Source organism: Hemitrygon akajei, chromosome 7 (genome assembly GCF_048418815.1).
Source record: "Hemitrygon akajei chromosome 7, sHemAka1.3, whole genome shotgun sequence".
In the NCBI taxonomy this organism is placed as follows: domain Eukaryota; kingdom Metazoa; phylum Chordata; class Chondrichthyes; order Myliobatiformes; family Dasyatidae; genus Hemitrygon; species Hemitrygon akajei.
The window spans coordinates 161,024,688-161,091,794 of NC_133130.1; the positions used below are offsets into that span (position 1 = coordinate 161,024,688).

General features: G+C 38.9%; 2 protein-coding genes across 6 annotated transcripts in view; both read right to left on the bottom strand.

The window, feature by feature from the left end:
- sptan1 (spectrin alpha, non-erythrocytic 1) overlaps positions 1–5,093 on the bottom strand; it is a 121,564-nt gene extending 116,471 nt beyond the window's left edge. For 2 of the 4 annotated variants that reach the window (XM_073052381.1, XM_073052379.1), the window contains exon 1: positions 2,399–2,418. The gene's annotated coding sequence lies outside the window, so the exon portion shown is untranslated. Of the gene's footprint in view, positions 1–2,398; positions 2,419–4,981 lie in introns of those variants that run through there. The other 2 variants (XM_073052380.1, XM_073052382.1) reach the window with 2 other exon arrangements.
- Positions 5,094–9,308: 4,215 nt separating this feature from the next.
- On the bottom strand, positions 9,309–59,913 carry gle1 (GLE1 RNA export mediator). 2 transcript variants are annotated; one of them, XM_073052386.1, is made up of 16 exons: positions 59,744–59,913; positions 54,711–54,923; positions 52,884–52,994; positions 48,225–48,373; positions 44,932–44,992; positions 42,601–42,855; positions 40,483–40,696; positions 39,393–39,505; positions 38,208–38,277; positions 32,575–32,717; positions 29,124–29,314; positions 25,434–25,563; positions 22,788–22,892; positions 19,503–19,585; positions 14,658–14,721; positions 9,309–13,037 (listed from the first exon to the last, which is right to left on the bottom strand). In XM_073052386.1, the coding sequence occupies exons 1-16, from the start codon at positions 59,840–59,842 to the stop codon at positions 12,969–12,971; spliced, it is 2,070 nt and encodes a 689-aa protein (XP_072908487.1). In that variant the 5' UTR covers positions 59,843–59,913; the 3' UTR covers positions 9,309–12,968. The 2 variants fall into 2 exon arrangements, with proteins under 2 accessions (XP_072908487.1, XP_072908486.1); XM_073052385.1 differs by having other exon boundaries at positions 52,884–52,997.
- Positions 59,914–67,107: the final 7,194 nt, after the last annotated feature.

Genomic DNA, 67,107 nt, shown 5'->3' on the forward strand with positions numbered 1-67,107 from the left:
AAACTTAAGATATTTTCACTCCCAAAGATTTTATTACTGTTATATTTTTGTAGTAAGAAAACTGTATAATTATCATCAAATATAACAAAATGAAATGTATAATGCAGCAAATTTCAAAAGTGCATTGAAATTATACAGAAAAAGTACAAAAAGCACAACCAAGCCAAGATCAATGTACTTGAATTCCTTATGGAAGTTAAAACAATACAAAATATATTACGTAAATTCTTTAAAGTAATCAACTGTTTCTATATTGCTGAAGGATAAAACATACCATCTGCAAATATCAGGTCATCAAATTCCCAAAAGTATTAATCATCAATATCACTTCCACACTTCAACAGACAGCATTCCCATGAATCAGTTTAATTCCACAACCAAGATTCAAACATTGGCAAAATATCATTTCCATGTCATGCCATTATTTAAACGGATCAACATTTGCCACAAGAGATTTTAGAAAACAAAGGAGATTAAGGACAAGGGCGAAGGGGGAGAAATTAAATGTAAAATCGGAAAAGCCAGTCTAGCCCAAGTTATTCATTCTTCCTGGTATCTGAACAGTTTTCAAAGCTTTGGAAAAGTCAGGAAGCAAACCGTCCACCTGCCTTTCATGTAGCAAAGACAAGCGAATAAGATGTAGTCAGGGATAGCCAAGTATTTTAAAACTGGTACTTTAAAAAATTCTGCTCTATTTTAAGACAAAGGAAAAAAATGGGCTGATTAACTGAAACATTAACTTATCCACAGACCAGCTGGATATCAAGACTGTCCCAGTGGGCTGAAATAAATTACAAAGTTACAAATGAATTGTTTGCGTATATAGGATGTATTTGGTACACTTTTTAAAAAAAATATAAAAAGGCAATTAGGATTAAATCCTACATATAGACAATAGGTGCAGAAGTAGACCATTTGGCCCTTCGAGCCTGCACCGCCATTTTGAGATCATGGCTGATCAATTACTATCAATACCCGGTTCCTGCCTTGTCCCCATATCCCTTGATTCCCCTATCCATAAGATACCTATCTAGCTCCTTCTTGAAAGCATCCAGAGAATTGGCCTCCACTACCTTCCGAGGCAGTGCATTCCAGACCCCCACAACTCTCTGGGGAGAAGAAGTTTTTCCTAAACTCTGTCCTAAATGACCTACCCCTTATTCTCAAACCATGCCCTCTGGTACTGGACTCTCCCAGCATCTGGAACATATTTCCTGCCTCTATCTTGTCCAATCCCTTAATAATCTTATATGTTTCAATCAGATCCCCTCTCAATCTCCTATATATAACACCTATACCATAAACTTATTTATAATAATCTGAGAGAAACATTTAAATTATCGAACAGTGTCTGTACATGCCAATTACTACCTTGCTGTACTTCCCTGAAATGTGTTCAAACTGCAGAATAATAACGTTCCATATAATGTCCATTTGGTAATCTTTAGATGACAGGGATTCTTTATTTTTTTTCAGCAACACACTTCCCAATGCATGCATTTTTAAAAGCTACATCAATCAATAACCACTACCTGGCATATCAATCTGAAATTAAGTTTGAATTTGTGAGTACACCATATCCTGTTGAAAATTAAATAATTAAAATATATTACTATTTTCAAACATTGAGTGTTAACTTGTAAAATTAGTCAGCTCCAACATGGCACTAGCCTCAGTAGTGTCCAGGACATCTTCACGGACAGATGCCTCAAAAAGGCAGCATCCTTCATTGAGGACCACATCACCCTGGACATGTCCTCTTCTCATTAGGAGGGACAGGAGCCTGAAGGCACACACCAAGCGATTCAGGAACAGCTTCTTCCCCTCTGCCATCCGATTTCTGAATAGCCTTTACACCCACGAACACTACCTCACACTTTTTAAAATTTTTACACTACTTATTTAACTATTTAATATATTTACTTACTGTAATTCACATATTGAATAGTACTGCTGCTACAAAGACAACAAATTTCACAACATATGCAAGTACTATTAAACCTGATTCTGAAATGGGAAAAAAATAACATGATAACCTTTTAGAATATCATTAAGATCTTTATCTAAGGTAGGACTTTGATACTAAGGTTGGATTTGTCGTCAAATGTCCACACGTTAGCCCTTGTAAAGAAAATGTATGAGTCAGCTGCCAATATTCCAACTGAGAATTTCTGCTTTAAATAGTAATTAATTGAAGAAGGGCAGTTAGAAAGAGAGTTCTAAGAGCAAATAAGGATGCAAATGTGGAAATCAGTTACATCGATCACATGTAAAGTGTGTCTGTAAAAGCATGCTACATGCATCAACCAATGTATTGCTCTTCTAGTCACAACCATGTTACTGCAATACACACCAGTTAAATGAAAGCAACCACACATATTCCACACATACACAATACCTGCAGCTTTGTTTTACGGAATGAAGACATGATGATTGGTGCTGTTTGATAAACAGAATATTTACTAAATAATTACAGAACAATTCAAGCAAAATAAATCCCGTCACTCAAATTAAAAGGCTTTTTTTTTTAAGTCCTTAGATCTGTGGGAATTGTCACTTGTGCTTACGCAACCAGGCCCAATTCCATGGTGCTAATTTAGTTTAGAAATGGATCTGCTCACTTCAAATTTCTGATAACAAAAACAGTCAGTAACACGGTTGTTAGCAACGCTGCATCTTATAAATATTCAGCTTTTTTGAAGTTAAAAGACAGTAGTTCTGCATTTTTATAAATTTAAAATTAAAATAATCAAATTACTTCCTAATGTAACTAACCCCAACCCAATCTTGTTTGCGTGTTTCCCAGTGACGCAGTTTATGAAACACCTGTGCTGCGAAGTTTAGTACTAGATTCCAGTTACATTATGTTTTACATATATCTTCAAAACTTTAAATTAAATCTTTGAGGCACTATTCTAGATTACTAATACCCTCAAAGAAATAATGTGACAATTAGAGCCCGTGCAGTATGAAATATTTTTAATTCTGCCTCCACCCTATATATTGTCCAACAACAAAACCAATGTTATTAATAAAAAGTGAGCAATAAGATCTGTGTCAAATTCAAATAGAGAAACATTCATTCTGCAACAGTGAGAGAAGAAAAAAAAATCTCAATCTGCTAGATAAACTGGCATAATTCAGCAAAATTACAACAGTAACATGACGCAGTTTTAATTACTGTCATCATCTGAATGGCATTCTTGCCATACCACACTTGGACTTTTCACCCATTATATAAATATTATTTATCACCCAACCTAAAAAAATTGTTCCTCACTGTGTATGTTTGATATACATAATCTCAGCACTAACAGTTCTCTAGAAAGCATAATAGTGTTTAATGAACAAAACAGCTTAGAAGTTCTTTTCATACATCTTCTAAATTTAATCAGAATGGTTAATCCATCGATTATTCTTGCAGGATGAACCACAATTTTCACATTAGATTACATATCATTGGTTCATGATTTTATGGAGTTATATACCAACAAATAAATTCATAACATACAAGACTGATACTAAATCTTGAAAATTACACAAAGTTACATCCATAAAATAATCTAGACTTTAAAATTTAATGGCAATTTGTTTAATCTCAAAAAGATCGAATAGAATTGAGTAAATGCTGGCACAGCCATTTTTTAAAAAGGCAAATTAAAAATAGTTTTTGATGAAGCCACATTCTCATGAAAGATTACCTTTACTTGAATAAAAATTGTGCTTGATGAATTCATGTTAATTTCAGATAAGTGTATTAAACAAAGTTAAAGGGCCCCAAGAATAGACATAAAATTCACTTACTTCACACAATTCCTACTTCTACTCCCACTCAGGCTTTTCTAATTTTCGAGAATAATACTGTTTCTATTTTTACATTACATTTAGATTTGTATTCACTCTTAACAGGCGACGGATGTAGTCAAACCTCATGTGGGGAGGGTGAGATTAAGACCCATCACATTCCACCACTGTGGCTAAAATCACCCTGACATCTGAAAATGAATATAAAAAGTTTTCAAAACGTTTTACTGTCAATTACCACGGGCTTAAAAATTAGCCTTATGTTGAGCCTACCTTCTCTCAATAAACTTTTGAATTTCACCCTGACCCACCCTTTCTTGGTTTCCAGAAATAAATCCGTCATGAATTTTAGGAATGCCATAAAATGAATTAGCTATTTCGAAGGCATTTTTGCTTCTTCTCGGGGTATTTACCAAATTCATTTAGTTTGTGTACTCCTCATTCACTTAACCCGAGCTCATTTACCAAAATATTTGAAAAAAATAGATTTGTTTTTTTCTCTTTTTCTCGCCAACCCATCCTCACGCCCCCAACCACCAACGCTCTTTCCCTGAAGGCAAAATTACACATTGATAATGAAGACTAAGCCTCGACCCAGCCCACCTTTGGGCTGATTCCTTTCATATAAAGCATTATTACATTCCAGATATTTTCTCTGACCTTACTGCGGTCATAACCGCAGGATACGCACCCCCGCAGCCATTTTACAGCTCATTGTGACTGAAAACACCGAGACCCAAGAAAAAGCCATGTTCAATATTTTTAAGCGTACGTGACTGCACATACTGAAATGAAAATTCGCAGTCCAGGAAAATAGAAACAATTTGTCTATGACAATTTGTTTCAAATACTAGTGTTGGGGTTAGACATACTGTACAATAATTACAGTTCAAATGCATATATTAAAATTCCTACGCTCCCCTTTGACAGGGGACAACGGTAACGACCTTGATGGTAACCCTTCTACCATACAAGTCAAATAAAATGTAAAAACATATAAATAAACAGCAATTAGATATTTACCTCAAAAAATAAATGACTTTCCAACAAACACAATTAAAATTGATGTGGAAAAATATCTAGCAGAATCAATCAAAAGGGGCCTTGCAAATGGATTATTTACTGATATTAAATCGCCGGCACATTAAGTATATTTGCAGATAAATATAAAACATACCAAACCCGTCACTCGATCGCCGATCACTGCAGACTCTCACCCTCCGAGCTCGCTCCGGCCTCTTTTACCGACCACGGTGATGATGTCACCGATCTGCAGCAAGGAAACGAATAGAGCCGAGTATCTTCGGCTAATTTCGGAACGCGGGCGCGGCCCCTGCTTCGGCTACTTCCGTCATCCGGGTGAGGCACCGACTTCGGCCAGTTCTGTCTCTCAAGCGCGGCACCGTTCCGGAGCTCTCAAGGTCGAGTGACGTTTGAAAGATGTGCTTGGCTCGAAGTTCAAAGCAAATATACTCTGTATAATCTTGAAAAAATCCACATATCCTTCAAGATGCTACTTCGACCGCCACAGATTCTGCTTATTTAAACTTCTACTTAAAACATGTTTTTAAAGTACAGTAATTAATTTTTATTTTGTTCAAATAATGTTGATGACTTCAGCAAGACCGTTTATGTTACCGATTTCTAATTGGCCCGAGAAAGCGATGCTGGAAATGCAAAACCTTTGCATGCCTCGAATTGTCTCTTTTAAATATGCTTTTTAAAAAGGCTATGAGCTATTTCTCTTGAGCAGATGGGTATTCCTATAATAGTATATTGTGAGGTTTAAAATACAATTACTAAATTAACGATTAAGTGACATGGAGTGTCCAAGAATATAGTTTTATAGCGATTCTGATGGATGTTAGAAGATGCAGGTTATACTTATGTTTTTTTTAAAAAAACCACAAGCGATTATGCAGATGTTGGAATCCCGTGTAACACACACAAAAATGCTGGAGGAACTCAGGAGGTCGGGCAGCATCTGAAAAGGAATAAAGACTCGCTATTGTGGACTGAAACCTTTCATGAGGACAGGTAAAGGCAAATCAGTCCCGATGAAGGGTAGACGCTGCCTGACCTACAGTAAGTTCCTCCAGCATTTTCTGCATGTTGCTGTTAGAAAACGACACGTATTCAGGTCGTGTTTTTCATAATCAGGTCGCCCTGAGTATTCTAATAGCTAATGAGGTACATTTTTAAGTGTAGAATCTGATATAATGTATGAAATACTATGGTCAATTTACAGCAAGATCTGACCAGAGGATAACAAGCAGGCGTTAAACCAGAGGGAATTAGTGACCAGAAGACCGGAAAGGAATGCTAACACTTAGAGTTGTATAAAGGAATTCAATTCAGCTGCAAGAGTCCCCCCCCCCCCCACGAATAAGTCTATCAAATGCTCTACACACTCGCCTTCCTTCCATTGTTTTGCCGCATGTTTATACCTTTTAACATCGTCTTAAAACGGATTCTTAGGTTAACCCTTTAAGCGAACTTTATTTTTCCCTAAACGCCACACGTAATTCATTCCCAAACCTAATCACGCACCCCCTTACATTGTGCACACTGCGCCAAACCTCTGCAGAGGCACAATACCACAGTTGCACCAGAGAAGGCACTTTGGGAAATGCAGTTTACAACCTGGCAATTGTTCCAGTTACTCAGCATTTTTTTGTCGCCTGTATTGAAATAAAGCTATTATTCCTGAAACGATTTTCTTTTTCTGATTTTACTAAAGACCTACTTTCTAGAAACAAAATTATTTTAACCCCCCAGCCAGTTTCCCCAATTAGTACTTATCTCTCTATCTTCAAGAATGTTTGTTGCTGCTGTATTCCATCCTCAAAAGTGCAGATTTGATTTTCTGTCACTTTCCTCAGATTACACTTCCATTTTGAATTTAAGATACTGAACAACAGTGTACAAACCAGCATCCGCTGTGAACGTGTACCAACCATTCAAAATATTTTTAAAAGTGCAAACTTTTGTATCTTAATTTATACTGAATAATTAGGCAGGGTCTAGGAATTTTTGCCTCAAAACTACACCTTGTGGGCAAATACAGTGAAGGCATAGGGGTTAAGAAACTTGGTTATACCAAGTTCAATATTAAATGTACTTCACCATTCTTAGTATTAGGATGTTTCCCGGAGTATAATCACAGCAAATCAATTCAGAAACCTGCATCACCATCTGCATTTATTTCACCTGTTTTGTACACGTCTTACTAACGTACTCTGTTTAGGCACAAGTACAGAATATTGCTGTTGAGTAAAAGTTTTCATTAAGACAAATGGATGAAGAGCTAATAGAATCACGGGAAAATGGAAAAAAAAGGCCCACCGGGGCCTCCTTGTTATCTCTCCTCCCACTTGCTAACCCTAACACCACCTCATCCTCTGATCCTGTATCAGAGCCCACACACCATCCTCGATACTTTTCACTCCTCTACCTCTTCTGACTTCCCTCTCCCCATTCCATTAGGTCCAGACCTTCTCACCATCACCCTGCTTTGAACCAGCCCCTACTGTGTCTTCACCAATCTCTGCCACCATCCTTCTCCAACAGTGAGCAGAGGCCCCACCTTAGTACCCCTGCAATGACATCTCGGTGAGTTCCAGGTTGGTGCTGAACTTTACAGCTTCAATTAAGGAATCTCACCCCCACTTACTAATGGCCATTCTGGCCTCTTATCCCCTTTGACCTTTTCATTTCTGATTGCTAGTGTGATTTTAACCACCTTGACATCACCTATTCAAATCTTACTCCCTCCAAACTCCTATGTGTATTTTTGCGGCATTTAAAAATGTTGATACAATCACTAACATAAATGTATTGAGTATTTTGTTTCATTTAAGTACACTCTTAACTGCCTTAACAGTTGCTGCCAATATTTAACCTCTATGCTGCATCAGCCACCACAGTCTCAAACTACATATTTTCTCTGCCACAACCCCTTGATAGGCACATAATTGGAAAGCAATCTGCAGAAACAAGAATAGATCTATCAAAATCTCCGTAAAAGCAATTTTGCCAGAGCTGTAGTTCCTTACCACCAGGACACTGATTCAATGTCAAGTTAGCAAAATCTAGGCGAGGAACTGTCAACACTCATTAATTTAACACAAAACGCCTCCATATCTTCAATACCACATAATTACTCACCCTAAATAGGGAACTAAAATAAAACAATAGAGAAATGATTATCCAATGTTTTTATATCGTTAAACAAAGAACTGTACGTGTCAGCTGTGGTTTAGTGGACAGCACTCCAGCTCTGAAGGTCATGGGTTCATATCCTGCACCAGACATTTGAGAACAGAAGCAAGCATTCCAGTGCAGTGTTTAAGAATTATTGCTTTCACTTTTGGATAAGATTTTAAAATCGATTTTTTTCTCTTCCCTCATTTGGATGTTAAATATTCCATGAAAACAAGTGAGAGATTTTTTTCCAAAACTCTTGCCAACATTTAAAGACAATATTCTATTTATTATGCTAACATGCACAGAAACTTGCTGTGTCCAAATTGATGGCTTGGTTTTTACACAATTACGTAATTGGTGTATAGAACATAGTTCTCCATAGTTTTGTTAAAATTCAAAAGAACCTGGCAATTCAACCAGAGACCAATGGGACTCAGCTTGGGTTGAGTGGGGAAAAAAGCTACAAATCATCCAGCTTCAGTACAAATATAAATTATCTCTAATAATTTCATAATAAAACAAATCACTTCCCTTTGTCCTCATGGCTGTATGATAGAATGTATGCTATATCCAAATTTGTTTGGTCCATGCACTGGCGAGCCAGGACAGAACAGAACAGAACAGAGCTTGGAGGAGTGACCTGAGCTGGTGAGATAATAAGAGTATCAAGGTCAGGCATCCCAAGGACGTTGCTTGCAATAAAGTCTACTGGAACCTATACTACAAGAGAAGCAGACCTTTCCTGAACAGCCTGCTACACAACTTGAGCCCATTAATACCAAATATGTAGTGGGATAGTAAAAGATATTCTGCGCTGGATTTGGCAAGAATCAGGTTAGTTTTCAAATTTACACCTGAGCAGATAAAAAATGCATTTTTCATTTCAAAGTAAACTGTACTTATATGGACGAGTCTTTCTAAAATCATTAATAACATAACCTGAAATTATTTATTGCCTTTCAAGTACTTTTAACCTCTAAAATAGAGGTTAAACATGGTTCCTGCTTTTTTTTTTTAAAAAAAGTATCCATTAAAATATTGTTTATGGGTCTTCTGCCATCAACTAAATCACCTCTTCAAACAAAAAATGAAGAAATGAACCTAAAAATTTCTAGTTTGCTGGCTCAGCTGAACATTCTCTATACCCAACTGGTCAGAAGGTAAACTACAATTAAAATACTCTACAAATCCTAGTAGAGTTCAATTTATGAATTCTTGATTAGTAAGTAACTTTCATTCCTGCTTCATTTGTTTCAGATCATTTGCAATAAGTGATTATATTCCAGGCTGTTTGCATGTCCTTTTCTTACTTAAACTCGCAGACTTTAATTTATTTGTTCTAAGATGCTTGAAGTACAGCAATTTAAATCAAAAGGTGATGCCTTGAAAAGGCGGCATCCATCATTAAGGACTCTCATCACTCAGGACATGCCCTCTTCTCACTGTCACCACCAAGCTGGTGGTACAGGAACCCGAAGACACACACATTATAGAAACAACTTCTTCCCCTCTGACATCAAATTTCTGAATGGACAATGAGTCAACCCATGAACACTATCCTACTTATTTTTCCCTTTTTTTTGCATGACATATTAATTTGTTTATACATTTCTTGTAATTTTATTATGTATTACAATGTACTACTGTCACAAAACAACAAGTTTCACAACATATGCCAGTGATAAAAAACCTGATTCTGATATAGTGATTAAAATCCTGAATGTTTAAATAAATGAGATTACAAACCTCCAGATGCAATTAACAATACACAAAACGCTGGAGGAACTTGGCAGGCCAGGCAGCATCTATGGAAAAAAGTACCGTCGACATTTCAGGCAAAGACATTGACTGTACTTTTTCCCATCGATGCTGCCTGACCTGCTGAGTTCCTCCAGCATTTTGTGTGTGTTGCTTAGATTTCCAGTATCTGCAGATTTTCTCTTGTTTGAGATGCAATTAACAGTCACTTGCCACAAATTAACATGCAACTTACAAAGGTCTTGAAGTGGTGATCAGCTGGAACTCAACTGATGTTTCTCATTCTTGATAAGTAAAAACGTGGATGGAGTCAACAGTGTTATTGCACTCTCTGGAAAAGACCAGAGGATCTCCCTCCTTGTCCTTAACCTGCCTGCAGCTTGGCACAGTTGATTACATCATCCACCCTACATGTCAACAGAACAGGATGATCCATGCCTGCACCATTCTTATCTAATTATAGCCAGAAAACACTTGCTACTACTGATCTTTCCCATTAATTTTATCTTTAAACACCTCTCTTACTGTTAACTTGCTGCCTCTCAGCAACATCATCCCAAAACACAGCACCTGCCACAAACATGCATTTAATACCCAGGTTTAACACATCACAATTTCTATTGTCAGACTGTCTTGACATGTAGGGCTGGATCTGCAGAAGTTTCTTCCAACAAGAAAATTAGGGGAAGAAAAAGCACTTGTCACATCATTCTCCAGTTACCAACTCACTGGCAACTTTCTGAAAGTGGAGCAAACTACTCAACCTTAGATACAGTCCTGACCAAGATAAGTTTGGACTTTCTTTCTGTGTCAGTTTTGGACTGTTCTATTTTCCAACTCTGCATTATCTAACTCTTCCCATTTGAGCTCATCAACTGCCAAAACCCTTATCCAAGGCTTTATTACCTTTACACATGAACGTTTCAATATACTCCTGCCTAACTGTGTTCTATCAGACAGGTCTGCTACATATAATCCAAACTGCATCACTAAATCACCATTCTGTTTCAATTATATAAGGCATTAACTTTAAAACTCTTAACCTTGTTTTCAGGTTTTGCCCCTTCCCATCTGTACAATCTTCTATAGCTCCTCAGATTTATCAGCACACTTCAAGTTTTTGCTCATTCAGCCATCTTATATTGAAATCTCTCCTTCATTCAAGCTTTTAATTTTTTTCTTTATCTCTCCATCTCATTAAAACACTAGGTATTTAAACAAAACTTCTGGTACTGCCCCAATACTTCCACAGTATCAATTGTCTGCTTAATAATACTTGTTATACATTTTGGAATAATTTTGCTCTACTAGCATTGTTACATGAAAAGTAGTACTTATTGAATCTTGCATATAGGACAAAAGTTCATTAATACATATTGAATTACAAAGATGCAAGTCAACAATTCTAAAAAAAAACCACAAATTGTGCATTTTAGGAAGGTAACATTTTTTGACAAAAATAATACATTCAATATGACAAAGCACTATGAATGAAATCAAATGGGAGTGGGATAGCATATTCTCATTTGACATTTATTTATGAATGGAAATCAGGTATTTCCTCATACAGCAACATTTTCAAAACTACTTTTTCCTTGCATTGAAGAAATAGAGACTGGTATCACATGGCTACTTTCCTTTTTTTAAAATCTAGTTAATCTCAGTTTCCGCTACTCAAAAATGCAAATATGTATCTCCATTTAAAGCTTTAAAATTATCTTAGTTAAAAATAATTTTAACTAAAATATAATTAACTTGGAAGAGATAGAGATCTTTAAAATTATAAATGGCTATGAAAAGGAAAAGTAGAAGACTATACTGCTTGTTGAGAAAGAATCCAAAACTGGGGATCTCAAATACAAGTCAGTCATCAATAAATTCAAGAAACAAAGAAAATGATGCAGATGGACAAGGTGAAGTAGAAAGTGAGGAGAATCAGGTAAAACATACAAAGTTTGGACTAGATGAGCCAAATAGTCTTTTGATTTGTGATGAATTCTATGCAATTAGAAGTTCAGTATTGACAGCTACATTTGCTAAAGTTTATTCTATTCAGTATGCATTAGGGTGAAAAGAAATTGAAGAATTATCAATTGATGCGTGATAATATTAACTTAACATTTCATTCATCTGGTTTGTGCCAGTGTGCTCCACAAAGTCAGCTTATCTGAGCACAGTGCCACAAACCAGATGGACGAAATAGCCTTTCTCATTTGCAAGAGACTTCCTAAAAGCTTCATTTAAATGCAATATTGATCATCCCTCATGTTATACCCAAAGTGTCACAACTTCAAAAGTGTTTAAAAAAAAATGTCGGAGGAGCAGAAAAAACTCCTCATCCCCATCTGCCACCATGCCAAAAAAATACTTCCCAGAAGAGAGTATAGATACAATAAAGTCATAAAATAACTATTTTCCTTTAAGGAGGGGGTTCCCAACCCAGGGTCCACAGACTCTGTTAATGGCAAGGCTTCATGGCATAAAAAAGGTTAGATATCCTTGTTTTAAAGGAAGAATATTTTTGGGGGAAGATTGGAAGATTGATGTAAAGCAGTTCTCCCCACCTTTCAAGAGCTAATGGAAAACACATAAAAGGCTTGCAAAATAGTATTTTAAAATGTTGCCTTCAAAACGAAACAAAAATTCATTAAATCTCAGGCAGTCATGTTACTTAAACATTCACATAAAGAATGAAATCATTCATGTATTATTGCACAAGATACCACATAGCTTTTCAGAAAATTAATATGCAGCATCTTAAAGGAAGGGATTCCCACAACCTGTCAATACTTTCAGGAAATATTTACTGTACCTATCCTTAAATTCCATACTTGATGCAATCTATGAGTAAAGTGGATGCTGATATTTCATACTATAATAGCCACATGATCATTTCATGTCACGTTACATAATAAAGGCAATCACCAAACGTCAATTATAATACTGTTTCACAAACATTGCTTGCCCTCTTGTCACTTAATATTATTCAGTGGACTACAAAATTTTGAACATCAATAACAATACAAGCAAGGAGGTAATAACAGAAGTGACAAATCAAGTAAAAATGTTTTTTTTGAATCTACCAATCACTTAAGTTAAACATCAAAAATAATGTTAATATATTAAAATTAAAATAGAAAGTGTTTTAAGCTAAAACAAATCAAATTCCCTTGGCTTGTTGATCCAGCCCTTTGCATTGTTCATGACTTCCAGAATCCAGGCTGTAGGTAACCTTTCGGTAAAGGAAAATCTTTTTGTTTCAAGCATTTCTGTAATGCAGACAGGAGAAATAAGACATTTAGAAATAGTGCTGAACAGCACAGAAACACTCCCTTCTGCCTACCATATCCACCCAGGCCTTTTCTGCCCATCTGCACTAACCCTATTTGCCTGCACTAGGTCTGCAACCTTGCCTTGCCGAGAGCCCAGATACTGATGGCAGGGCTGACATAAGAACACACAATATCCAGATTCAGCAAACTCAGGGCGGAAACTTGAACAAGATTTGGGTAATCACACCAACAAACTATGTTCAGGAGCTGCTGTTGCTGCCTCACTATCTAGATTCAATCACGACCTCTGGTCCTTCCTACTGTGACCACGTAAGGCTTCCTCTAGATTCTCTGGTTTTGTCACATGCGCATCAGTACTGGCTGGTAGGTTAACTGGAAGTATAGGGGGTGATAGGAAAAGAAAGAATGGGTTGCTGGAAAATAAGGGGAACCAGCAGAAATTTGAAAGGCAAAATGCTCTCCTCTGTCATTAGAAATTATAGATATGATAGAAACTGAATAAAAGTCAGAGGCAACATTACATGAGAGATTTAGTAAAGACAGCCAAATAATTTCCTTCCTTGCTCATATACAATCAGTTTCAGCCACCCTAAGGTACAAGTATAACTAAAGAAAATCTCAAGACAAGAATTTTGCAGTGCCCTGTACAGACCTTACAGAAAATGATCATTGTTTTTCATCAGTATTAATGGCAGCAAAATTTCTGCTTTTCTAATGCATTTTATTGTCTATGAGTGGTTTGGATTATAAAGCCAAGAAAGGCACTAAATAAAATCAGAGTATTTTCACTGAGCAAATGTAGCACAAAACATGAGAAGGAAAAATACCTGTTTCTTTGCATTAATCCAACAATGAAAGCAGTTTGGATTAATTATTACAATGTAAAGTATTATCTGTAAACTTCTGGTACCCTAATTTAATATAGTTCTTGAAAAACGAGCTTTATTTACTAGACATCCTTCATCAATAACATACAAGATTGACAACTCACATCAAGTAGGCTCAGCAGATATCCTGGTTTATTTTTTATTTATTTAGAGATACAGCACCAGACAGGCCAATATGACAAACCACCCAGCAATTCACTTATATAACCCTAGCCTAATCACAGGACAATTTACAATTATCAATTCACCTACTCGGACTAAGTCTTGAACTGTGGGAGGCAATCCACTGGGTCATGGGGAGAACGTACAAACTCATTACAGATGGTACCTGAATTGAACTCTGAAGTCTGACACCCCAAGCTAAAAAAGCGTTGTGCTAACTGCTATGTTACTTAGTCTCTCTGATCACTCCCTTGTGTGTCTTAAGATACCAAACTATTAAGCTTTGAAATTAAACCCCTCCAAACTTCCTTCCTTTAAATTTTGGTTGAAGTACTCCTACGAAGTCCTTAGGGACACTTTTCTCCAATTAAGTTATATTAACTGAAAGTTGTTACTTCTATTTACCTTTTGCTGGCAAGTGTATATTCAAAATGCTTATATGGCAAAAGCAATTTTTTAAACTATAAATGTATGCTGATTGGAAAAGGCTCAGAAAATCATAGGGTAGTTTGATTTGGGAAAACGTAGCACACTGATGAGGGTTTACCTCCAGGAACTGTCGTAACCGGATCACAGCCCCAACTTGTCCATTGCCTGTAACAGCTTCAATCCTGTAAGAAAAATAACATTAAAAAGTAATTTATTTTATTTAGATTAGTTGTATTTTTAAAATACGTACACCCACAGATCTTTTATAATCTCAGTTCACCCCAAAGATCAGTAAAATCTTTAGTTTACTAAAATTATACGAAATATAGTACAGGAAGTCCCTGGGCTATGAACGAGTTCCGTTTCTGAGTCCATCTTTAAGTCAGATTTGTACGCAAGTCGGAACAAGTACATCTGGTATTATTTATTAGTCAAACGTTTGTCTTAATATATAGAATATATTTTACCTTTCTATGCAAATAAAACACTTAAGAATGTATTCCAATAATTGAACCACTGTGTTGCTTGGTAATAATTGTAGCTTTCATCGGGGCAGGGCCTTTCACATGCTCCATTATTCTCACTTTATTCTTTAAAATTGTTCCAATCATTGGCCAACTGTAGCCTAATGCTTTTCCAATGACCTATGGCGTTTCACCTCTTTCCGATCGCTTTATTATTTCCACTTTATTTTCAATCGCGATCGCTTCCCATCAATGGAACAGAAACACTGCGGGCGGCAGGTCCCGAGTTCCACCGGCTCCCGAGGTCCACTGGGTCCCAAGGATCATCGCACTCAATTCCCCGGGTCCTAAACTCCACCGCACTGAACAGGTTAAATGGGACAAGTGGGGGCTGTGCTGGGTTTGGGTATTTGATCCTCCATAATATTCCACATGGGAATTTAAACTGGAGGTGGCAGTGTTTTTTTTATGAGGTCAAGTTGCGAGCTCGACATCAACCCAGCACTGATGGTACAGGAGTCACTGGATCGACATCAACCCGGCACGGGAGCGGTCTGTCACTGGATCGAACTCGGGGACCTCCGTTCTCCAACCCGGCGCTGATCTCACTGCGCCACCAGCCGACCGGAAGGGGGGGGAGGGGGGGTGAATCTTGCTAAGAAAAATTTAAGCGAAATACAAAGTTACACATTCAACACAGTGTCAACGGCAAGGACTTAAAATGGCGGGCAGCGTCGCAATCTGATTTTAAATGGCGGACGGCGTTCTCCTTCCTCGGTTCGTAAGTACAAGTTGTCCGTAAGTCGGACGTTCATAACTCGGGGACTACCTGTACTTCATTTGCCTGCAAAAACAACCTAGAAACAAGCAATGTAATAATACCTTTATCTATTTTCTTAAGCAATTTTGGTTGAGCAATAAATACACCCAAGTTCAGCTCCAACACAAGATACAAATTTGCTGACGACACCACTGCTGTGGGCCGTGTCAAAGATGGTAATGAATCATCATATGGGGGGAGATTGAAAATTTGGCTGAGTGGTATAATAACAACAACATCTCACTCAATGTCAATAAGACCAAGGAACTGATTATAGACTTCAGAAGAGAGAAACCACAGGTCCATGAGCCAGTAATCAGAGGTGTAGAGAGTCAGTAATTTTAAATCACAGGAACTGTCCTGGACCTATCATACAAACATAATTGTGAAGAAAGCACAACAGCACCTCTACTTCCTCAGAAGTCTGCGGAGATTCCACATATCATCGAAAAGCTTTGCAAACTTCTATAGATGTATGGTGGAAAGTGTACTGATTGGCTGCGTTACAGCCTGGCATGGGAACACCAATGCCTTTAGGTGTACGAAAGGTAGTGGATTTGGCCCAGTACATCACAGGTAAAACCCTTGCAACCATTGAGCACATCTACATGAAACATTGCCATAGAAAAGCAGCATCCATGATCAAAAATCCTCACCACTCATTTCTCACTGCTGCATCAGGTAGAAAGCATAATTGCCTCAGGACTCACACCACAGGTTCAAGAACAATCACTAGCCCTCAAACATCAGGCTTGTGAACAAAAGAGTTAAGTACACTCATTTAAGGACTCTTTTATCTTGTTATTTCACACTCATTATTTATTATTATTTACTTATATCTACATTTGCACAGTTTGTTGTCCATTGATCCCATTTACAGTTGCTGTTCTATAGATTTGCTAAGTATGCCCACAGAAAAAGAATCTCAGGGTTGTATGTGGTGACATACACGTATTCTGATAATAAATTTTACATGAACTTCTGAACTTTTTATGGTCAGACTCCCAAGAGTGTAAATGACCTCACGTGGGAAAAGATTAGAACTCCCAGACATTGATTGGTGTTAATATAAAACTCTACAGTTCTCAAGCCTCCTAGACTGTTACTGGAAATGAGAAGTTTTTAAATGAGGATGAAAATCAAAAGGTAAAAATAAGTTGGCATTGATGGAATGAATCAAAATTAGAGCTGTATTAGCACAGGTGAAGGATTTGCAAATGTAAGAAAATGTGATGCACAAAATATGATATGTTGTGATGTATATGTAAAAACAACACCCTTCTCAAACACAAATGAGTTAAAATACCAGATAATTTGCTTATATGGGCTTTGGTTTAGGTAGAAGTGTTGACAAGATACATAAAGAGTAATGTTCATCTCCATTAAGGCTGTGGATTCAAATTACACACAAATGTGCTACCCAGAATCACATTCCCTGTACACTGCCAATCACATTGGTGTCAGAGGTATTACCTTTCAAATGAGAAGGGGAACTAGATCCTTTTTAGTTTCTCAATTGGTCTTTGCAAACCCCAGTGCACTTATTTTCACCAGCTAGGAAATTCTGGTGCTTTGGCCCATCACCTTCAACTAAAGTCACTTAAAAGACCAATATTACTTTACTGCTTATGGATGAACTTTCCGTGTATAAACTAGCTACAGGATTTTCTACATAATAGCTAACCACAAAATATTTCAATTGGTTTAAATATTCTCTTTGCCTAAACATCGATGACTCCATAAAATGTAGAATCCGAAAAACTGCTTTGAATGAAGAAATTTCCTCACCCAAGTCTTAAACGCTTAATAGTTCAGAGATGGTGACCCCTCAACTGTGGCCTCCCAACATCTCCCCATTATGATCCTGGTAGAGGAATTACAGTAAGCTGAATCAACCATCAGGGTCTAGAATTCACTGTTTGAAATGTCAATGGGGCCAGAAACCTTTATCACATTTATAATGTTCCTGAATGAATATCTGAAGACCCAAAACTTGCAGGGCTATAAACCAAGAAGTGAGAAGAAGGATTAACCTGAAGTCCATTTTTGGTTGGTATGGACCAAAAGGCTTCCTTATGAAGTACACATTTCTACAAATGTGTAATTTCAGCCCACAAACTGAAATAATAGAAGGTTGCAGCTCATCACCACCATCTCACAAGCAAATGAGTACGTCAAAAATGCTACCCTGTTAGAACATTCTGGACTTAAGGTGTATTGCAAAATATTAACTTCAGCAATTACTTTAGCTACCAATCTTCAGATCTGAATATGGACGATAGATTAAAATGCAGTTCTAAACAATAGGTTCCTAAGAGCCATGAAACACAGTTAATTGGAAGACCAGACCATGCTGATTTAAAATTCATGTAATGTGGGTACAAAGAAGGTGTAAAATTTATACGTAATTCAAAGAAAGCATTGCAGATACATTGTAAACATAGAATTGTTCTTTGATCTTTAGCATATGTAATGTTGGGTTTAGCAGACCTCTTCCTCTGAAAGGGTCTCAACATGATGCTTCCTGTGTCTCATTTTGTTGAATAAAGAGATGACTCAATATCTACCAGCTACATCTCTCAGGTAACTTTGTTCACATGACAATACGTACAAATTGAGGAAACAATTTTTAAAATTGCAACTGATACATGTCATTTCAAAGAGGCATCTGGCAGTCAGTGACAGTATGAGAAGAACATCTATTTTAGTGGAATATTTAGTATCCACAATGAAGTGTTTTTGACAAGGTGCAAGTGTTAACCAATATCACCCAAGCTCCAGCTACCTCACAATACCCAAGTTCTAATATTTATTACATTGTTTGATGTAGGTCCTCAGAATGCATTCCTGATACTTGAAATAAACAAAGCAAATGACACACGTGTGTGGGAGTGCTTCACTGATGAAAGTGTATGACAACTCTTTGGGAAAGTAAGAGCCTTTGTACAATCATTCTGTCAATACTTACCCGTCACTCGACATTTAAAATTATTAATTACTTCTCGTGGTAAAATTTTGTTGCAGAGTTTTTGAGGAACTGAGCAACAGAAATAGACCACGAAACCATTGTGGTGTTCTGAGAAAATGGCACCTGCAACCGTAGCTGATCTTTTATCAAATGAATGGGAAGTGGGCCACAAGGGGGCAAATCATCCATTCCTGCATCTTTCTCTAATGCAGTTTTTGACAGGTATTACACAAAGTTGTAGCTTCTTCCTTTACAAGATGACTACTTTAAAAAATGCAGCAAACCATTTTAGGATACTTGTAGATCGTGAAAACGAGTTTAATGCAGCAAGTCATGAACACGAGAGATTCTGCAGATGCAGAAAATCCAGAGCAACTCAGCCTCTATGGAAATGCATAAACAGTTGATGTTTCAGGCCAAAACCCTTCATCAAGATTAGAAATTAAGGGGGAATATGCCCCAATGAATAAACAGTCACCTCCCTTCCTTTTCAGTCTTAATGAAGGGTCTCAGCCTGAAACATCAACTGTTTATTCATTTGCATAGATGCTGCCTGAACTGCTGAGTTCCTCTAGCATTTTGTGTATAATACAGCAAATTCTGTTTTCTTGCTAAATTAAGAAAACAAACTTTAACTGTTCTCCTCATCTTTGTGCATCACATGAAAGGCAAGCTGGTGGTAAACATCCACAACCATCACTAATCCCCTACCTGGAGAAATATTCATTCATGAGCAGTAGGATCATTTTCCAAAACTGGTTCTGATACTTTAACATCAAAGCACGACCACAGACCTGTTGTGGAAACAAGTAGCAGCATTAGACTACAAGATATTCATGGAAATAATAATAAATAGAGAATACAGCAGGCTAGAATTCAAATAATCCCACTCAAGCCTCCCCAGTAATGCCTCCCTTCGTCATGTAAATTATTACTGCAGATCTTTCTGTAAACATAGGCATCCATTAGTCTTGAGAGACCACAGATTTGCCCCTTGGAAAGTTTCCAGGGCACAGGTTTGGGCAGGATTGTACGGGAGACTGGCAGTTGCCCCTCTCCATGCTACCAATGCTGTCCAAGGGAAGGGCAAGGGGTCGATACAGCTTGGCACCAGTGTTATCGCAGAACAATGTGTGGTTAAGTGCCTTGCTCAAGGACACAACACACTGCTTTAGCTGAGGCTTGAACTAGCAACCTTCAGATCACGAGACCAACACCTTAACCACTTGGCCACGTGCCAACACTCTAAACATATTATAAATATAAATAGAAATGCTAAACTCACTGAGCAAAACAAGCAGCATCTGCCCAGAGGGAAACAGAGTTAGTTAGAGTTTTCATCAGATTTGGAAATGCAGTTGCAAGAAAAAGTTTGAGAATCCTTTGCAATGACCTGGTTTTCTGCATTAATTACTCAGAAAATGTGGTCTGATCTTCACCGAAGTCACAACAGTAGACAAACACAATCTGCCTAAACTAACAGCACACAGTGTACTTTTCAAGTCTTTATTGAACACATTGCTTAATCATTTACAGCCAAGGCTGGCAAAAGCATGTGAACCCCTTGTCTTTAATAACTGGTAGAACCTCCTTTAGCAACAATAACCTCCACTGAACATTTTCTGTACAGCTGATCAGACTTGCACAATGGTGAGAAGGAACTTTAGACCATTCCTCCACACAAAACTGCTTCAGTTCATCAATATTTCTAAGATACCTTGCAGGAGCAGCCCTCTTTAGGTCATGCCACAGCATCTCAATTGGGTTAAGGTCTGGACTCTGACTTGGCCATTACAAAACATGATTTTTCTTCTCTTTAAACCATTCTGTTGTTGATTTATTCTTGTGTTTCAGATCATTGTCTTGTTGCATCATCCAACTTCTATTAACCTTCAGGTGACAGACCGCTACCCTGACATTTTCCTGTAAAATGTCTTGATACAATTTTGAATTAATTGTTCCCCACAACAACTGCAAGCTGTCCAGACCCTGAGGCAGCAAAGCAGCTCCAAACCATGATGCTCCTTCCACTATGCTTCACTGTTGGGATGAGGTTTTGGTGTTGGCGTGCAGTGCCTTTTTTCTTCCAAACATAGCATGTACATTTTTGCCAAAAAGTTAAAACTTTTATCTCATCTGGCCACAGAACATTCTCCCCGAGTGTTGTGGAACACCCAGGTGATCTTTTGCAAACTTGAGATGTACAGCAATGTTTTTTTAAGAGAGCAATAATTTCCTCCATGGTGTCCTTCCATGAACAGCATTCTTGCTCAGTGTTTTTCTTATAGAGGACACATGAACAGAGACTCTTGTAAGTTCTAGAGATTTCTGCAGGTCTTTTGAGTTACCCTTGGGTTCCTTTTCACCTCCCTCAGCATTGCAGTGTGATCTTTACCGGATGCACACTCCTATGGAGAGTAACAAGAGTACTGAATTTCATCCATTTTTAGACAATTTTTCTTACTGTGGAGTGATGAACACTCAGGTCCTTAGAAATGTTTTTGTAGCCTTTTCCAGCTTCATGCATCTCTACAGTTCTTTTAAGGTCCTATGAAAGTTGTTTTGATCAAGGTATGGTGCACATGAACAGATCTTTCTTGAGAACAGCTGGTTCTGTCAGTAACCTGACTTTGTGGCTTTTTTTTAAAAAATAGGGCAGGGCACCTCTACAACCCACACCTCCAATCTCATCTCATTAATTGGAACACCTGATTCCAAATGGGTTTGGTAGAAGGCATAATGTTCACATACCTTTTGGAACCAAGACTGTGATTGTTTAAATGGTGTACTCAATATTGACAAGTAGTTTAATTGTTTGGATGTTATTAGTTTAGGCAGATTGTGCTTGTCTATTATTGTGACTTGGATGAAGATCAGACCACATTTTATGAGAATTTAGTGCATAAAACCAGGTAATTGCAAAGAGTTCACAAACACTGTCTTGCAACTGTGGTTTGAAAAACATTTTTTTTGGATGTAACTATGGAAATGAAAATGAATATGAATAGAATGAATGGAAAAATCTACGAAAGCACACAAGCAAGAGAGACTGAATGACAAAAGCAGAGACAGTGCCAAGAGTAGATTCAAATGCAGAACACAATTATCCAAAATCACAGGAATCTGTAAATTTATATTTTTCACCATTCTGAAGCTGGTAAAAAAGTTTCACAATGCTGATATATATGAACTGTTTAACTTTGTATTGAAAGGATAATATGCCTAGTCAGAAGTTGTGATGCTGTTTCTTGAGCTCATGTTGAGCTTCATTAGCACAGCACAGGTGCAAGGATGCAAGTCGAATACCAGAAGTGAGACAGACAATAAAAGAAGCAAGAAACTGGAAACTTGGGATTATGTATCATGGCTGAAGCAGTCACCAAATTTGTATTTGTTCTCTCCAATTCAGAGACCACTTCATGAGCAAAGAATACTGGAACAGAAGTAGCAGTGGATTAAACAATATTACCAAAGGAAAAATGCTGGAAATCTAAAATAAAAACACAATAGTAGAAATACCCAGCAAGCGAGGCTGCAATTATGGAGACAGAAATAGAGTTAACCTTTCATCCGCTTATAAATTGTCAAAACAGTTTCTCTGCTTTCTAACCCACCATATCAAGTAGAAATAATTTCTTAATCATTTAAAAACCGTTTTTGATGCCTTTACTACATCTCCCTTCCATTTTTCCAACTCTAAGATTGCCCCACTTCTGTAACATCTCCACATAACCAAACTTACTCATCTACAGTATAATTCCATGCACTCTTTCTTAAGCCCTGCTTAATTCTTTCAGTGTGGTATTACAAACCTCGCTAAAGTTAAGCACAACTTCCTTTGCTTTGTACATACAAAATGCTAGTAAATGAAAACTTTCCAATTCACAAATAACATTGAAACAAAACGTGATGAGGGTCTATAAATTGTTAACAGTAGTTTTAATAAAAAGTTCAATAACTATCCGATACTTATGTATGATGAAAACACTGTCACACCTCCAAGAAGTCAAAGAGTAGTGTGGCAGTTACATCCGCCAGTGGTTCCATGTTTAACATCTGAGCCAGCCAGTGCCAAGCATGATTCAGGCCATGCGGATGTTCCTAAGCAAAGAAAAAACAATGATCAATACTATAATTACATGCCTGTCAACTGCAATCATGTGTAAGACTGAATAAAATAAACTCACGACTATCTTCTCTAGAAAGAAGATTTAATAGTGGTGTCATACTGGCAATGCACATAGTAAATATCAAGAGAATGGTTTTACTCATGATAGCACACTGCACATATGTACTAAGGCAGAGATGGAGAGTTACACAGAGAAAGGAATAAAATGACATATTGACATAGGTAGAAGAGATAGGAGAAGGTTTATGACAAACATGCAAATGACCACCTTCCACGCCATGTTATAGAACAGTTCAAATTTCACTTGGGTGGCACCAATGGAACTACTTTTCAAAAATACTTAAGGAATACTGGAATTTGACATTAAAGCATTTAAGAAAAACGAATTTATCAAGAAAACTACTGTCTTGCCATCCTAAAAACACTAAAATCATTCCAAGTGTTAATTTTTGCTTATGCAAACCATTTTGTATCCATGTTCATGTATATCACCCCAGCAACTAGTCATTGTCTCTAGTATAGGCAGCCAAGATGACACTAAATTCAATTAAATCATTTATTTAATTAGGAATTTGAGGAGATTTGGAATGTCACCCAAAACATTTGAAAATTTTCAGATGTACTGTAGAAAGTATTCTGATTGGCTGCATCACCATCTGGTATGGGTGGGGGGGGGGGCTACTGCACAGGAATGAAGCAAGCTGAGGAGAGTTGTAAAACTAGCCAGCTCCATCATAGGCACAAGCCTCCATAGTATCCAAGACATCTTCAAGGAGTGGTGCCTCAAAAAAGCAACATCCATCATTAAAGACCCCCATCACCAAGGACATGCCATCATGAAGGAGGTACAGAAGCTTGAAGACACACAGTCAGCAATTCAAGAACAGCTTCTTTCCCTCTGCCATCCAATTTCTGAATGTACATTGAAACCATGAACACTACCTCAATAATATTTTATTTGTTTTTGCACTACTTACTATGTATCATTATTGCATTGCACCACTGCCACAAAGTTAACAAATTTGACAATGTGCCAGTGATATTAAACCTGATTCAGAACAAAATGATCAAAACCTCATGTCACAACTACAGTCGACCTTCACTAATCCGACTACCTGTAATCCAGTTCCTTCGATAATCCGCCACTGATTTCAAATTTTCCGTGCAAGTGTGATTTCAAATTTCCTGGGTCACCATACCAATCTGCTGTGTATTGTTTGGTTGCGCTAGATCTGTTCACGTGTTGGCGCACTCCTGTAAGCACAGACAGGCAATTCCTGCTTGTTTTCCTGCATTTACTAAAATCATTTGCGTGAGGTGCGGCTGCCCGGCACCTGCCTGTCTCACCCGCTGGCAGCAGGGGAGCTGGCACGCACTGGGTCGGTCTGCCTTCTTGCCCGCCTGCCGGCAGTTGCACACTGCCTCTGGCGTCACCTGGCCAGCGCTCCTTTCTCTTTTGCCTACGACCTCTGATCAGACGTGGCGACCCACTGAATTTAAGCATATTACCGCCTGGCGGTTACATGAAATGTGGCGTATAGAAGACCTCTTCTCCGACTTCTGCTTCTGCTCACCCAGATGTGCTGCCACCAACATCAACAGTTTTTGAAGAAACTGTTGTGCCAGTTTCAGCACCAGTTCCTGATGCTTCACTCGTTTTTCAAGATGAAGATGTTTATGATCCTGACAACCCCACACTTGTAAACATGTAACTTTGCCTGAAGGTATATTAAACGTCTCACATTAGAAGTGGAAGTGCTCAACTGTTCTGTATAGGTTAATTCCTGAGCATTTACCTGTACCCTTTATTTTATCTGTGCCTGTACAGTATGTTACTTTATTAAAATTTCACTTGCTACTCATTCAATATTTCTGTTTCATTATTATTTAACTTGTACTGATTTACACGGTATTTTAAAGGTATGATGAGGCGGTTAGCTATTGCTTAATGTGATCCTTCTGTAATTCGGCATTTTCACTAATCCGGCACTCCGCAGGTCCCAATGGTGCCGGATTAGTGAAGGTTGACCTGTAACAGGAATAACAGAATGAAACATTTTCTTTAGAATGAAGAGAGAGAGAAAAAACTTATTAATTGAATTAACAGAATTAAGTTTCGGCTCACTGAACAAAAAGGCTTATTACAATTTCATCAGCTTAATGCCACCAATTTCCGGCACATTTGGCATGAGCTCATTCACAGCATTACTGAACTTAATTACAACAAAGGTGGCTTGAATTTAAATTAATTACATTATTTTTCTCCAATGTTTCTAAGTGTTTATGATTATCAAACATTTGCAAGCCGAAAAGGTGTTAAGGCAGCTTGACAAGAGGCCCCCCATGTTAATACCAACAATGCAGTTGTAGAAGCACAATTGTAAAAAAGGTTAGTACAGCAATATACAACCTGGGTCAAATGCAATTTGAACCAATACTCATAAGGGTTTCATTCAGATTTGGATAAATTAACCAAATTTTCAAAAGTACCACCATAATATTTGGTTACTTACTCCTTGCTTTGTTCCATAGGGCCATCTGGACAGTATGATGGCTGCATACAGGCGAACCATTCCAGACATCCGTTTTAGAAAGTTGTCCTGCTGCTCAACGCAATTTTCTTGCACTCTGTAGCCCAATAACCTATTAGTAGAGATAAAAGGATTAGACTTTTAAATCTTGCTTTTCCATCTTGCTGAATATTTATTTTACTGATTTACCTCACTTTCAGAGAAATTAATTTGACTCCTTAAACTCATACTTATAATTAAAGGGAATTTAATAGAAAAACAAGGAGGTTGTGTTACCTGAACTGTTTCACTCGCCACAAATACTATCTGAACTACTTTACTTTTGTTGTCACCAAACAATTGATACTAGAGTGTACAATCATCACAGCACTATTTGATTCTGTGCTTCGCGCTCCCTGAAGTACAAATCGAAGAAAATATAATAAAAATTTAAATTATAAACCATAATTAGAAAATAGAAAAGGGAAAGTAAGGTAGTGCAAGTCAGGTCCGGATATTTGGAAGGTACGGCCCAGATCCAGGTCAGGATCCGTTCAGCAGTCTTATCACAGTTGGAATGAAGCTGTTCCCAAATCTGGCCGTACGAATCTTCAAGCTCCTGAACCTTCTCCCAGAGGGAAGAGGGACAAAAAGTGTGTTGGCTGGGTGGGTCGTGTCCTTGATTATCCTGGCAGCACTGCTCCGACAGCATGCGGTGTAAAGTGAGTCTAAGGATGGAAGGTTGGGCATTCCTCAAATTTTGCACATATTATACTTCCAGTATACCTGTATTTGCTTTGGTGCTGATAGAAACAGCATCTCATAGAAGATCTGAAGATAATCGCTTAGTCTGGTAATAGAATGATGAATTTATTTCAAACTAAACCATGAAAATACATTGAAATTAAATACATTTACTTTTATTGAACATGGGAACAACAGGTAATTCAGTCCCTTAGTCCTTTCTTGCCATTTAATTAGATATGAATGATTTGATCAGAAATTTGCTTTCACAAAGCAAACAGACTGAATGAGTTAGAAGTATCTGAATATTGGAAGATCTGTATTACAATCTCAGCTGAGACCAAAAGGTTGTTAAATGGAGACAAAGAGTCTGCAGACGCCAAAATATTTTCCAAATAAACTGCTGAGTAACTCAACAAATCAGAGGAAAATTAGACCATCCATTTCCTTCCAGTGATGCTGCCCAATCCATTGAGTTCTTCCAACAGTGCTTTTTTAAGCAAAGGATAGTCAAAGATTAGTTCTACAAACAGAAACCAAAAATGCAATCTGCATATGGGCTATGTTATAAATGGAACAAAAAAAAATTGCATTTTCATGAATTGTTCATTCACAGAGTGGGTGAAGGTGAAGATAAAACCAAACTGCCAATTTCAGTACAATCAAGTTTAGTACTCTCATCTCTGAAAATCAATAGTTTCAGTCGTTCAGCAAAAGATTAAGCCTTTTTGCTAATCAAGTAGGTACATACACTCATACTTTTCATTCCTCCAACATTTCTTTCCACTCCTTCCACGTTCTACAACAGTGCCCTAGCGACAATATTAAGTGGCCAATTAAACTGCCCAACTCTACATCTTTGCAATGTGGGAGGTAACTGGAACAACCAGAGGATCCCTATAAGCACACAGAGAACAAGCAAGCCACACACAGTCTGTACCAGAGATCAAGACTGAACCAAGGTTACTGGAACTCTGAAGCAGCAGTTCTATCAGCTGTGCAAATGTGTTACCCAGAACATGTTTTTCAAAAAAAAAAACATATTGAGGGATCCATGCTCCAGATTGTTTCCCCTATTACAGCAGTTAGCCTATAATTTCTGTGTGTCTGGATTAACCGTCAATTTAGGTCAATATATTTGCAAGGAAATTCAACCTAGGAAGAAGAGAATTCAGAAGAAATGAACTGAACAACATTATGGTGGACTGCACACTGAGATGCAGTGATTTCATTCCTTTCACAAATAACTGTTTCGTAATATCACTCTAATCCCAGGTCAAGGGGCAGCATTTGAGAGAGAAATGCAGAGCAGAGAATGGAGAATGGCATCAATCTTAATTTAAATTATATCAGCACTGTATCAATACATCTCCACAGCAGTAACATTTTTACGATAAGAATTGTAATTTTTATTGTATATTTCCATAATTTATCAAAGCTATTTAATTTGATTTTTTTGGAACCTATAATTTTTCCCTCTTTATGGTTCTCCAAGAATCACAGATTATAGATTCAAGTACATTGATTATCAAAGAATGTATCAATTATATAACCTTGAGATTTGTCTGCTTACAGGCAGCCACAAAGCGAGAAACTCAAAAAAACCAAATTTAAAAAAAGATCAACACCCAATGCTCACAGGAAGAAAAAAAAACACAAATCATGTGAAGAACAGAATGAGCAGCACAGCATTTCGAACCAAATTGGGTCCTTAGGTCCAAATCCCCGGAGCAGACCAGAGTCGGGCTGAAACCTCTGTCTCAGTTCATATAAGCGAGGCAAATAGCCACAAAGCGCACAGACACAAAGCACAGCAGCCGGGGCAGTCTCACAGCCTCACAAAGAGAGGAATGAACATTGTGGGAGAGTGAGCAAAATTGGTCCAACTCTCACCAGTCCTGACACACTGCCTTTCCAGTCTATCTGGGCTGGTGGTTAAATTGTCCAACAGTAGATCGCACCTCGCATTAGGACCTGGGCCCTGTCACAGTGAAACTGCTTGAGGCCTAGATCATGGCGCCAAGCCCAAAGCTGTTCTCAAACTCTCCAGATTGGTTTGACACTCAGAGCTATCCAACCTCACACTCCAGTTAGTTGGACAGGCATCGAAACTCCTCTGCCTCGATGACTCCTCTCCAACTCCATCTGTGTTAATTTTGCAATGCAACAGCATAGCTCAGCCCTCAAACTTGCTTCGCCTTCGCTCGCCTCTTCATTGCTTGTTGTGATAGTTTATCACAATGTTCTTCAGAAAAGACGTTATCAATAATGTTTTTGGTCGAAGTTCTTCCCTTTCAAACTACCGGAAGGCTGTCACCTGCCTTCAGTACTGCCATTTTAAACCAGAATTTACGCCATTGCATTCTTCAGTGGAGTAAAGGAATTTGCATCATAGTACTGTGACATAACCAAAACGAGGTGTCCTTTGAAACTCGACCCACCCCCACCTTAAGCCTACTTCCAGTATGTTACATTTCCATCAGGGTGGGAGAGAATTAATCTATCTAACTTGTATATGCTTCCCATATTTTTTTTAAACATTTTTATCGGTCACTCCTCAGAGAAAACAAATGAAGTTTGTCTAACTCTCCTTATAGGTAATAAATTTCAATCCAGGCAACATCCTGATGAACCTCTTCTGCACCTGCTCCACATCCTTCCTGTGTGACAACCAGAAACAGACATAATACTCCAAATGTGGCCTAACCAAAGTTCTACACAGCTGAAACAGATTCTTGACTTTTAAAAAATTATAATACTCAATTAAATATGCTTTTACAAAGTAAAAAGTTCAACACAGAAAGGGATTCAGAAGAGAAGATGTCAGACAGCTACAAACAAACTTGAAGTTCCAGAACAGCCGTTGCTAATAACCATCTGGCAGACAGCAGAAATCAGATCAGTTATGCTTGCAATTTTGTGGGCATATTGTTGTTTTGGGACTTCTACCTTTGGTATTCTTCCTTTGGTAACCCATCTTTCCACGAAGGAAAAAACGGGACTGCATAGGGACACTTTCGGTGCAAGTGGGCCAAGAAAAGATCGCCAACCTTCGGGTGAAACTCCCAGATCCCTGAAGCAACCACTGCTATTGGAAATGCAGCTTCATGGTGAGATGCAACCTCCTCCTCCCCTTGTTTCTGCAAATAAGAAAAAAGGCAATGTTAAAATTACAGCAGACATTGTACTTGTGCCTTTCTAATTAAAAACGATAATGATTTATATCTGGCTCAAACAGCACAAAAAATTTCAGACACTTCTTTTTGCAACAGACCACAAAATGAATTCATGCACTGTATTTATAATAGGCAAAGAACTTGCCTAATGTATATTGAACGTAATGCTCAAGAAGATAGCTGAAGAAAATGCAAAAAGAACCTTCCAAACATAAAGGGAATTTGGTTACAACAGTACTTGAATACAGACATCCCACCTCTCCCGGAAGTTTCCGGAGTCTCCCGCATATTGATATTGGCTCCCTGATGCCCACAAATTATATACAATATCCCGGAAATCAAATTTTTGGGGAAGGGGAGCAAACTGATCAGTCTCTCTTCGTGGTAAGTAGACTTATCGATTTTCTCTGTGGGCAGGCTTTAGTCAACCCCCCCCCCTCTCTTTTTCATTGTCCATCATTTCAGTTTAGTGTCCTGCAGCGCCATGGCAGAGTGTTCCAAAAAAAGAAAATATAAAACGTACTTCACCCCAGACTACACTAAAGTGTACCCCTGCCTGATAGGGGTCACTGTGTTGCTCGCTGCACTGTTGCAACAGTGACTTTTCTATTGCCCATGGTGGGTTAAATGACTAAAAGACATGTTGAGGTGAGTTTAATGGGTGTCATTCGTTCATTAGCATAGCTAACGTTATTTAAACTAGCTGGCTAGCTGCTAAGGAGCTACTCTATTGATATCCTACGTGATGAGGCCAAACCCCCTGTAGACTTGATTAAAGTTGTAATAGAATAAAAAAAGATTCCAAATAACATAATGTAAGCACATTTTAATGTCACATTTTCTGCATATACCCAACTTGGTTTACAGATTAGACAAAAATCACTAAACAAAGTATTACATACACCCTTGGAGGTTGACTGGGGGTGGGGGGGGGGATATGGGGTTGCGGGAGACAGGGGTGCTTCCTCCCTAATAAGAGTTTTTGCAAGGTGGGATGTCTGTGAATAGAACACAAAACACACTCAGTGACCTGTACCTAATAAAGTAGCCACTGAGTGTATGTCCATGGCCTTCTGCTGCTGTAGCCCATCCACTTCAAGGTTCCACATATGCATTCTGAGATGCTCTTCTGCACAACACTGTTGTAACACATGGTTATTTAAGTTACTGTCGCCTTTGTGTCAGCATGAACCAGTCTGGCCATTCTCCTCTGACTTCCCTCATTAACAAGGCGTTTTCATCGACAAAAAGGCCATTCCCTGGATATTCTGTTTCTCACACCAATCCCTGTAAACTCTAGAGACTGTTATGCATGAAAATCCCAGGAGATCAGCAGTTTCTGAGATACTGAAACCACCCCGTCTGGCACCAACAGTCATTCCATGGTCAAAGTCACTTTTCTTCTCCCATTCTGACATTTGATCTGAATACCAATTGAACCTCTTTTAAGCATTGAGCTGCTGCCACAATGAGATGTGCATGTGTGCCTAATAAAGTGGCCACTTAATGTACATGGCTATAAAGAAAAATAAGCGGCAAGTAGGACTGATTAGATAGAATTAGCTTTTACCTTCCCTTCTGTGCTGCATTACAATAAATATGGTGGAATGCATGGTAACATTTGATCTTGTCTGTAGCACCTAATTTAAGTAATTCTCTCATCACCTCTCTGAAAATTTCATATGCAAAGAACTTCATATTATGTAGTTACCTCGGCAACTATGCCTTCCATTTTGCAGATTACAGGTTTCTCAAAAATAACTAACAAAATGGACATTAAATTTTGGCTATAAAGGATAAGAAATAAATGTTGGAAAGGACGACAGAACTTCAAGGCTTGAGAAATAAAGCCTATTGACAACTGGAAGTAATAATATCTGTCCATAATCTAAATTAATGGCCAAAAGTTAATTTTAAGTTAATAAAAAGTTAACGAATGAAAGGGAGAAAATATGGTAAAGGCATGTTCATTCCTACAGAACAAAAAGGTTTCTAGTTGTCACTAATCACACTTCTGATTATTCACTTATTTACTCATTACAGGCAATCACCGGGTTACGAATGAGTTCCATTCCTGAGTCCGTCTTTAAGTCGGATTTGTACGTAAGTCCGAACAAGTACATCCGGTATTATTTAGCATCAATTAGTCAAACGTTTGTCTTAGTATATAGTATATATTTTACCTTTCTATGCATATAAAACTTAAAAACATATGTATTCCAATAATTAAACCAATGCATTGCTTAATAATAATTGTAGCTTTCATCGGGGTAGGGCCTTTCACATGCTCCATTATTCTCAATTTATCCTTTAATATTGTTCCGATTGTTGACCGACTGTAGCCTAACGCTTTTCCAATGACCGATGACGTTTCACCTCTTTCCAAATGCTTTATTAGTTCCACTTTATTTTCAATCGTGATCGCTTCCCGTCAACGGAACAGAAACACTGCAGGTGGCAGATCCCGACCTCCACTGGGTCCTAAGGACCACTGCACTTAATTCCCCGGGTCCTGAAGTCCACCACACTGAGACAGGTTAAATGGGACATTTAATGGGCTGTGCTGGGTTTGGGTATTTGATCCTCCTCAATTCCTCAATATTCCACATGGGAATTTAAACTGGAGGTGGCAGTGTTTTTTTTTACGAGGTCGAGTTGCGAGCTCAACATCAACCCAGCGCACTTGGGAGTGGTCTGTCACTGGATCGAACTCGGGGTCCTCCGTTCTCCAGCCCAGCACTGATCTCACTGCGCCACCAGCCGACAGGAAAGGGTGGTGGGGGGGAAGGGGTGAATCTTGCTAAGAAAAATTTAAGTCATATACAAAGTTACACACTCAACACAGTGTCAACGGCAATGACTTAAAATGGCGGACGGCATCACGATCCGACTTAAAATGGCGGACGGCGTTCTCCTTCCTCGGTTCGTAAGTACGAGTTGTTTGTAAGTCGGACGTTCGTAACTCAGAGACTACCTGAACTATGAGAAGCTTTACTGTAAATAAGTAAATTAGCTGTTATAATTCACCTAAATATAATCTATGTATTTAATTGATAGGGCAGTCCTTTAGGATGTCATGATCATGCAGAGTGCCACAAGAATGCAAACGTTTCTTTCTTTTATTGATGGCAGGCACAAATTTATTTTATATAATGCATATTATAGAAGATCCTTGGCTTGACATTGCAAATTCATATCACAAGCAGTAATTTATAAATGCTCACCACAAACTTTTCTGCCAGCTTGTAATAAACGAAGTCCTGACCTTGCGGGTGATGAGCAATTGACACCAACTTACCACCCGATGATATTTGCTTGCCTAAGAGAAGGTTATTGATCTTGTCAAAGATTTCACGCAGATGAGACCCTAGGCAGTGAGGAGAGGAGGGGTACAAAAGAAAATAGAAAATTAGTTTGACACTTATTTTGATATTTCAGGCAAAAAGAGAACCAACATTTGTGCAGTATTTTCAGAAATGTATTTCAACAGAAAAGAATACACCAAAAGGTTACCTTTTACCTTTACATACATACACACTATATGTATGAAGGTCACAGATGCACACTCATTGCACGAGATAAATAGGTGAAGGACACTTGTTCACATAATCCATCAATGCTTCCTCATCATCCCCTCAATGAATTGTTTAAATTACCCCAGTTTGCACTTCTGGTACTTTACGAGTGTAAGAGGCTATACTCTATGAGGAGTTTGAAGAGATTTCGCATGTCAACAAATACACTCAAAAACTTCTATAGTTGTACCCGTGGAGAGCATTCTGACAGGCTGCCTGTCTGGTATGGAGGGACTACTGCACAGGACCGAAAGAAGCTGCAGAAGGTTGTAAATCTAATCAGTTCCATCTTGGATACTAGCCTACGAAGTACCCAAGACAACTTTAGAGAGTGGTGTCTTAGAAAGGCAGCGTCCATTATTAAAGACCTCCAGCACCCAGGGCACGCCCTTTTCTCACTGTTACCATCAGGTAGGAGGTACAGAAGCCTGAAGGCACACACTCAGCAATTCAGGAACAGCTTCTTCCCCTCTCCCATCCAATTCCTCAATGGACATTCAAGCTTTGGACACTACCTCACTGTTTTTGAAATATACATAATTTCTTAGTGTTCACCTGGTGCCTCAACAACAGCTCCATAGCAAAGAAAGCCCAGCACCATCTCTACTTTCTGCGAAGGCTGAGCAAAGTCCATCTCCCACCCCTCATCCTCATCACATTCTACAGAGGTTGTATTGAGAGCATCCTGAGCAGCTGCATCACTGACTGTTTCGGAAACTGCACCGTCTCGGATCACAAGACCCTGCAGCGGATAGTGAGGTCAGCTGAGAAGATCATTGAGGTCTCTCTTCCCGCAATTAGACATTTACACTACACGCTGCATCCGCAAAGGAAACAGCATTATGAAGGACCCCACGCACTCCTCATACAAACTCTTCTCCCTCCTGCCATCTGGGAAAAGGCTCCGAAGCATTTGGGCTCTCACGACCAACTATGTAACAGTTTCTTCCCCCAAGCTATCAGACTCAATACCCAGAGTCTGGACTGACACCAACATTGCCCTCTACTGTGCCTGTTGTCTTGTTTATTATTTATTGTAATGCCTGCACTGTTTTGTGCACTTTATGCAGTCCTGGGTAGGTCTGTAGTCTAGTGTAGTCTTTTTCTGTGTTGTTTTTACATAGTTCAGTGTAGCTTTTGTATTGTTTCATGTGGCACCATGGTCCTGAAAAACATTTTCTCGTTTTTACTGTGTACTGTACAAGCAGTTATGGTCGAAATGACAAAAAAAAGTGACTTGACTAATTGATTTACTTGTTTATTTACTATTGATTCATTTTATTTATTTCTCTCTCTCTCTCTCTCTCTCTCTCTCTCTCTCTCTGCGCTAGATTATGTATTGTACTGAACTGCTGCTGCTAAGTTAACAAATTCACGTCACTTGCCGGTGATAATAAACCTGATTCTGATTCCTCTTGCCCTGATTTCCACAAATTAATCTCAAAATCTATAAAGTAGGAGTCTGAAGCTGCATCTGCAAGGTAGTACTTACATGGACCTCAACAGAAAAACTTAATGACTACGGCAATGGGTGGAGGTATAAATTACAGAGCAAAGCAGACTCCACAGAATAGAAATGGCTTAAAAGCAGAAAGTAAACAACAGTAATAAAAACTCTCTAGCTGGAAAAATGTTAAAAGACAGATTTACATTTAAGTAGCCCCTTGCATATCTTCAGGATATCCTGAAACAGATGAGAGCCAATTTTTAAATTGCAGTCACCAATGAAACTCAAACCTGGCAGCCTTTCCTACACAGAAACATCCTACATCTTGCAATGTGATAAACAATGATAAACAATAGTTTCAATGTTTTCACTGAAGGATAAATATTATCCTAAATATTATCCTTAATATTAAACAAGGACAGAGGAAAACAACCTTGTTTTCAAAACAGTTATACAGTCAGGGCATAGAAACAGGCCATTTGGTCCACCGTATGCATTCTGACCCTTAGGCACCAATTGACATCTAAACAATAAGTGAAAAGCATATTGACCTTCAATTAAACATTTTGAACATAGAAAACCTACAGCACAATACAGGCCTTTCAGCCCACAATGCTAATCCGAATATATACTTACTTTAGAAATTACCTAGGGTTACCCATAGCCCTCTATTTTATTTGAGGGACAGGGTATCAAATGTTTGAATATAGAAAGCAGGACAAATAATTAGATTTCTGCATGAGCTTCCACTTCAATTTCCATTTCTCTGTTGATGGTCTTAATCATGACATGCATTTCTATGAGAGCAAAACAGCTTCTCACCTCTTATTCATTCATATGAGAACCAAGAAATAAGTATTAGCAAGCACCAGAGCCAAATTTATACTGCTCTCATATCAGATATACAGCGTCAGTTTTGACATAATGAGTAGCATTCTTATGAATCAAAAAGTCCTATGTTATAGTCCCATTCCAGTACTCAAGCACATAATCCAGGTGAACAGCCTTGCTCTGATACTGCAGTATTAGGAGTCTTTTGGATGAAATGTTAAATCCTACCCATATAAACAATCCAAGGTCGACACAAAAGATCCCTTGACATGATATAAAAATTAACTAACTATTCTTCCCAGCATTTATCTGGCCCTTATCACATTGCTATTTATAGGGTGACACTCACAAATGAATACAAATCAGTGCACTTCAAAACAAAAATAGTTTACTGACTAGTAAACATTTTAGGATAGAATACAATATTGTGAGATTGCGAAAGTAAAATGTTAATCAGGAGTGGGAACCTCACCCCAACAACCACAGATTACATTTTATGTTAAGTGACCTGATAGCACAGAACCAACAATCTAAACCCCAGGTTGAAAAGAAAACAACTGAAAATTGAAGAGATCTCTGCAATCCAATATTTCTCACTGGCTTGAGAGTAATAACCATTCTTAGTTTTGGATCTGCTTTCTTCTTTGGTCTCTTGTACCACTAAACTAATATTTGAATATGTGATATTTATACAGCAACCAAGACAATTCAGATACAGCCTGCTATTTCACATGGAGAATACTCATCTTAATTCTTGTGGCCATTGTGTAGGGCAAGTTTCCAGAAGCAGCAAAGGGTTACATTATTGGGCAATCTATTTCAGTGATACACTTTGCCCAGGATACAAGAACTTTCAAAATAGCACCAATTCCAAACAAGGCAGCAAATGGGACCTCAAATTAACATTTCATTGAATAAACATTGAATAGGATTTGATATTGGAACATTTATCTCCAAATTTTAGAATTGCCTATATATCAACATCCATAACAGCAGCATCACATCAAGGTGGTGGCTCATGGACAATAATGACAGCAGTAAATGCTGGATTTGTCAGCCAATCTGCATCCTCAATTAAGTTAAGAAACAAAACACAGCTACTTCCGGCCAGTGCACCTGTACAGAAAATCACTGGTTAATTCAGCCCTCCAGTAGTAAATCAATACTATGGATGGTGGAGACCTTAAAAGTGGAATGGTACAAGTTCTGAACAGGTCTGGCAGCTTCTGCAAAAGAAATAAAATCAACATGCCAGTGCCAAACCACTACTCATATTTGCTCAGACAGCACAGACCTGTGCTGCTATGATTTCTCTCTCCTCTAGGCCCATCTTTTATTCTTGCACATGCTCCCATCACCACTTTTATTTGCCTTGCACCAATAAACCCCTTCTTAAAAAAAATCCTTGCACCTTACACTTTACCACAAATGAACCCTCCTGTTCCACACATTATCATGCCACTTTCTTTCTTTAGTACTTGGTTGAAAGGTGTTGCTGCAGTTAAGCCAATTTTTTTAAAAAAGCAAAATATTGAGGACCAGGTCACTGCAGGCACAACATGGAATTATTTATCACTGTTTTACCTGACAGGGCGTGAGAATCACCTTCTCAAACAGACTGCATTCACAGGAAAGACTGCATTTGTTACTGGGTAGGGAAGTCATGGTGGTATGCTACTTGAAGGGAATTTGCAGATGATTATCTTTCTTGGTTGCAGAGAGGATGTTGGCAGTTACCTGAGTGAATCACTACAGTACATCTTGTACACAAATGTAACAGGTACCATCTATGTGAGAAGGCATGCATTAATTCACTTAATTCACTGATTTAAAAAAAATTAAAACTACAGTAAAGCAGAAATCATTGCTCCACTTCTAAGAACTGTATACGAAAGAAGCATAGATAGTAGACAGCCAGAGTTATTTTCTCAGGGCAGAAATAGCTAACATGGGGCATAACTTTACAATGATTGAAGTATGGGGATGATGTCAGAGGTAAGTTCCTTCAGAGTGATGTGTGCATGAAATGCTCTGCCATACATTAGAGACAGTTAAGAGATTCTTAGGTAGATGGATGAAAGAAAAATGGAGGGCTATGTGGAAGGGAAAGGTTAGATCTTAAAGTAGGTCAATAGGTCAGCACAACATTGTGGGCCGAAGGGCCTGTATTCTGCTATACTGTTCTGTTCTAACTGTTTGAGTTCCTGGATGATGAGATTGAAAGAGTTAGGAGAGGTTCAGTGATAGCTTTAAATTACAAGGAGCTTGAAGTTCAAAGTTCAAGATTCAAATCTTCATTTATTATCAAAGTATACAACCTGAAATTCTTCTTCTCTGGGTAGACATGAAACCAAGAAAGAAAAGAAAGGCAGCACGATCATCAACCCCCCAAAATCCCTCCACCTACACAAAAAACAAATGAAAATGGAACAGGCACATCAAACCCCAAATCCCTCTTGCCGCACAAAGACAAAACACAAGAAATAACAGGTGAAAAACACAGAATATATAAAAAAAAACTAAAACTGAAAAATAGTCCATAGTCCAAATCCACATCCAAAACACAGAAAACCTGGGGAGCATTTTCCGGGCACAGCGGCAGAGTTTTGCACTTGGTTTCCCTCTTCCCCAGTTCTGATCAACTTAGTGCAAAACATTAACTCACCACAGATGCTGCTTCTCCTGTTTTTTAATTTCAGTTTCTGGCATCACTGTATACCCACATCTTCCCCATCCAACCATCTATGACAGTAATAAAATATTCCGAGTATAATGCAGTTTTCTGGAACCACACTCCACAAAGATTCATAAACTTCAGTACAGATGGGAAAAGCAAGAGGAGGAAAATTCCAAAAACATCAGATAATTAGTAATAGACAATGAGACCAAAATTTATACATGGAGAAGAATATGGCAGGAGAAATTAAAGAAAGGGGCTAATTATATAAATTATGGCATTATTAAATTAAATAGAGAGAAAAAAATTACTTATTATTAAATTTACCTGCAATGGAAGAAATCTGACCAACAGGAATGGTTGCTGTCTTCTGAAGATCCATTTTAATCTTCTTAACCTACAAGTGTATAATTTAGGAAATTATAACTAAAATGATAAGGATTATGTAGCATTGCCTTCATATGCTTATTCCCCAATTAAGACTTCTTTATTACATTTATTTTTAAGGATGCGATTGCACTGGCAAGACTGAAATTTATTACCCAAACTCTCACTACACTTGTGAATGTACAGTAAGCCAACTTCTTGAATCTTCTTCAAATGGATTTCACAATCTGGTTGGGTGGGGAGTTTCATTATTGAGAAGCAACAATAATGAAGGAATTACCATACATTTCTCAGTCAGGATGGCTTGTGATATAGATGGGACCCTACAATTGATGTACTCCCATGAGCCTGCTGCCATTTTTCCTAATGAATCAGATTTGTTATCACTGACTCATATGACGTGAAATGTATTGTTCATCAGCAGTACAGCGCAAGGACGTAAAACTACCATAGGAAATATAAAAAATGAATAATGTAATAAGGAATACAGATACTGCTCATAAACCATTCAGAAATCTGATGGTGGAAAGGAAAAGGCTGTTCCTGAATCAGTGAGTGAGAGCCTTCAAGCTCCTATAGCTCTTTCTCTAATGGTTATAATGAGAAGAGGTCATATCGCAAATGATGAGAGCCCTTAGCAATGAATGCCACCTTCATGAAGCATCATCTTAATGATGGGGAGGGTTACAGAATTGTCAGATATCCCAGCTGTTTAACTACACTGCAGATTGTACAGGATACACTGTCACCACAGTGCTCTAGTGCAAGATTATAGACAGATCCTAGCTGTAGGATACCTACTATGCTGATATTATTTAGTTAGCAATAATTCCCTGCTCAAATAAATAGAAGATCATATTACAGAATCAGATATGCCACAATGCAACCGCTTTACAGCCCTACAAAATTCACATCAAATGTAGGAAGGAAAAATCAACTGTCCCTTCCAAAACTCAAATTTCAATTAGTTGTCACCCACTTGCTACAATCTGCTTCTATCGCCAACTGCAAATGAAATTAGGAACTTGATTCCCTCATAATGCTAATGAGGAGAGGTTTCAATTAGAAATTTCAGAACACTAAAGGGACTGGATGTACTTCATGAGTCGTTGTTATTATTTTTACCTTACTATCCTTGCTGTTGTTAAGATCAGTGATGGATGCTGCACATTGATCACAGATATCCTGCAATCGTTGGTACCACTGCAAAGTGCTTGGATCTGCCTTTATCTGCAGCCCTATAATTGAAAAATAACAATTGTACAAATTAAATTTTGCAGATTGCTTTATCCACCAGTTTAAAATTCTTTACATAGCTGTAATAAGACAAATACAAATGCACATTCCTATATTACAAGTAACATAACCAGTTAGTAAAAGATTGATGTAACAACCAAGCAGATTCAATTGTTCCTGTCAATCAGAGTGCACAGTGAAAAGAACTCAGTTGAAATGCACTAAGATCCAAAAATGGCTTTCATACTTCAGATTAAATATTTTAGAGCCACTGACTCCAACAGGAATATTATGAGACAAATCCAGTAACTAATTGTTGCTGTCTCACTGGCAGTTCTTCTGAGGGCAGCTGAGTTTAAACCAATTGAGTTCTAGAAACCCACTTTCCTGGATTTTGTCAGTATTGTGGCGACCCACTTCCCAGCGCACTCGAACCGGCTCACAAAGTGGCGCGCGCCGGCATTGAGGCCGGTCCCAAAGAGGGCGCCAAGCCTGCTTCACCAGCAAGGGGAAAAGCCCGCGCGCGGGACGGGACTGTGAATACACGCCTCCTACAGCATTCCCGCCCGGGGAGGGCGGGAACAGGAAGGCTTTAAAGCGAGGCCAATAAGTTTGAATAAACCTCTTTTGCAACTGCAGCTCACCAACTACGTGTCGTTATTTCAGCCCTGCGTGTAGCACACTGCTACAGTATCACATTTATCCCTGAACTATAGAGTACATTTCTGTCCCTACCTCAAGTTAAAGAATTTTCATCAAGATCTTCAAAAAAATTTTTTTGTTTTTATAAATCAATGAGCACTTACCATCTCAAATTTAAAAAAGTCAACAGAACAGATTTCTACCTTTAAAAGGAATGCATCTGCAGAACACTGAAATATGTGACACTTCTGTGGACTTCTCTCTGCACAACCACACTTAGAATAAGAACATATGAATTACCAAAATAGATTTCTCACAAATACCAACATCGTAATACCTTCTTTATGACGTGGCTTCTGTTGAGGAGCTGGTGCTACTATTTCATTTTTGACTTCTTGCTTTTTCTGAAGTGCTTTCTCCTCCTCTTCTTTGATCCTCTTCTTCTCTGCCACTACAGCAGCAATTTTTTCATTCATGGCGGCTATCAGCTCTCTCATTTGCAGTAGAGCTTGCTCTGCATTCAGCATGTCCTCTTGTTGTAGCAAGCCACCCTACAAAGACATAAAATTAAGATTGTAGTTTTTATATACTTAAATTGCCAACAGCAGGAAAGTAATTTTCTCCCTTTCCTACTCTTGACAATTCTCAAAGTATGTCTCCACTGGCAGAGGCAACCCCACTTCCTACAAGTTTCTGTCATTTACTCACACACCAAGGTTTGTGAATGGGCTACTCAGTACATGCATTCCAGCCAAGTTCAATCATGTTCTCAGTGTTCGCAGATTTACGGCTATTACCCTTGAAATCACAACAATCCATTTGGAAATGGTCAATTACCAACTCCAATGCAAAAGATCTTTGTGTGAGAGATCTTGACTTAAGCTATCATGCACATTCTGACAACATCCCAAGTGGCTTGGCTCAATTTGCTGGCCTTTATTCAGAACTCCCTTCAGGTAAGAGTTTTTTTTTCTCCACAGAATACAATAAAACTTGTGAGGCCCTAAGATCAGTTTGGTGAATTTGTACTTCCCCCTTCACAGAATAACCTCTTTCCAGTACTGAAACAGAACCTTATAGAACCTTAAATGTAATCTAACTAGAATTTTAGAATTGTTACTAGGCTTGCAGTTTAAAAAAAAAAATAATTATATATATATATATATATATATATATTTCGCATCTGATCTGTGCAGATGTATGCAACCCAGAGAGCTGTGATATCTGTAGGAGGAAATGATTCCTAAATTTCTAATATCAATGAGCTGCGATCGGGAATAGGAATCATAATCATCACAACAGAAACCAATCAACTATTGGCAAGTGTTATCCTGAAATGTTCAGTGACCTAGAATTCATACTTCAACTTCATTCCCAATATTTTTTTGCAGAACTTTAAAAGTAGTTTTGTGTTCTTTTATGAGCAAAATGCTCAGGATTTACTTTTGAATGGTAAAAATGAAACATTAATTCTACCTTACAGAAAGTACAAGGTTAGGAGAATAATCTTTTATGCACATTTGGAAAAAGTTAATCTTCCCCAATCACCAGAAGGTGCTTTACATATCAGGCAAAAGTACCTAAGGACTATGGAACCAAGAAATAAAAGGGACTTATGATATAGTTCAACAATATTTTAACTGAATGTAGAGCAGATTTTAGAGAATGAATAGTCCACAAAGGCTCTAAAAGAAAACCCAATAAATATATCCAAAAACCGTTTGCTGTTCCTCCCAGCTTCAAAAAAAAAAGTGCATGCTGAAAACAGCTTCAAAAGCCTAAATTTCAATATAATATAGCCTTAAGAATCTAATTCTGATAAATTAAAGGCACAGCAGGCTTCAAATAAAACTAAAAAGTTCTCCCCCCCCCCCCCCACCCTCATCAATTAGCTATCTTTACTAATTTGGGCTTATAGGAATCAAGAAGTCTCCAGTGATATTTTTTTTAACCAAAGGCTTAGAAGTGCAAATACACTTGAACAGTGGGAAATGGGGTTTGGGTTGGTGGGAAGGAATCAAAACAAGCCTAACCTCATACACATTAACTTTTCAATGAATACCCAATAGTAGCTACTAGCTTCTCACTTCTATCACCCACATAGACAACAAAATCAGCATTTATTACACAGTATCAGAGGAGAGCAGCCCTAATAACAAAAGGTGACAAAGGCAGTAAGGATCTTAGCTCAGCTAAGAACTCTAATATCAAGGAACAGAGTACAAGAATTTTAAAAAAAAACAAAGAAAATATTGTAATAATAAGACAACAAAGAGATTGGGCAAACCAAAACAGCATTAATAATGTCATTCACAGAATATATACAAGATGTTTTACTAGTACAGTAGATTCAGAAAACAAAGAAAGAGGCAACTTTTTGTTCCATCAGTTCCCACATTTAAATTTAAATCTGGTAACTCAAGCAGAACTGGGCTTATTCATGTCATGCACACACCTCTGATGTGAGCTTAATAACTCCCGACACCAGGCTGCACAGCTGATTGCCACGATTACTGTATTCGGAGAGGTCCAGTCCAACCAGCTCCTTCTGTTTTAAGTAGGGCTCAATCTGCAGATTCAGATTTAACACTTCAGCCTGGATGGCATTCAGCCGGCGCAATCGCTCCCGACTTTCTGCTTGCCTCTGACGCTCCAACTCCTTCTGTCGTAGCCGCTGCTGCTCAGCTTCTCGTAGTTTCAGGTTCATATTCTGCATAAAACAGAAGAAAAACAACAATGAAAAACAAACAATATCCCTTAATCCAAACTTGAAACGGAAAAACTGGAATTGGTTTCTGCGTTCCGCAGAGATCAGTTCCTACATAACTCCCTTGTCCATTAGTCCTCTCCACTGATCTCCCTCCTGGCACTTACCCTTGCAAGTGACACACCTGCCCCTATACCTCCTGCCTCACTACTATTCAGGGCCCCAACAGTCCTTGCAAGTGAGCTGACACTCACCTGTGAATCTGTTGGGATCACACACTATGTCCGGTGCTCCCGGCGTGGTCTCCTGTATATCGGTGAGACCCAACGTAGATTGGGAGACTGCTCTGCCGAGCACCTACGCTCCATCCAGCAGAAAAAGCATGATCTCCCAGTGCCCACCGATTTCAACTCCACTTCCCATTCCCATTCAGATATGTCTATCCATGGTCTCCTCCACTGTTGTGACAAGACCACACTCAGGTTGGAGGAACACCTTATATTCCATCTGGATAGCCTCCAACTTGATGGCATGAACACAGATTTCTCAAACTTCTGGTAATGCCCCCCTTCCTTCACCTTTCCCCATCTCCTTTTCCCTCTCTCATCTTATCTCCTTGCCCATCCATTGCCTCCCTCTGGTGCTCCTCCCCCTTTTAATTCTTCCATGGCCTTCTGTCCTCTTCTATCACACTTCACCTTCTCCAGCCCTGTATCTTTCACCAATCAACCGCCTAGCTCTTTACTCCACCTCTCCTGCTTCAGGTTTCACCTATCACCTTGTGTTTCTCTCTCCTCTCAGCCACCTTTTAAATCTACTACTCAGCTTTTTTTCTCCAGTCCTGCCGAAGGGTCTCAGCCCAAAACGTCGACTGTACTTTTTTCCATAGATGCTGCCTGGCCTGCTGAGCTCCTCCAGCATTTTGTGCATGTTGGTTGAACTGGAATTGGTTTATTATTTTCATATATACTGAAGTTCAGTGGAAAAAAATTGTCTTGCATACTGCTCATACAAATCAATTAATTACACATTGCACTGAGGTAGAACAAGGTAAAATAATAACAATCAGAATAAAGTGCAGCAGCTACAGAGGAAGTATAATACCTGTAGACGATCAGGTGCAAGATCATAATGAGGTAATGAGGTTCATCTATCATACTAGGGAACCATTCAATAGTCTTATAACAGCAGGGTTGAAGCTGTCCTTGAGCCTGGTTCTATTTTTAAATGTTCTGCCTAATGGAGATGGGATAAGAGAGAATATTTAGAGTAGGAGGGGTACTTGATCATACTAGCTGTTTTACTGAAGCAGCAAGAAGTACAGAGAGAGTTCATGGAGGGGAAGCTAGTTTCCATCACGTGCTGAGCTGTACACACATTTCTCAGCAGGTTCTTGTGGTCACTGACAGAGCACACGCCATGCCAAGCTACAATGCATCCAAATAGATGCTTTCTATGGTGCATCGATAAAAATTAGTGAGGATCGACAGGGACAAGCCAAATTTCTTTAGCCTCCTTGAGGAATTAAGAGGCACTGGAGAGTTTTCTTTTCTGCAATGTCTACGGTTGGCAACAGGATGCAATATTAGTGATGTTCACTCTTAGGATCTTGAAGCTCTCAACCTCAGTACATTGATACAAGCCATAAGATACAGGAGCAGAATCAGGACATTTGGCCCATCAAGTCTGCTCCACCATTTCATCATGACCGATCCATGTTTTCTGTCAGCCCCAATCTTCTGCTCTCCCCTGTATCCCTTCATGCCCAACTAATCAAGAATCTATCAATGTCTGCCTTAAATATGCATGAAGACATAGACAGGAGCAAGTGCATCATCTCCCTTTAAGAAGTCAATGATCAGCTCTTTTGTTTTGCAGACATTGAGGGAAAGGTTGCTGTCATGACACTATATTACTAAGCTCCCCAGCTTCTTCCTGCACTCTGACTCATCATCATCTGAAATACAGCTCAAGACTCTTTCACTCCCCTTGATTTTAAGCACCAATGGCATCCTGCTATTCCATACCAAAAAAGGGGCTCACTGACAACTCCACAATGCAGAGTTGTCCACTATTCACCTTTGCTTTGCGCCGGTGCTCTTCCTTTAGCTTTTCTTGACGTCCTTGAGCTTCAAGAGACCTATAAAAGAAATGAAGTTTTGATTGCACGCTCCAAATCATTTTGCTTTCTTTCCCCCACAACCTCTCCCAGAAATCAGATGAAAATGTTTTATATTTGGCTTATATCTGTGTATAACACGAAAGGAAAGCTGTTGCAAAATATCAGGGGGAAGGGAACTAATTGAAACTTCTTTCAAAGACACAGTCACAGCAGGCTAAAGATAGAAAACCTAATACTGAAAGAATATTAAAGTCACTAAACAACTTAGAAAAAAAAGTATTCTTATCTAATTATTCCAATAGCATGCTAGCTTTTTTTGGTTGTTTCTTTTAGTAGGAATAAAATAAGAAAGTTGACAAATTCAGATACAAAGTCAGATTAGCCCAAATATCTGCTAAACTAAACACTCAATAGCAGCAAAATGAAATTACTGAAGCAAATTGTTGTTGCAGAAAGTCCCATTCTTTTTCCAGTGCATGAACATTCAATTTGAATGGGTGCATAGAATGAAGATTTAATTACAGCAATGTGCATCTTACAACACTTTCATCATTACATAGAACAGTATACCATGAGAACAAGCTCTTCAGCCTATGACATTGTGCTGAATTAATGAAATTAGTAATTAAATGCCTAACTAAGCTAATACCTCCTGCCTTCACAATGTCCCTATCCTTCCATTCTCTGCACGTTCATGTGATAAGAGCCTCTTGTGTATCTATCGTATTTGTCTCAACCACGACCATTGGCAGCATATTCCAAGCACCCACCACTCTGTGTAAAAAGAAAACTTGCTTTACATATCTCTGTTGAACTTCTCCCTCTCATCTTAACCTGCATACCCTCTAGTATTAGACAATTTAGTTACAACTGGAAAAAAAAACTTTCATTTAAAAGACCATCTTCAAGATCTCAGAATGTTCCAAGTTGTTTCTCAACCAAGGAAACATCTTTATAGGGTCATCACTGTATAATGCAGCAAACGGAGCAGATTATACTGAATATCCACAGTAAGATCAGATAAATGGAAACATGTTAATGACTGGCTACCTACAAAGGGAGGTAGAAATGGACTAACAAATGTGTCAGTAGTAAACAAAGTACTAAAATTAAAATTCTGAAGGACAATACAAATCATTTAGCAGGACACAGAATATTCACAGACAGCATGGATTTGAAGCGAGTTCAGAGTTTTATTAATTTGATTGAAACTGCAAAGCCAATAGAGTACAAGTTGCATGGATTTTACCATGGCTTCTGGCAAAGTCGAATATGGCAGAATGGCTAGTAAAAGGAAAGCCCAAAGGATCCATGGGAAAGCAGCAGGCAGGATCCATAATTAGGCACTAATAAAAACCAGAGTAATGGTCCACAAAAATAAATAGAACTCATCGTTCCCTTGCTTTTAAATATAGAAATGTGGCAAGGAAATAAAAATTAGCTAAGTATTAACAGTGAAGTTGTTGTAGGCTTCATTAGTTATCAATGGATTGGTGAGGTAGGCAAGAAATTGGCAAACAATGCAACACAAGTGTACTGTAATGCTTTTGGGGAAGGCAACCAAAACAAGGGAATACATAGTAAATGTTATGCAATGATAAACAATTTGAAAAAAGACGGGGCACATCCATAGTTTCTTAAAAGTACTACAAAATGCACAAAAAGGTGATTACATTAGCAGTTAAGACATTTGGAAAGTCCCACTGGTCCGGTTAAAGAATGCTTAAAACTAAGCGTGATCACAGACACTGTACACATTTCTGGTCGCCCCACACAGAAGATGTAACAGTACCAAACCGGCTACCAGGGGAGTTGCAAGGGCTGAAGAACTTTAATTAACAGGAGAGAGCAGCCTTTGACTCTGCAAGAAAAGGAGGTGTTCTTTTCTTGAGGGGTGGTTTGAGATGTATACACTTTTTGGGGGGACGTCACATGATGACGTAGGATCGTGACGTGGAAATCCTGCTCTCCTGCAAAAAACCATACACTTTTTCTGAGGACCTATTTTCATTAACTGTGGGAAGAGCGAAGGGACACAGATTTCAGGTCAATGGCAAGAAGAAAGAGGAAGAAAGCTTTCTTCCATCCAACAAGTGGTGGGATTGGGAATGCACTGTCCAAAAGAATGGGGGGGGTAGGCAGAATCTCTCAAGGTTTAAAACAGAACCTAAACGAATACTTGCTGCTTTATCCTTTAAGATTACAGAACCAAAGCTGGGATATAGGACTCAGCAAAAGAAAACATTTTGTTCCTAGCATGGATGACCAGAAGGGCCAAATAGCTTCTTTCTATACCAGGGGTAGGCAACCTTAAGCACAAATGATTTTCTAGCACGCATTATTCATTAATTTGAGGCAAAACATAACTAGATGTATTTAAATGGATAGTTCCCATATTTCAAGTTTTTTATGGCATTTATCTGGCCCACCTTCCGCTTATTAATACGCGATCCGGCACACAGAGGCAGAAAGGTTGCTGACCCCTGTTCTATACCATACATTTTTGTTACTGTGATGCAGAATATTGACTGAAATAAAAATCATCAGAACATTAGGACAAATACCTGCATGCTTCTTAAAAATTTACATCAGTCAAGAGCCAGAAAGACCACTAGTTTAATGCTGTACCAATGGCAGGGCAATAATCTCTCAGTAAACATGGGGTGCCACGGTAGCGTAGTGGCTAACACAATGCTTTACAGTACCAGCGACTCGGGTTCAACTCTTGCTGCTGCCTGTAAGGAGTTTGTATGTGCTTCCTCCGGGAGCTGTCGTTTCCTCCCAAAGTCCAAAGATGTCATTATAGCTCATTGTAAATTGTCCTGTGATTAGGCTAGGATTAAACCAAGGGATTGCTAGGCAGTGTATCTCAAAGGATCAGAAGGGCCTATTCTGTGCTGTATCTCAATAAATAAATAAATACATAAATAAATAAACCATCTTGGATATTGTGTCATGAGGCCAAAATGAAACTATTGTTTCAGAGCTCATCAGATTACTTAAAATAGCATTGAGAAAAAATAGGTACCAATTTATTTCTAATTCATTAATTATTTCTAACCTGCAATTTTATCTTTAGCAGGAGAGGGTTTAATAAATCCAAAAGGAAGTTTAGGGTAAACATTTCAGTACATGCCACTTTAGGGTTATTCTCATTTATCAACTGTGATTAATTATTGAAAGTTATGAAGAGAGGGATGTATGGCCATTTGACCAAAGAGATGCATACAAAAGCTTTCAAATTTCTTACCCTTTTTCCATCATATCACGCATCTCCTCATATTCCTGACGTTGCTTAAGCTCCAGTGATTCTTCAAATCGCTTCATTTGTTCAGCAGATGACTTGGAGAGATCCTGAACAATTTTCTGTTGAAATTCCTGGCGATGCTTCAGTTCACTCTAGGAAGAGGTACAAAATGAAATTCCGTTAATACTGTATGTCACTATATCCTTGGGGCTTCACCATTAGCAAATTACTTTTGAAGTGAAGTCACTTTTGCTACCCAAAAAAGGCAGCAGCTGAATTCATATATTAAGATTCTACAAACAGATTAGATGATTAATCTGTTTTTGGAGCTATTGGTTGCAAAAGGAAGTGTTAGTCAGTTCATTAGAATTGCATATATAATCTCAGTTTGAGATAATGTTAATATACAAGGCTGGATACATACCAAGATTTGCAATTACAATTTTTTAAAGAAAATTTAAATTTGCACCATTTAATAGTGCCTTCAGGTTGATCCTCACCTAGTCCTATGAAAATATTTGACACCAGTGTAATTATTACTGTACATAATGACTGAGAGAATTATCCTTTGACCTATGCAGTAATACAATGGAATAAAACTAAAGGGAAATAATTTTAACAAAGATGAAGGTCTCCCTCCAAGTAAGAACTGGAATTAGAATGTAAATAAGGTGGGACAGCAGAAACCTGATTGGATGAGGATTACCCAATCAGGAGGGACGGACGACAGGAGTTGAGTACATATACCACTGGACTTGACATGCCTAGACATCATCCCTAATGAAGATGGCAGAGTTTGTCATTGAAAACATCATTAAAATCAATACTCGTACCTGGCTGGAAGCCCGAGAAGAGCTTATTCATCATATACACCAGGAAAAGCACTAGATCCTTTTTGTTATTTTAAAATAATTTTATTAAAGCATTTATAAACAAGTGATTTCATTTATTAGTTACACACCAAGTCAGGTGGAGCACAGATGGCAGCAAAAAAACAGTGGGCTAATTGGCCTGTTCCAATCCATTCAAGGCACTAAGCAATGAAACCAAATATTAGATGGTTAGTGGTGCCTTTTCCTCATAAATTGAGCAACACATGATGCATCACAGAGCTACATATACGAGGAAGGTTTGAAAAACTGATTTCAACCATTCATGGAAAATGTCAATGGGGCAATTCATCAAGGTGGCTTTTGAGACAAAGGAGAGTGGCCAGAAAAGGAAGAACTACAGTGAGGCATTTATTCTAAACAACACCCAGTGCAGAAACCTTGAAGCATTAGTGACAGATTGGAGTACCAGCACAGGCTAAGCAAGCCAAATAGCTTTCCCTTTTGCAATGTCATTCTATATTGCCCAAAATATAATTAATAAAGTCCCATATCATTTTATGGTATTAGTAATTCTGCCTGCTGAAAGTCTGACTTCCTTCAGCAAGGAGGAGGAGAAAAAAATGCAAACATTTTCCTGCTGTGCTTGCACATTGACTAACCATCTTATCAAAACAAATGTAGACGATAAGAAAATAAATGCACACAGAATTTGGGAGTGGATTTGGAAATCAGTTTGGTAGCCAAAACTATAAATTATTCCAGCTCTTAGTTCAGAGCTGGCAAGGTTACAAGGCTCAAATACTTTATGAGGCCTATTAGAATTGGTTTGGATTTGTTACCAAAGAGCCGAGATATATTTGGAACGCAATTCAGAATTGCAGTGAAGTGGGACCATTTGAATTAATAGCTAGAGGAACGTGAAGCAATTACCAAACAGATTAGAACAAATGCCTTCATGAATATGCTTCCACTGCAGTTTAAAATCAATTCATTTTGAAGCAAAATAACAAGAGAAAGGAAAAACAGAACCATTTCCTTGCTGGGGTTAGTAAACTCATGGTATAGTTTTCAAACCAAATCTATACACTTGAGAAATTCAGATTGCCTAAATTGGATAGCCTGAGCTTGATTCGTGTGTATATAGGATGTAACAGTATAGAGAATATTTTTCTTATGGTAGAGAAATTTTAAAAAATAGAGGGTATAGGTTTAAAATGAGAGAGAGGAGTTTTAAAGGGGGGTTTCATGAGAAGTTAGTTTTGAAAAAACAAAGTGGTTGATATTATTATTTAAATGCTGGCACAGGTAGATCGGAAGCCTGAGTGTTGGGTACGGAGGTGAGGGTCAGGCTGATTTCACTTGCTCTCTCATGAATGTTCATTCCCTTCTCCCTGGCTCCAGAGGCTTGAAATAAGCCAGCTGCTGTGCATTCCTGCCTCGCTGGTGTGAAAACTGGAGACCGAGGTTTGGCCTATTCCAGCTGCTCCAGGAACGGATCTGGGACTCATTGGTTTGGGATGCTGTTGGCTTGCTTCCATTCTTTATTCTGTCAAACATTTATTCAATCACTTTGAAAGTTCCTCACAAAGAACAAAGTGACCCCCTGTGATGGGTTTTCATGCCATCATGAAGACATACTAAAGATGGTGTTATAAAATTTGAATATTGAAAAAGTAGAATATTTGGGGCCAATTTATGAATCAGAATCATATGTCATGAAATTTTGTTGTTTTGCTGCAATATAGTGCAAGACAAAATTATTGCAAGTTACTAAAATAAATAGTGCAAAAGACAAATAGCACAAATAAAGTTCATGAACCATTCAGAAATCTAATGGCAGAGTGGAAGCTGTACTAAAACACTGAGTGTGAGCCTTCAGACTCCTGTACCTCCTCCCCAATGGTGGCAATGCAGTGGGCGTGTTCCACATGGTGAGAGTCTTTAATGATAGATACTGCCTTCTTGAGGCACTGCCACTTGAAGATGTCCTCAGTGGCAGGGAGAGTTGTGCCCACAATGGAACACAACAGTCTGCAGCATCTTTTCATCCTGTGCATTTGAGGCTCTACACTAGGCTGTGATGCATTTAGTCAGAACGTTCTCCATTGTACATCTGTAGAAATTTGCACAAGTCTTTGGTGACATACCACATCTCCTCCAGCTGCTAATTAAGTAGAGCTGCTGGTATGCCCTCTTCACGATTGCATCAATCTGTTCGGCTGGGGATATATCCTCAGGACCGCTGACACCCAGGAACCTGAAGCTTCTTGCCCTTTCCGCTGCGGACCCCTCAGTGAGGACTGGTGTGTGTTTTCCCGACTTCCCCTCACAGAAGTCCACCATCAATCTCTTCAGCTGAATGACCTGGAGCGTGAAGTTGTTGTTGTGGCACCATTCATCCAGTGGATCTATCTCACTCCTGTACACCTCCTTGTCACCAACTGAGATTCTGCCAACATTAGTGTCAACAGCAAATTTTAGAGATGGCATTTGAGCTATGCATAGCCACAGCCATGAGTGTAGAGAATAGAGCAGTGGGCTAAGCACATATCCTGGAGCTGGGCCTGTGTTGTCTGTCGGTGAGGAGGAGATGTTATTACCAATCCACACTGACAACAGTCTCCCAATAAAAAAGTCAATAATCCAATTGCAGAGGTAGAGGCCCAGGTTTCAAAGCTTGTTGATTAGTACTGAGGGAATGATAGTGTTGATTGCCTAGCTGTAATCAATCAACAGTAGCCTGACGAGGTATTACTGTCATCTAGGCGCTCCAAAGCAGATACAAAAGTCAGTAAGATCGCTTCCGCTGTAGACCTGTTACAGCAGTAGGCAAATTGCCACGGATCCAGGTTCTCTCTCAGGCAGAAGTTAATTCAAGCCATGACCAACCTCTCAAAGCACTTCAGTACAATAGATGGGATTACTACTGTGCAATCGTCATTGAGGCAGCTCACCTGCTCTTCATTAATCACAGCAGTGCCCAAGAGTAAGACATTTTAAAAAAATCAATGCTAGAAATCTGAAATAAAAGAGCAAATTGCAAACACTCAACACTCAGCCTGAAGCATTAACCGTTTGTTTGTCTTTCCACATGCCATCAGACCTATTAAAGTGCTTCTACTATGTTTTGTTTTTATTTGAACCAAGACAATTATGGTTCAATTAGTAAAAAAAACAAACTTACAGCTCCTCCTTTGATACCAATCTCCTCTCACAAAACTACTGAAACTCATCTTTGCTCGAACTGAACATGTAGATTGAGATAATTCTAGGTGTGGGGAATGTGCCAGCAAATTACTGGCCCATTCCTCACACCCAGAATTGCATTACCAGACATTGTGTGACGAAGGTTATCTTGCTCAATACGCAGTGCTTGAGAGAACGCTTACCCTGTTTTAACTGCTGGGATTTAATCTCACAAATATTTTTCCAGCACTAAGCATTTCAGAAAAAAACAATACATATTGCACAAAGGACTTGTTGCCTGCAAACCCCAGCAGAATGACAAAATAGCCCCAAGTAAATGCTAGTCATAGAAAATGTTAAGATTCATGAATTTTTAGAGAAACAAAACTGGGGATTGGAAAGTTGAGGCAGAATAACAGTCAGAATCTTATTAATAGACAAAAAACATCAAAGACAATAGGACCTATACCTATAACCCTTTAGATGTTTTTGGTCTGATATTCATAGGTACCCGAAGACCCAGAAATGAACTGCTTCAATGACCTAGCAGCATTCCCAGTTGTGGCAGACCACTTGCTGCACTACTCATCCAAATATTCAGCATCTTAAAGCACAAGCAATACTTTTATTTTCCATTTCTCACCTGGCCTCTAAATCTATGGAGTCCCTCGTACATTTTAACATAACCTTCAATTTCAGTGGCTTCTGGTGAAAGCAGCAGAAGTGTACGTTCTGGAGTCAATTCCTGCACCAACTGCTAAAAATAGAAAGAGAAATTAAATGATGATAGAGCATATTGTTCTAATTGAACTTTTTATATAGCATCTTTAACATATTAAAACATTCCAAGGTAATTCACAGAAATGTCATTAAACTAAATTCAACACTCGGTAGGTCAAAGTATAAAAGATTTGAAAACAAGGATATAATTTTAAAAATAAGGTATTGTAGAGTAGAACCTTCAACAAAAATGAGTGATTCATGAAATGGAATTGAATTGAGATAGGATACGTACAGCAGATTTATAGATAGGCTCAAAGTTTATGCAGTGGGAGACGTGAAGCTCAGTAGGGTTAGCCATGTGTCCAGAGAAAGCATAAGGAACAATGTCGTACATAGATAGAAACTGCAATTTTAAAAGCTGGTCCTAACACTACACAAAGGTAGCATTTTAAAAGGTAAACCACAATCCTCAGCTTCATGGACAAATTAATTTTTGACTCCAAGAGTTTGCTTTAAAATTTACAGATTTTTTTTAAAAGTACAGACAATTTAGAAAAAAAATACTTGCTTAAGTTCACAAGGCAGTTTATTGGCATTATAGAAGTACAATGCAGAGTACCAATGCTTTGTTGCGAGATGAAGACTTGGCCACAGAAACATTAGACCAGCAAGGGAATGTGAAGGTTAAAAAGAAATCACGCAGCACTGGTCATAGTGTTCCAAACTGGTTGTTTTACCCTTACAAGCATCAGCATAAACAATTATTCCAAAATAGCACTTAACAGAGAGAAAGTTTTTTTTAAACTGGAAGCTCAATCCCCTTGGAGAGAAAGTATGAGAGAGGTGTTCAGATCCAAGGCCAGATGCTTCCTGTCAGGGTCCACCAGAACCCAAGATAGTTTTCTTATCCTAGCAACTAGTTATAATTTGGGATAGGCAGCAAGTTACCAACCAGATGCGCATGATGCCCAACTATTTTAAGAGCTAAGGTCACAAACCCTCTAAGAATACCACAGGGTTTCCAGAAACCAAATGTACCTGTCCACTTTCTAAATTTATTAATTACAGAGGTACAGTGTGGAACAGGCCCTTTCAGGCCACCTAGCTGCACCCAGAAACCCACCAGTTTAACCCAGGCCTAGTCACAGGACAACTTACAATGACCAATTAACCTACTAACCAATACATCTCCGGACTGTGGGAGAAAACACAAGCACACACGGGGAGAATGTACAAACTTTATTATAGAGCTCACCGAAGCTGAACTCCAAACTCCGACACCGCGAGCTGTATTACCATAGCACTAGCAACTATGCTACCATCGCACCCTTTCTACAATGCACCCTAGAAAGTACCTGGACACATCACAGCTTGATATGGCATTCGGTCTGTCCGTGACAGTGAGAAACTGCGGAGATTGTGGACACAGCTCAGCAAGTCATAGAAACCAGCCACCACTCCATGGATTCTGTCTACGTTTGTCACTGCCTCAGTAAAGCAGCCAGCGTATATAAATGGTACAGGAAGACCAAACACCTTGGTAATGAATGATATAAAAAGAAATTATGGCAAGAAATCACAGAATGCAATGCTTGTGGCAAGACAAGGAAAAGCTCTGAATTTTTAAGAGGCTGGTAATATGGAAAAAGTACATTTAAAAGTGTCAGCAAGTAAACATACCACAGTACCTGTTTATCTATAATTATCAAAAATAATGAACTATAAACACTAATGAATAGGGACAAACCTGCAAATTATTATTATTAATATTGTCTTCTGTTCGTGGCTCTGGAGAAGGAACAGACTTCTCTGGTAATTGGCTGTTTCCAGCAAGACCCTGGATCAGGGGTGTCAAACTCTCTGTGGTGTTAGACTGCGCCTCCGGTTGGGAGAAACGGTCCAGTATCCAGGCTGAGGTTACTGAAAGCTTGGGTGTCGATTGGCATTGTTCCAAAATATCCTAGAAGAACAGTACACCAAATGACATAAAACTTAAAAAGCTATGAAATAACTTGTTCCAGTGGAGATGTTTATCCAAATACATAATTATTGCTCTTTCGAACATTTTTATTTCACGTACTTAATCCTTTTAAAATAGGCAATTCTCCTTCACCTTTGTGCCCACAACACCGCTTTATTAGCATTACAACAAAAATAAATACTTTTTTGCTGTTCACAGTTACACTGAACTGGTTAATTAGCATTACATTCATTTTCTGATACAGGTCTCAACCCAAAACACTGACTACCCCTCTGCCTCCATAGTTGCTGCCTGACCACATGTTCCTTCAGCATTGTTTTTTATTGCAACAGATCCAGCATCTGCACTGCCACGTCTACATTGCTATCCCAATTTACTATACACAAGTATATAGAAGGCATCCTTGATACATTTTGTTTTAGGTATTTATTTTTTGTCTTCTGCATTTTAGATTTCTAAACATTCATTTTCCAGAAAATTAAATGTTAGAGAGATTTTTGTATTTTGTTAAAGTAGCATATTAAGTAATGGACCACTTTTCAAATACAAACTTGATTACTTTGTAGGTATATAGCCCAGTGCATCATTAAACAAAGATAAACATCTATAAAATAATAAATTAAATGATTAACTGAAACAGAAATGGGTGTACAAGGAATGAAACTGGGCAAAGGACAACCAAACCAAAAGATGAGGGAGTGGCAGATGTGACAGTTTAACCTTCATATCATCAATTCTTACACCATGGCAAGCGTGAGCATAGCAACAAGACACAAATTGGTCATCCTGCATCAGCAAGGTCTCTCCTAAGCAGAAATTTCACATCAGACAGGAGCTTCAAGATGTGCTGTCCAAATTCTTCTGAAGAAGCACAAAGAAACGGGCAAGTTTGAGGGCCAGAAACTCAAGTGGTGGGCCACAAAACTGAGTGCAGCAGACAAGAGATACATCAAACTGATGTCCCTTCCAAATTGGTAGTCCAACAATGCTATCAGCTCTGAGCTCACAGAAACCACTGGAACCCACATACACCCTCTGCAGCCCAGAGAAGTCTTGTCAGAAGTGATCTTCATGGAAAAGTTGCTGCCAAAAAGCCATTAGTCACGTGGAAACAAAGCAAAGAGGCTCACCTACACACAAAAACACAAGGGCAGGGGTGCTGAATAGCAGCAAATACTCTGGACTGATGAGTCAAAAATTGAAAATTTTGGCTCAAACAGGAAGCAGCTTGTCCATAGAAGTGCTGCAGAGTGCTACCTGGATGAGTGCTTGAAACCAAAATGAAGCATGGCAGAGGTTCCCTGCAGATTTGGGGCTGCGTTTCTGCAAATGGAGTTGGTGATCTGGTCAGAATTAATGGAAACCTCAATGCTGAAAATTACAAGCAGATTCTCATACATCATGCAATACCATCAGGAAGGCGTCTGACTGGTCCCAACTTGCAGGACAATGACCCCAAACACATGGCCAAGATCATAAAGAACCATCTTCAGCGGAAAGAACAAGGAGTTCTGCAAAAGATGGTATGGCCTCCACACATCCCTGATCTCAACAGCATGGAGGCTGTCTGTGATTACTGGGAGAGACAGAATCAAACGAGACTGCAAGCTCTCCAAAATGCACAGAACAACCTACCAGCTGCTTGTCTTAAAAAAACTGCACACCAGTGTATCTAAAAGAACTGATGAGTTTTAGAGGCAAAGGGTGATCGCACCAAATATTAATTTGATTTTTTTTTACTGTTTACTTAGCACCAGAATCAGGTTTAATATCACTGGCATATATAGTGAACTTTGTTGTTATGCTGCAACTGCTCTTTTTAGTAAATTTTTTGTTAACTAGAAACTTTTCATTCCATTATTTTTGAAAGCACCTTCACTTTACAGAATTTTTCTTACATTTGCCCAAGACTTTGGCACAGCACTGTAGATATCAATATCACACAAAACACAATAAAATTAGAGCAATTGTTGGCCATCAGCCCCTAAATCTTCTCAATATGCGGTTGAGAGCTTCAAGTTCCTAAGCATGAGCATCACTGGTCCTAGTCTGGCCACACCAGGCAAGAAAGTCCACCAGCTTACCAATGCCTCTGGTTCCTATCTTATAAGATCTAATAAGATAAAGGATAAGATGGACACATCACAGATTCGCATGGCAATTGCTCCGTCCGTGGCCACCAGAAACTGGAGAGTTGTGAACACGGCTCAGCAAGTCATAGAAACCAGTCTCCACCCCATGGATTTTGTCTACACTTCTCACTGCCGCAGTAAGACAACCAGCATATTCAAAGACTCCACCCTGGGCGTTCTCTCTTCTCCACCTTCCCACTGGGCAGAAGATACAAAAGCCTGAAAGCACATACTATCAGGCCCAAGGACAGCATCTTTCATACAGTTAGGAGCCTAATAAACAGTTTCCTAGTACAATACAATAGACAACTTTACAATCTACCTACTTATGACCTTTGGACTTTAATTGCCCACCTGCACATACTTCCTTTGTAACTGTAACACTTTATTCAGCACTCTGTTATTGTTTTACCCTGTACATACTACCCCAATGTACTGTGGTAATGAATTAATCTATAGGAGCAATATGCAAGACAATTTTTTTCACCATACCTTGCTACATATAACCATATAACAATTACAGCACAGAAACAGCCCATCTCGGCCCTTCTAGTCTGTGCTGAACGCTTACTCTCACCTAGTCCCACTGGCCCGCACTCAGCCCATAATCCTCCGTTCCTTTCCTGTCCACATACCTATCCAATTTTACTTTAAATGACAATACCGAACCTGCCTCTACCACTTCTACTGGAAGCTCATTCCACACAGCTACCACTCTCTGTAAAGAAGTTCTCCCTCGCGTTACCCCTAAACTTGTGCTTCTTAACTCTCAACTCATGCCCTCTTGTTTGACTCTCCCCTACTCTCAATGGAAAAAGCCTATCCACGTCAACTCTATTTATCCCCCTCATAATTTTAAATACCTCTATCAAGTCCCCCCTCAACCTTCTATGCTCTAAAGAATAAAGACCTAACTTGTTCAACCTTTCCCTGTAACTTAGGTGCTGAAACCCAGGTAACATTCCAGTAAATCTTCTCTGTACTCTCTCTATTTTGTTGACATCTTTCCTATAATTCAATGACCAGAACTGTACACAATACTCCAAATTCCGCCTTACCAATGCCTTGTACAATTTTAACATTACATCCCAACTCCTATACTCAATGCTCTGATTTATAAAGGCCAGCATACCAAAAGCTTTCTTCACCCTATCCACATGAGATTCCACCTTCAGGGAACTATGCACCATTATTCCTAGATCACTCTATTCTACTGCATTCTTCAATGTCCTACCATTTACCATGTATGTCCTATTTGGATTATTCCTACCAAAATGTAGCACCTCACACTTATTAGCATTAAACTCCATGTGACAATAATAAACCAATCTAACCTATCGTGGCTAAAATGTGCCCCAAAATATTCCAGGCCTCATCTCATTTTCTGTGCCAGTTCCCTAACCTCTAATAGCAAACGTTCCAAATGATCCAGCCTCCAGGGTAGAATATTCCAAAAATGGACAACTCCCTGTGAAAAGTTCCAACACACCTCAGTTTTAAGTGCTTAATCTTGTAACTATAACATGAATCTCTGCAAGCTTATGTCTTTGAGTGATACAAAGTAGTTCAGAGTAACTGAGATACAGTCACAGACATATTCAAACAGTACAAATTTTGAAATTGAGGCTTTTAAGGACCCCCCCCCCCCCCACACCCCAGTGTAGATTGATAAGGGTAGTGGACAAGCGAGGCAATGAACTGATAAGGTGGAACCAGATAAAGGTTCTGAATAAATTGTTTCAAGAATACGAAGGTGATTGATGTTGGAAGCAAACAGAAAACATTAACAGCAACACATGGGTTGAAGTTATGTTGACTGAAGTGAAATTTCCCCCTAACAGGATCATGTTTAAAAGAAAGCAAGGTAGCTGAAAAGAGAGAGGCACAAGGACTGCTGATGCTTAAGTGGTGGTGGAATTCAGCAGACAGGATGCATCTGTGGAGGAAAATATACAGTATTTCAAATTGAGATTTTTACAGACCAGTTGTCCATTCTCGACTCTGGATGTCAATTTTCTAATTCGTTCCAAAGATGTTGCCAGTCCCACTGTTTCTCAATCCAAAAGAGAGGTGGCAAAGTAAATTCAACTGGGGAACGGGTACAACAGTGGTGGGGGGGGGGGGAATAACCATGGAAACTCAGAAGGGAATGGGAAGAAGACACCCAAGTAAAGGGAAATAGAACAAAAAATGCTGGAAACACTTAGCAGGTCGGATGGCATCTGTGCAGAAAGAAACAGAGCTGAGATTTCTAGTAAAGACTGAACAAGAGTCCCCAAACTGAATAATTTTCTCTATTTTTTTCCCACAGGCACACCATTCCGAGTACTTCCAGCAATATCTGTTTATATTTCAATTCAGATCATGAGTATCTGCACTTCTTTATTACTTCCAAAAAAGGGGGAAATGGGATCGAGAAAAAACACAGAAAATCTGAGCTCTGGGTGAAGAATCCGCAGGGTCTTCTGCCACTAAGATTTCTGACCTCCAGTTATATTGTTTTTCTTGCCCCAGACTTTGGGGACAGGAGGAGGGGCCCAACTCGTTTCTGGACGGAGGAAGAAGGGAAGAACTTAATGGTTTGGGGTCGACGAGGCCGGACAGTTTTGAACCTGGCAACGCAGGCTCCAGACCCACTCGCCCACCAGCCCGACGCGCCAGACTCACGTCTCCCTCCTCCAGCCAGCTCGTATCGTAGCTCAGCCGCCCTTTCCTCGACTGGCGCAGCGCTTCCAGGGTCTCCCATCGTTTATCCTTCGCCGGCATAATCTTTCAGTAAAGAAAATGCGAAAACCCGGCTCAACCTGACCAGCAAAATAAGCCGGACTATCAATCACTTCCTGTTCCGGGTCATGACCCACTCGCCTATCACTATGGAGACTAGATAGCGCCGGTTGAGTGCAGGAAAGAAAAACAACTTTATTTTTAGGGTCATATAGGTGTATAAAGAGTGTGGAATTTTTGTAGTCGTCAAGATACAGTAGGACTGTAAGGAGAGTTGTTAATAGTGGTAATGATCTTTCAATAATCTCTAGTGGTTCCTGAGGACTGGAAGATTGTAAATGTCACTCAGCTCTTTAAAAAGAGAGGGAGGCAAAATAAAGGAAATTATAGGCCAGTTAGCCTGACTTCGGTGGTTGGGAAGCTATGAGGCTCCACCATTAAGGCTGAGATTTCAGGGTACATGGAGACACATGATAAAAAAGGCCAAAGTCAGCACGGTTTCCTAAAGGGGAAATCTTGACTGACAAACATGTTGGAATTTTTTGAGAAAATAACAGGCAGGATAGACAAAAGAAAATTGGTGGATGTTATTTACTTAGACCTTAAAAAGGCCTTTAACAAATTGCAGCACATGAGACTGCTAAACTATATAAGATCACATGGATAAGATACCAGCATGGATAGAAAATAGACTGACTGGAGACAAAAAGTGGCCTTTTCTGGTTGGTTGCTGGTGACTACTGTGGTGAACTACATATACCTGTCTGGACACCCCCCCCCCCCCCCCCACTGACTGCTCCTGTGGCTCCTCCCACAGACCCCTGTATAAAGGCGATTGGAGGCACTGCTCCTCCCTCAGTCTCCAGGATGTTGTGTGGTGAGTTCTTGCTGCTGACGGTGCTTTCTTCCAGCTAATAAAAGCCTATCTTGCCTCACGTCTCCGACAGTTATTGATGGTGCATCAACTACTAGTGTTTTACAGGGGTCTGTGCTGGAAATACTTCCTTTCATATTATATGTCAATGCTTTGGATGATAAAATTGATAGCTTTGTGGCCAAGTTCGCTGTTGATACAAAGATAGGTGGAATGGCAGGAAGTGTTGAAGAAGCAGGGAGTCTGCAGAAGGACTTAGACAGATTGGGAGAATGGGCAAAGAAGCGGCAGATGAAATACAGTGTTGGGAAATGTGTGGTCATGCACTTTGATACAAGGAATATTGGTGTGGTGTAGACTATTTTCTAAACAGTGAGGAAAATTCAGAAATCAGAGGTGCAAGGGGACATGAGAGTCCCTAAAGGTTAACTTGCAAGTTGAGGCAGGCAAATGCAATGTTAGCATTCATTTTGAGAGGACTAGAATATAAAGGCAAGGGTGTTATAAAGGCTGAAGTTTTATGCTAATTAGTCAAACTGCACTTGGACTATTATGAGCAGATTTAGGCCCCTTAATTAAGAAAAGATGTGCTAGCCTTGGAGAGAAGCTCCAGAGGAGGTTCACAAGCATGATTCTGAGAATGAAAGGGTAAATGTATGAGAAGCTTTTGGGCTCTAGGCCTGTACTCACTGAAGTTTAGAAGAATGAGGGGGGGATTTCATTGAAACTTATCAAATATTGAAAGACCTAAATAGAGAGGTTGTGGAGAGGATATTTCCTTTTAGTGGGAGAGTCTAGGACGAGAGGGCACAGCCTCAGAATAGAGGGACATTTCTTTAGAACGGAGATGAGCAGGAACTTCTTTAGCCAGAAGGTGATAAATCTCTGGAATTCTTTGCCACAGACAGCTGTGGAGGCCAAGCCATTGGGTATATTTAAAGCTGAGGTTGACAGATTCTTGATTAGTAAGTGTGTCAAAGGTTATGGGGCAAAGAGAGGAGAATGGGATAGAGAGAGATAATAAATCAGCCATGATTTATTATTCTATATCTTATGGTCTTAAAATACTATAAATTTACATAGATTTTTTCCTCTACTATAGATTTTAATGAAACTCAAGGCCATGGAAAAGTTGCAGACAAAATTTATTAAGAAGGTAACAATTTTTTAAAATAAAAAGTTCAGGTGCTCATTTTACAGTTCCTTGCGTTGTTTCAACCCTATCCCTGCAATCGCCACCATATAAGATTGAAAAGCAGACCCAAAGTGTCCTCAGGGAAATGTCATCTTAACCACCTTGCTTTGCAATAAGTGCCTATTTTACAATCAAGGAATTATAAAGAGCATCAGCATAAAACAGGGCCTTCAACCCATCTAGTCTGTGCTGACTTGGTCTTCCATCTAGTCCCATCCACCTGCACCTGGGCCATACCTCTCCTTACCCCTCTCATCCAAGTACCTATCCAAACTTAAATGTTATCAATCAATCCTGAGCCTAGCACTTCTGCTCATTCCACACTTATACCATACTCTTGAGTGAAGAATTTCTCCCTCAGATTCTCCTTAAATAATTCACCTTTCATCCTAAAACTATGGCCTCTAGTTCTAATCTCACCCAACCTAAGGGGAAAAGAGGCTGTGTGCATCAAAGTCACAGCAAAATTTCAGATCTTGCCTCGAATTGTAAAAGGATTGCTCCTGAACATCTAATTGGATTTAATCCCTTAAATCTAACCAAAGGGGATTAATCTCTTAGGGATAGATGTTGTGACTTGTAGCATCCTCAAAGATTTTTCCCCAGTTGCAGAGACTAGAGTGCTAAGCAGGAAAAGCCATAATTTAATGAACCTTTATTCATTGATTAATAGAATTTTGTGTTCCAATTCTTTGAACAGGGGGTTACATTTATTAATTTTCCTGATTTGTATGTGGAACTGAAAAAATTCCAATAAACCTCAGTGAGACAGTGGTGCAAGGGAGAGTTAAGTGCACCTAAGTTCCTGGGAGTTCATGTCACGGATTACCTTACCTGGTCCCTTAATATCACCTCCCTGAACAAGAAGACACAGCAGTGCCTCCACTTCCTAAGGAGATTGAGGCAAGCAAGGCTTCCCCCACCCCCCCCCCCCCAATCTTAACTGCATTTTCCAGGAGCACCATTGAGAGCACCCTGACAAGCTGCTCTGCTATGGGTGCAGCCAAGCATCAGACCAGAAGTACCTACAAAGGACTGTGAGAACACATGAGAGGATCATAGGGGTCTCCCTACCATCTATCGGGGACATTTATCAGGAACGCTGTGTATGCAGGGCCCTGAGTATTACTGAGGATCCCACCCATCCATCCAGCAGCCTCTTTGACTTACTACCATCAGGCAGGAGACAACGATACATAAAAACAAGAGTGGTCAGGATGTGAAACAGCTTCTTCCCTCAGGCCATTAGGCTTCTGAACTCCACCCGGCATCACCTGCATAGTGTGACTGGTTAATCTGTTACATACCTTACAATATCTAATTCATGCACTTTGTTTGTTATTTAGGCGTGGTTATCTATAGATTTTATCCTTACCTTCAGACAGACAGACATACTTTATTGATCCCGAGGGAAACTGGGTTTCGTTACAGTCGCACCAAGAATAGTGTAGAAATACAGCAATATAAAACCATAAATAATTAAATAATAATAAGTTAATCATGCCGAGTGGAAATTAGTCCAGGACCAGCCTATTGGCTCAGGGCATCTGACACTCCGAGGGAGGAGTTGTAAAGTTTGATGGCCACAGGCAGGAATGACTTCCTATGACGCTCAGTGTTGCATCTCGGTGGAATGAGTCTCTGGCTGAATGTACTCCTGTGCCTAACCAGTACATTATGGAGTGGATGGGTAATAAATAATTGTTATGTGTACTACAGTGTTTCACACCCTGATTTGGAAAAGTATCTCACACCTGTATATATTATATGGTTATTTATGAAATATACATGTATACATCTGGTTATCAGTGAGTATATTGCAGCTATACAGGACCCTGGTCAGACCCCACTTGGAGTATTGTGCTCAGTTCTGGTCACCTCACTACAGGAAGGATGTGGAAGCCATAGAAAGGGTGCAGAGGAGATTTACAAGGATGTTGCCTGGATTGGGGAGCATGCCTTATGAGAACAGGTTGAGTGAACTTGGCCTATTCTGAGCTCTAACATTTATGTGCACACTTAGACTGGTTTAACTGTACTGGGTCCTTTTTCCTTTTTCTCCCTATTAACCGTTTGTTAAAGTTGAAATATCTGTCAATATCTTCCACTTTAATTTTATGCCGGTGTACGGTCTGTTATTTCCTGGTGAATGATAACTTTGCATGGGGCAGCATTTACACAGCTTTCACCACAATTTCCATTCCCTCGTCAGAGCATTCCAACTTCCTTGTTTGGTGGAACCTGAATCTTACCGGCCCTAGACGTATGTTGCTTCTTGAAGGAGACCTTCTCACTGTTACCCATGCAGTGCTGAATCATGTGGCAGTTAGCCAGAATTAGCTAACAAGCCTGATTTATTGTGAGCCTCGGTGGGGGGGGGGGTTACACATGTAATGAAGAATGACAATAAACAATCTCAAATCCTGAATTAAATAGAGAGCTATGTAGGTCAATTGGGCCTAGTCAGAACTCAACAAGCACAAGAGAAATTGACTGAAGAATCTGCTATATCCCAAGTACTTTTTTCCTCATTTTGATTATTCTGAGCTTCTTCCACCCTCAAGCATATCTTCAATGGGTAAAGTGTAAACTTCTAAAGAACACCCTCATCAAATTATTTCAGTATCACACAAGATCGTTGACTTTGGTTACAGGGCTTCTTTCATGCGTAATCTGCAAATATTATTGCAGTTCCTGATGGCCTTATGAAGGTTTGTTTCCCATGTGGTGAGTTAATTATCATTATATCTTCTTATTATTTTGTACCAGCATTCGCTATGCAAGATAAAGAGGAGAGCTGTAATCATGCGATCAGTGAATATGCAGTACCATGAAAATCCTGATGCTACCTCGTAACAATAACTCACTGAATTTAATATATTTTATTTGTCACTTGATTAATTTAAGCCTAAATACAAGTTCACCCAGATATTGCTTTTTCATCTTTGCTAGAATATTTGTAGCATTTGTCAATACATTTTATTTGAATATTGTCTGCTAATTTCCAATGCTAAAAATGAAAAGATCTGCAGAGAATCACAAGACTTCTGAATCTAATTGGATCTCAAAATAATCAGAAAATTAAAGCTGTAATTTAGTATATTAGTAAACAATCATTGAACGCAGAGCAGTACTAAAAGGGTGACTTGTCGACAAAGCACAGTCTTGTCCAATTATCTTCTTTATTCCTGTAATATAAAATCAATGTAAATAAAATCAGAGAAAACTAGGAACTGATTAAATATATTAGGTCAGAGGTTGCAATTGATTACAAGCTTGCAGCTTAGAGAGTTTTTCAAATGTGGGCTGACTTTCAAGAATGTACAACATAAACTAATGTATAACATGAATGCTTTATGCTGGGATGTCACCTTGCAATGTTTTTCTGCTAGATTTTCTTCTGCACCATTCAACTGAAGTTTTTATTTTGAATGGTTAGTTGTAAGAGGGACAAGTTTATAAAACACCAACACTCAGCTTTAGGGTACAGAAAAGAGGTAAAGTGGAGAACTAAATGGGGAAAATCAAATTGAATTAGGCACAGAAAGAGAATTAAAGTAGGAAAAGATTGGGAAAAGAGGGAAAAGGGCTTAAACACATAGCACCACTGATTACATGTAAGAATTAGACTGAACAATTTAAATTCTTTCAATTCTGTACCAAATTGCAGAACAATCATCATATCGTCGTTCCTAATGATCAAGTTTAACTTTATGCAGCATGTTTAACTGCCTGTTAATGTACACTGTAGCAATTTCTTAAAAAAATAACAGTACTGGGACTCAGGTGGTCAAGGACAAGTTGGATCTTTGGGCCGACAAAAGATGGAACAACATGCCTCGATCTGCAATCTCCGGTATTTTTCTAATTTTCCTGAACATGCATGCTGTTTTCTAACAATAAATAATATTTGTTCTTGAATTTTGTTGATTGTGAATTCTGTGTTTAGCTAGATGTTTCAAATGTACTTAAAGAAAGAAAATATACAAACCTCCGATGTGCTGAGCATGCAGTGTTCTCCTGAAAAAAAAAATGCAAAATACTCATGACCAGGTCTGATCTTGGTGAACAATAATGTATTGTTTCTGCCGTTTTAAGGTATTATTTCATTCTTTATCTTGAATCGCTTCTGCCTTGTCATGGCAAAGTCCTGACCCCAGAGCAAAAAATGCAATTGACCAATCTTACAAAATCTTACACCTCATTCATCATGCATGGTGTTCAAAAGTCTGAGCTGCTTTGATAAAAATCAAATGAGGAATAGTTTTCCTGGGTAGGAGAGTTGGTAACGAGAATGGAAAGATCTCAGAATACTGGCAAAATGAATCATAAGCATATTGAGGAATTTTTGTTTTATTTTTAAGTGGCACATGGCTATGGTCAGGAACACTCTGCCTAGAAAGCAAAGTCGATAGTAACTTTCAAATGTGAATAGTTTGAATATTTGAAAAGGAAATATTTCTGGGAGTCTTGAGCAAAAAAAAAACAAACAACTGGAGAGCTCTTTGGAAGACATTGAGGTTGTTACGCGCTGCAAGATTCCAAATTTATGTTAAGAAAATACCATTCAAGACCACTATCTGTATTTCATGTGTAACGAACATAATCAATTCCAAATATTCACCATTCTGCGGCAAAGGAGGGGAAAGTCCAGGTCAAATGTACACAGAAAATGGTGGAAATACTCAATATCTGTGGTAAGATAACTAAAGTTGACATATCAGAGGTCTTTGATTAAAACATTTATTCTGTTCCTCTCTCTACCTCTACAGCCTTGAGTGTTGGGAGTTATCCTTTATACTGAAGTTCTAGTTCACCTCTAATCTTGCATTAAGATTAAAGATGAGCTTTATTTGTCAGAGGTACTTGAAAACATTCAATGAAATGCATGTTTGCTTCGATGACCAGCACAGTCCGATTATGTGCTGGGAGCAAGTGTTGCTGGCTTTCAGTGCAGGCATAGCATGCCCACAGCTCACTAACCCTGACCTGTCATTCTTTGGAATGTGGGGCAAAACTGGAGCCCCCGGAGGAGATTCAGGGGGTCACAGAGAGAATGTACAAGCTCCTTACATACAGTGGCAGGAGCTGAACCCCAATCTTCCGATCATTGGCGCTATAAAGCATTATGCTAACCGCTGTTAACGTGCCACAAATTTCAAATGTGTATCTGCGTATTGTCAAAGTAGCTGTTTTTGAACCTTTATCTATCTTTTTGTAATATGAAGACTTTTATCA

Excerpts from the sequence above, each read along its gene's own strand:
- gle1 (XM_073052385.1), bottom strand. The coding sequence starts at position 59,842 with ATGCCGGCGAAGGATAAACGATGGGAGACCCTGGAAGCGCTGCGCCAG. Across the intron at positions 40,697-42,600 it reads TTATTAAGCTCACATCAGAG|GGTGGCTTGCTACAACAAGA; the intron begins GTGTGTGCATGA and ends ATGTCTTTGTAG. Across the intron at positions 25,564-29,123 it reads CCAAAGGAAGAATACCAAAG|GTTATTGGGCTACAGAGTGC; the intron begins GTAGAAGTCCCA and ends CTCTACTAATAG.